The 72,089-nt window shown below is 42.0% G+C and overlaps 1 protein-coding gene across 1 annotated transcript; it reads left to right on the forward strand.

The window, feature by feature from the left end:
• Nucleotides 1-22,674: 22,674 nt before the first annotated feature.
• Nucleotides 22,675-47,519, forward strand: LOC311125202 (uncharacterized protein; the record flags this gene model as incomplete). Its single annotated transcript, XM_084199257.1, has 3 exons — nt 22,675-23,044; nt 45,925-46,105; nt 47,441-47,519. The coding sequence occupies exons 1-3, from the start codon at nt 22,903-22,905 to the stop codon at nt 47,517-47,519; spliced, it is 402 nt and encodes a 133-aa protein (XP_084055383.1). The 5' UTR covers nt 22,675-22,902.
• Between the last annotated feature and the right edge of the window lie 24,570 nt (nt 47,520-72,089).

Raw genomic sequence — 72,089 nt, forward strand, 5'->3', positions numbered from 1 at the left:
CTCCTGTAGGGTTTCCACTCCAACCCTGTTCCTGGAGAGAGACCCTCCTGTAGGGTTTCCACTCCAACCCTGTTCCTGGAGAGAAACCCTCCTGTAGGGTTTTCACTCCAACCCTGTTCCTGGAGAGAGACCCTCCTGGAGGTTCACACTCCAACCCTGTTCCTGGAGAGACCCTCCTGGAGGTTCACACTCCAACCCTGTTCCTGGAGAGATACCCTCCTGGAGGTTCACACTCCAACCCTGTTCCTGGAGAGACCCTCCTGGAGGTTCACACTCCAACCCTGTTCCTGGAGAGAGACCCTCCTGTAGGGTTTTCACTCCAACCCTGTTCCTGGAGAGACACCCTCCTGTAGGGTTTTCACTCCAACCCTGTTCCTGGAGAGAGACCCTCCTGTAGGGTTTTCACTCCAACCCTGTTCCTGGAGAGAGACCCTCCTGTAGGGTTTTCACTCCAACCCTGTTCCTGGAGAGAGACCCTCCTGTAGGGTTTTCACTCCAACCCTGTTCCTGGAGAGAGACCCTCCTGTAGGGTTTTCACTCCAACCCTGTTCCTGGAGAGAGACCCTCCTGTAGGGTTTTCACTCCAACCCTGTTCCTGGAGAGAGACCCTCCTGTAGGGGTTTCACTCCAACCCTGTTCCTGGTGAGATACCCTCCTGTAGGGTTTCCACTCCAACCCTGTTCCTGGAGAGAGACCCTCCTGTAGGGTTTCCACTCCAACCCTGTTCCTGGAGAGACCCTCCTGTAGGGTTTTCACTCCAACCCTGTTCCTGGAGAGACACCCTTCTGTAGGTTTTCACTCCAACCCTGTTCCTGGAGAGACACCCTTCTGTAGGTTTTCACTCCAACCCTGTTCCTGGAGAGAGACCCTCCTGGAGGTTCACACTCCAACCCTGTTCCTGGAGAGACTCCCTCCTGGAGGTTCACACTCCAACCCTGTTCCTGGAGAGACCCTCCTGGAGGTTCACACTCCAACCCTGTTCCTGGAGAGATACCCTCCTGGAGGGTTTTCACTCCAACCCTGTTCCTGTAGAGATACCCTCCTGTAGGTTTTCACTCCAACCCTGTTCCTGGAGAGAGACCCTCCTGGAGGGTTTTCACTCCAACCCTGTTCCTGGAGAGAGACCCTCCTGGAGGGTTTTCACTCCAACCCTGTTCCTGGAGAGAGACCCTCCTGGAGGGTTTTCACTCCAACCCTGTTCCTGGAGAGACCCTCCTGTAGGGTTTCCACTCCAACCCTGTTCCTGGAGAGAGACCCTCCTGTAGGGTTTTCACTCCAACCCTGTTCCTGGAGAGATACCCTCCTGTAGGTTTTCACTCCAACCCTGTTCCTGGAGAGAGACCCTCCTGGAGGTTCACACTCCAACCCTGTTCCTGGAGAGACCCTCCTGGAGGTTCACACTCCAACCCTGTTCCTGGAGAGACTCCCTCCTGGAGGTTCACACTCCAACCCTGTTCCTGGAGAGACCCTCCTGGAGGTTCACACTCCAACCCTGTTCCTGGAGAGACTCCCTCCTGGAGGTTCACACTCCAACCCTGTTCCTGGAGAGACCATCCTGGAGGTTCACACTCCAACCCTGTTCCTGGAGAGAGACCCTCCTGTAGGGTTTTCACTCCAACCCTGTTCCTGGAGACACCCTCCTGTAGGGTTTTCACTCCAACCCTGTTCCTGGAGAGACCCTCCTGTAGGGTTTTCACTCCAACCCTGTTCCTGGAGAGATACCCTCCTGGAGGGTTTTCACTCCAACCCTGTTCCTGGAGAGTTACCCTCCTGTAGGGTTTTCACTCCAACCCTGTTCCTGGAGAGAGACCCTCCTGTAGGGTTTTCACTCCAACCCTGTTCCTGGAGAGAGACCCTCCTGTAGGGTTTTCACTCCAACCCTGTTCCTGGAGAGAGACCCTCCTAGAGGGTTTTCACTCCAACCCTGTTCCTGGAGAGAGACCCTCCTGTAGGGTTTTCACTCCAACCCTGTTCCTGGAGAGCGACCCTCCTGTAGGGTTTTCACTCCAACCCTGTTCCTGGAGAGATACCCTCCTGTAGGGTTTTCACTCCAACCCTGTTCCTGGAGAGAGACCCTCCTGTAGGGTTTTCACTCCAACCCTGTTCCTGGAGAGAGACCCTCCTGTAGGGTTTTCACTCCAACCCTGTTCCTGGAGAGAGACCCTCCTGTAGGGTTTTCACTCCAACCCTGTTCCTTGAGAGAAACCCTCCTGTAGGGTTTCCACTCCAACCCTGTTCCTGGAGAGAGACCCTCCTGTAGGGTTTCCACTCCAACCCTGTTCCTGGAGAGAAACCCTCCTGTAGGGTTTTCACTCCAACCCTGTTCCTGGAGAGAGACCCTCCTGGAGGTTCACACTCCAACCCTGTTCCTGGAGAGACCCTCCTGGAGGTTCACACTCCAACCCTGTTCCTGGAGAGATACCCTCCTGGAGGTTCACACTCCAACCCTGTTCCTGGAGAGACCCTCCTGGAGGTTCACACTCCAACCCTGTTCCTGGAGAGAGACCCTCCTGTAGGGTTTTCACTCCAACCCTGTTCCTGGAGAGACACCCTCCTGTAGGGTTTTCACTCCAACCCTGTTCCTGGAGAGAGACCCTCCTGTAGGGTTTTCACTCCAACCCTGTTCCTGGAGAGAGACCCTCCTGTAGGGTTTTCACTCCAACCCTGTTCCTGGAGAGAGACCCTCCTGTAGGGTTTTCACTCCAACCCTGTTCCTGGAGAGAGACCCTCCTGTAGGGTTTTCACTCCAACCCTGTTCCTGGAGAGAGACCCTCCTGTAGGGTTTTCACTCCAACCCTGTTCCTGGAGAGAGACTCTCCTGTAGGGGTTTCACTCCAACCCTGTTCCTGGAGAGATACCCTCCTGTAGGGTTTCCACTCCAACCCTGTTCCTGGAGAGAGACCCTCCTGTAGGGTTTCCACTCCAACCCTGTTCCTGGAGAGACCCTCCTGTAGGGTTTTCACTCCAACCCTGTTCCTGGAGAGACACCCTTCTGTAGGTTTTCACTCCAACCCTGTTCCTGGAGAGACACCCTTCTGTAGGTTTTCACTCCAACCCTGTTCCTGGAGAGAGACCCTCCTGGAGGTTCACACTCCAACCCTGTTCCTGGAGAGACTCCCTCCTGGAGGTTCACACTCCAACCCTGTTCCTGGAGAGACCCTCCTGGAGGTTCACACTCCAACCCTGTTCCTGGAGAGATACCCTCCTGGAGGGTTTTCACTCCAACCCTGTTCCTGTAGAGATACCCTCCTGTAGGTTTTCACTCCAACCCTGTTCCTGGAGAGAGACCCTCCTGGAGGGTTTTCACTCCAACCCTGTTCCTGGAGAGAGACCCTCCTGGAGGGTTTTCACTCCAACCCTGTTCCTGGAGAGAGACCCTCCTGGAGGGTTTTCACTCCAACCCTGTTCCTGGAGAGACCCTCCTGTAGGGTTTCCACTCCAACCCTGTTCCTGGAGAGATTCCCTCCTGTAGGGTTTTCACTCCAACCCTGTTCCTGGAGAGAAACCCTCCTGGAGGGTTTTCACTCCAACCCTGTTCCTGGAGAGAGACCCTCCTGGAGGTTCACACTCCAACCCTGTTCCTGGAGAGAACCTCCTGGAGGTTCACACTCCAACCCTGTTCCTGGAGAGACCCCCTCCTGGAGGTTCACACTCCAACCCTGTTCCTGGAGAGACCCTCCTGGAGGTTCACACTCTAACCCTTTCCTGGAGAGATACCCTCCTGGAGGGTTTTCACTCCAACCCTGTTCCTGGAGAGACACCCTCCTGGAGGGTTTTCACTCCAACCCTGTTCCTGGAGAGATACCCTCCTGTAGGTTTTCACTCCAACCCTGTTCCTGGAGAGAGACCCTCCTGGAGGGTTTTCACTCCAACCCTTTTCCTGGAGAGAGACCCTCCTGGAGGGTTTTCACTCCAACCCTGTTCCTGGAGAGAGACCCTCCTGGAGGGTTTTCACTCCAACCCTGTTCCTGGAGAGTACCCTCCTGTAGGGTTTTCACTCCAACCCTGTTCCTGGAGAGAGACCCTCCTGGAGGGTTTTCACTCCAACCCTGTTCCTGGAGAGAGACCCTCCTGGAGGGTTTTCACTCCAACCCTGTTCCTGGAGAGAGACCCTCCTGGAGGGTTTTCACTCCAACCCTGTTCCTGGAGAGACCCTCCTGGAGGGTTTTCACTCCAACCCTGTTCCTGGAGAGATACCCTCCTGTAGGGTTTTCACTCCAACCCTGTTCCTGGAGATTACCCTCCTGTAGGGTTTTCACTCCAACCCTGTTCCTGGAGAGAAACCATCCTGTAGGGTTTTCACTCCAACCCTGTTCCTGGAGAGAGACCCTCCTGGAGGGATTTTACTCCAACCCTGTTCCTGGAGAGAGACCCTCCTGGAGGTTCACACTCCAACCCTGTTCCTGGAGAGACTCCCTCCTGGAGGTTCACACTCCAACCCTGTTCCTGGAGAGACCCTCCTGGAGGTTCACACTCCAACCCTGTTCCTGGAGAGATACCCTCCTGGAGGGTTTTCACTCCAACCCTGTTCCTGGAGATACCCTCCTGTAGGTTTTCACTCCAACCCTGTTCCTGGAGAGAGACCCTCCTGGAGGGTTTTCACTCCAACCCTGTTCCTGGAGAGAGACCCTCCTGGAGGGTTTTCACTCCAACCCTGTTCCTGGAGAGAACCCTCCTGTAGGGTTTTCACTCCAACCCTGTTCCTGGAGAGATACCCTCCTGTAGGGTTTCCACTCCAACCCTGTTCCTGGAGAGATACCCTCCTGTAGGGTTTTCACTCCAACCCTGTTCCTGGAGAGAGACCCTCCTGGAGGGTTTTCACTCCAACCCTGTTCCTGGAGAGAGACCCTCCTGGAGGTTCACACTCCAACCCTGTTCCTGGAGAGACCCTCCTGGAGGTTCACACTCCAACCCTGTTCCTGGAGAGACCCCCTCCTGGAGGTTCACACTCCAACCCTGTTCCTGGAGAGACCCTCCTGGAGGTTCACACTCTAACCCTGTTCCTGGAGAGAGACCCTCCTGGAGGGTTTTCACTCCAACCCTGTTCCTGGAGAGATACCCTCCTGGAGGGTTTTCACTCCAACCCTGTTCCTGGAGAGAGACCCTCCTGTAGGTTTTCACTCCAACCCTGTTCCTGGAGAGAGACCCTCCTGGAGGGTTTTCACTCCAACCCTTTTCCTGGAGAGAGACCCTCCTGGAGGGTTTTCACTCCAACCCTGTTCCTGGAGAGAGACCCTCCTGGAGGGTTTTCACTCCAACCCTGTTTCTGGAGAGCTACCCTCCTGTAGGGTTTTCACTCCAACCCTGTTCCTGGAGAGAGACCCTCCTGGAGGGTTTTCACTCCAACCCTGTTCCTGGAGAGAGACCTTCCTGGAGGGTTTTCACTCCAACCCTGTTCCTGGAGAGAGACCCTCCTGGAGGGTTTTCACTCCAACCCTGTTCCTGGAGAGACCCTCCTGGAGGGTTTTCACTCCAACCCTGTTCCTGGAGAGATACCCTCCTGTAGGGTTTTCACTCCAACCCTGTTCCTGGAGATTACCCTCCTGTAGGATTTTCACTCCAACCCTGTTCCAGGAGAGATACCCTCCTGTAGGGTTTTCACTCCAACCCTGTTCCTGGAGAGAGACCCTCCTGGAGTGATTTCACTCCAACCCTGTTCCTGGAGAGAGACCCTCCTGTAGGTTTTTTACTCCAACCCTGTTCCTGGAGAGAGACCCTCCTGGAGGGTTTTCACTCCTTCCTTGTTTTCACTCCAACCCTGTTCCTTCCTGGTTTTCACTCCAACCCTGTTCCTGTAGAGATACCCTCCTGTAGGGTTTTCACTCCAACCCTGTTCCTGGAGAGAGACCCTCCTGTAGGGTTTTCACTCCAACCCTGTTCCTGGAGCGAGACCCTCCTGTAGGGTTTTCACTCCAATAAGGTTCAGCTTTATCAACCATCTAATATATTATAATCAGGTGTGGCCCGATTAGGGATGCAGGGAAAACCAGGAAGGAACCGGGTTGGAGTGAAAACCAGGAAGGAACTAGGTTGGAGTGAAAACAAGGAAGGAACAGGGTTGGTGTGAAAACCTATAGGTTTTTATATGTTCGTTTCATATAATGTTATTATATTATTATTGAAATAAAATAAAAACAATTGTTTATTATTATTAAACCTTTATTTAACCAGGAAGGGCTCATTGAGATTTGAAATCAATTTTTCAAGAGCGTCGTGGCCAAGATAGGCAGCATCAAGTCATTACACAATTACAGACAGACACCATGAAAAACTACAAGTAATCTAGTAAAAACATTAGAAATCACAGGAGTATAACGAAATCATAAAACAACAAATTTAAAAACATTGACAGGTCAAGGAATCAGCCTCAAAATCCTTTATCAATGATTTAAAAAGTTATTCCAGTTTAAATCTATTTTGAATGGCGTTCCAACTGATGGCGCAGAGTACATAAAAGCCCTTTTACCAAATTCAGTTCGGACATTTGGAACAGTTAGCAGGATAAAATCCTGCAAACGAAGAGAATACCCACTAGATTTCTGAAGAATAAAAATGGCCCCAAAAAATGGTGGTAAACCCCTAAATGGCTTTGTAAATAAAAGTATACCAGTGACTGAGTTTACGAGTGGCTATAGAAGGCCAGCCAACCCTGGTGTATAAAGTGCAGTGGTGTGTAAGGGTTTAAAATAAATCTCAATGCTCCATAATAATAATATGCCATTTAGCAGACGCTTTTCTCCAAAGCGACTTACTGTCATGTGCGCATACATTTTTACGTATGGGTGGTCCCGGGGATCGAACCCACTACCCTGGCGTTACAAGCGCCGTGCTCTACCAATTGAGCTACAGAGGACCGCAGTGAAGGGTGTCACTTGATCTCAAACACTGAGCTGAAGCGTTCTTAAATAAAAATATCTCCCTAGTCTAGTCTAGGCTGAGACTACCCTCCTTCTGGATTCAAAAGAAAAACAGGCCTTATTCCTAAAATAACATCCCAACTTCAGCTTCGATTTTTTTCTAAGTTGTTGAATATGCAATGTAAAAGAGAGGCCGTCATCAATTAAAATGTCAAGATATTTTATATGAGGTAAGAGCCTCAATCTCATTGCCCTGACAGGTAGTAAAAGGTGAAAGGTTCAGAGGTCTGTTTCTTGCTTTAGAAAACACCATTAGTTTAGTTTTTGTCAGCATTGAGGATAAGCTTCAATTGACACAAGGTACGTTGAACAGTATAAAAAGCAGTTTGCAAGTTCTGGAAAGCTTTTGTGAGAGACGAGGCACAACAATAAATAACAGTATCAGCATTTTGCACATTTTTTGTCTAAATTATTTATATAAATAGTGAAGAGGGGACCAAGTACAGAGCCCTGGGGCACACCATTACAGACAGACCATTTAACAGACATGAGCCCATCAAATTTAGTGCACTGAGTTCTATCAGACAGATAGTTAACAAACCATGCTACTGCTCCGAAAGACCTACGCTGGACAATCTCTGCCTCAGTATAGCATGATCAACTGTAGCAAAAGCCTAAGAGAGATCAATAAAAAAGTGAGACACAGTGCTGTTAAAAGTGATTCACTTTTTGCATGAAAATAAAATAAAACGTTTCCCTCAACTGCGTTACCCACTCCAGTCAGCAGATGGCGATGTGGGGCTTTAAGGCTATGCTGCTAGTGTGACGTATAATCTAGTGGACGGGACGCTTCTTTCAACAGCAGCAACAGTTAGTCAGACACCTCGGTAGCTTGCTAGACAAAATAGCCGAACCAATAAAGCTCTTTAGACGCTTTCGTGTATATTAGCTACTGTGTTTTAAACCCACTTCTGTCGTCTAGTTAGTTATCCCATTTAATTTCATATTTACGGTGTTGTTGTTATTGGTCAGCTAGCTGGCTGGTTAAGTTAGCACTAGCCTAGCTAGCTAACATCCCCGACCATGAGTTCACTAAGCTACTCTCCTCCTGCTAAAGAAGAGGAGGTCTGCTGGACGGAGAAAGAGGGTCTGTGGCTGAACGTTGTCGTGAAAGAGGAGGAGGAAGAGGAGGATGTCACAGCAATAAAACACGTAGAGGGTGAAGCTGTTACCGTGAAAGAAGAAGAGAAAGACGTTACCGTGAAAGAGGAGGAAGACGCGTTCAGAGTGAAAGAAGAGGAGGATGTTACAGTGAAAGAAGAGCATGCCGTTTTTGGAGTGAAGGAGGAGGGAGAGATAACTGTCATATTGGAAGAGGAGAAGGAAGAAGACGAGACAGGAGATCTGATTAACACCAGTAAGGAATGTCTTAATAACTGGCCATCCATAAGGTCAAGGTGTCTGTAGTCTGTGGACCTGGGTTCCTAGGGGCTACCCCCTGAATTGGCTACACTATGAATACAAGGACTGGCCATCCATAAGGTCAAGGTGTCTGTAGTCTGTGGACCTGGGTTCCTAGGGGCTACCCCCTGAATTGGCTACACTATGAATACAAGGACTGGCCATCCATAAGGTCAAGGTGTCTGTAGTCTGTGGACCTGGGTTCCTAGGGGCTACCCCCTGAATTGGCTACACTATGAATACAAGGACTGGCCATCCATAAGGTCAAGGTGTCTGTAGTCTGTGGACCTGGGTTCCTAGGGGCTACCCCCTGAATTGGCTACACTATGAATACAAGGACTGGCCATCCATAAGGTCAAGGTGTCTGTAGTCTGTGGACCTGGGTTCCTAGGGGCTACCCCCTGAATTGGCTACACTATGAATACAAGGACTGGCCATCCATAAGGTTAAGGTGTCTGTAGTCTGTGGACCTGGGTTCCTAGGGGCTACCCCCTGAATTGGCTACACTATGAATACAAGGACTGGCCATCCATAAGGTCAAGGTGTCTGTAGTCTGTGGACCTGGGTTCCTAGGGGCTACCCCCTGAATTGGCTACACTATGAATACAAGGACTGGCCATCCATAAGGTCAAGGTGTCTGTAGTCTGTGGACCTGGGTTCCTAGGGGCTACCCCCTGAATTGGCTACACTATGAATACAAGGACTGGCCATCCATAAGGTTAAGGTGTCTGTAGTCTGTGGACCTGGGTTCCTAGGGGCTACCCCCTGAATTGGCTACACTATGAATACAAGGACTGGCCATCCATAAGGTTAAGGTGTCTGTAGTCTGTGGACCTGGGTTCCTAGGGGCTACCCCCTGAATTGGCTACACTATGAATACAAGGACTGGCCATCCATAAGGTTAAGGTGTCTGTAGTCTGTGGACCTGGGTTCCTAGGGGCTACCCCCTGAATTGGCTACACTATGAATACAAGGACTGGCCATCCATAAGGTTAAGGTGTCTGTAGTCTGTGGACCTGGGTTCCTAGGGGCTACCCCCTGAATTGGCTACACTATGAATACAAGGACTGGCCATCCATAAGGTCAAGGTGTCTGTAGTCTGTGGACCTGGGTTCCAGGGGCTACCCCCTGAATTGGCTACACTATGAATACAAGGACTGGCCATCCATAAGGTCAAGGTGTCTGTAGTCTGTGGACCTGGGTTCCTAGGGGCTACCCCCTGAATTGGCTACACTATGAATACAAGGACTGGCCATCCATAAGGTTAAGGTGTCTGTAGTCTGTGGACCTGGGTTCCTAGGGGCTACCCCCTGAATTGGCTACACTATGAATACAAGGACTGGCCATCCATAAGGTCAAGGTGTCTGTAGTCTGTGGACCTGGGTTCCTAGGGGCTACCCCCTGAATTGGCTACACTATGAATACAAGGACTGGCCATCCATAAGGTCAAGGTGTCTGTAGTCTGTGGACCTGGGTTCCTAGGGGCTACCCCCTGAATTGGCTACACTATGAATACAAGGACTGGCCATCCATAAGGTCAAGGTGTCTGTAGTCTGTGGACCTGGGTTCCTAGGGGCTACCCCCTGAATTGGCTACACTATGAATACAAGGACTGGCCATCCATAAGGTTAAGGTGTCTGTAGTCTGTGGACCTGGGTTCCTAGGGGCTACCCCCTGAATTGGCTACACTATGAATACAAGGACTGGCCATCCATAAGGTTAAGGTGTCTGTGGACCTGGGTTCCTAGGGGCTACCCCCTGAATTGGCTACACTATGAATACAAGGACTGGCCATCCATAAGGTTAAGGTGTCTGTAGTCTGTGGACCTGGGTTCCTAGGGGCTACCCCCTGAATTGGCTACACTATGAATACAAGGACTGGCCATCCATAAGGTCAAGGTGTCTGTAGTCTGTGGACCTGGGTTCCTAGGGGCTACCCCCTGAATTGGCTACACTATGAATACAAGGACTGGCCATCCATAAGGTTAAGGTGTCTGTAGTCTGTGGACCTGGGTTCCTAGGGGCTACCCCCTGAATTGGCTACACTATGAATACAAGGACTGGCCATCCATAAGGTCAAGGTGTCTGTAGTCTGTGGACCTGGGTTCCTAGGGGCTACCCCCTGAATTGGCTACACTATGAATACAAGGACTGGCCATCCATAAGGTCAAGGTGTCTGTAGTCTGTGGACCTGGGTTCCTAGGGGCTACCCCCTGAATTGGCTACACTATGAATACAAGGACTGGCCATCCATAAGGTCAAGGTGTCTGTAGTCTGTGGACCTGGGTTCCTAGGGGCTACCCCCTGAATTGGCTACACTATGAATACAAGGACTGGCCATCCATAAGGTCAAGGTGTCTGTAGTCTGTGGACCTGGGTTCCTAGGGGCTACCCCCTGAATTGGCTACACTATGAATACAAGGACTGGCCATCCATAAGGTTAAGGTGTCTGTGGACCTGGGTTCCTAGGGGCTACCCCCTGAATTGGCTACACTATGAATACAAGGACTGGCCATCCATAAGGTTAAGGTGTCTGTGGACCTGGGTTCCTAGGGGCTACCCCCTGAATTGGCTACACTATGAATACAAGGACTGGCCATCCATAAGGTCAAGGTGTCTGTAGTCTGTGGACCTGGGTTCCTAGGGGCTACCCCCTGAATTGGCTACACTATGAATACAAGGACTGGCCATCCATAAGGTTAAGGTGTCTGTAGTCTGTGGACCTGGGTTCCTAGGGGCTACCCCCTGAATTGGCTACACTATGAATACAAGGACTGGCCATCCATAAGGTTAAGGTGTCTGTAGTCTGTGGACCTGGGTTCCTAGGGGCTACCCCCTGAATTGGCTACACTATGAATACAAGGACTGGCCATCCATAAGGTCAAGGTGTCTGTAGTCTGTGGACCTGGGTTCCTAGGGGCTACCCCCTGAATTGGCTACACTATGAATACAAGGACTGGCCATCCATAAGGTCAAGGTGTCTGTAGTCTGTGGACCTGGGTTCCTAGGGGCTACCCCCTGAATTGGCTACACTATGAATACAAGGACTGGCCATCCATAAGGTTAAGGTGTCTGTAGTCTGTGGACCTGGGTTCCTAGGGGCTACCCCCTGAATTGGCTACACTATGAATACAAGGACTGGCCATCCATAAGGTCAAGGTGTCTGTAGTCTGTGGACCTGGGTTCCTAGGGGCTACCCCCTGAATTGGCTACACTATGAATACAAGGACTGGCCATCCATAAGGTCAAGGTGTCTGTAGTCTGTGGACCTGGGTTCCTAGGGGCTACCCCCTGAATTGGCTACACTATGAATACAAGGACTGGCCATCCATAAGGTTAAGGTGTCTGTAGTCTGTGGACCTGGGTTCCAGGGGCTACCCCCTGAATTGGCTACACTATGAATACAAGGACTGGCCATCCATAAGGTCAAAATCATAATTTAATCCGGTTTTGAAGCTTTACAGGGTTTGTTTAAGATGGGCTAAGACAGTTGAAGTACACAGAGTATACCAATCATTAGGAACACCTTCCTAATATAGAGTTGCACCCCCCTCCCCCCCCCTCTTCCATCAGAACAGTCTCAATTCGTCGGGGCGTGGGACTCTACAAGGTGTCCGAAAGCGTTCCACAGGGATGCTGGCCCCCATGTTGACTCCAATGCTTTCCCACGGTCGTGTCAAGTTGGCTGGATGTCCTTTGGGTGGTGGATCATTCTTGATACACACGGGAAACTGTTGAGCGTGAAAAACCAAAGCAGCGTTGCAGTTCTTGACACAAACCGGTGCGCCTGGCACCTACTACCATACCCCCCCGTTCAAAGGCACTTAAATATTTTATCTTGCTCATTCACCCTCTGAATGGCACACATACACAATCCATTTCTCAATTGTTTCAAGGCTTAAAAATCCTTCTTTAACCTGTCTCCTCCCCTTCATCTACACTGATTGAAGTGGATTTATCAAGTGATATCAATAAGAGATCATAGCTTTCACCTGGATTCACCTGGTCAGTCTATGTCATGGAAAGAGCATGTGTCCTTAATGTTTTGTATACTCAGTGTATGAGGCATTTATCAGTTATATTCTTCAAGAATCAATAGCTATATATGGATATTTCTATAACGTAGGGTGCCAGTGAGGATTTCCTGTGCTGGACAGGTTGTAACAGCTGTTGATAAGTCATTAATAATAATCTGCCATTTTTCTTCAATTAATTTTTTTTTTTTTCAAAATTCTCTAAAGACCAATGTATCACAATAAAATAACAAATACTTAATATTTAATCAATTACATTTTAGGAATTTAGTATTTTCAATTGTAAGTAAAGGGGCTTCCCTACAACAACATTCTCAGTAAAGGGCTTCCCTACAACAACATTCTCAGTAAAGGGCTTCCCTACAACAACATTCTAAGGGCTTCCCTACAACAACATTCTCAGTAAAGGGCTTCCCTACAACAACATTCTCAGTAAAGGGCTTCCCTACAACAACATTCTCAGTGAAGGGCTTCCCTACAACAACATTCTCAGTAAAGGGCTTCCCTACAACAACATTCTCAGTAAAGGGCTTCCCTACAACAACATTCTCAGTAAAGGGCTTCCCTACAACAACAACATTCTCAGTAAAGGGCTTCCCTACAACAACATTCTCAGTAAATGGCTTCCCTACAACAACATTCTCAGTAAAGGGCTTCCCTACAACAACATTCTCAGTAAAGGGCTTCCCTACAACAACATTCTCAGTAAAGGGCTTCCATACAACAACATTCTCAATAAAGGGCTTCCCTACAACAACATTCTAAGTAAAGGGCTTCCGTACAACAACATTCTAAGTAAAGGGCTTCCCTACAACAACATTCTCAGTAAAGGGCTTCCCTACAACAACATTCTAAGTAAAGGGCTTCCCTACAACAACATTCTCAGTAAAGGGCTTCCCTACAACAACATTCTCAGTAAAGGGCTTCCCTACAACAACATTCTCAGTAAAGGGCTTCCCTACAACAACATTCTCAGTAAAGGGCTTCCCTACAACAACATTCTCAGTAAAGGGCTTCCCTACACAACATTCTCAGTAAAGGGCTTCCCTACAACAACAACATAAGTAAAGGGCTTCCCTACAACAACATTCTCAGTAAAGGGCTTCCCTACAACAACATTCTAAGTAAAGGGCTTCCCTACAACAACATTCTCAGTAAAGGGCTTCCCTACACAACATTCTCAGTAAAGGGCTTCCCTACAACAACAACATAAGTAAAGGGCTTCCCGACAACAACAACATAAGTAAAGGGCTTCCCTACAACAACATTCTCAGTAAAGGGCTTCCCTACAACAACATTCTCAGTAAAGGGCTTCCCTACAACAACATTCTCAGTAAAGGGCTTCCCTACAACAACATTCTCAGTAAAGGGCTTCCCTACAACAACATTCTCAGTAAAGGGCTTCCCTACAACAACATTCTCAGTAAAGGGCTTCCCTACAACAACATTCTCAGTAAAGGGCTTCCCTACAACAACATTCTCAGTAAAGGGCTTCCCTACAACAACATTCTCAGTAAAGGGCTTCCCTACAACAACATTCTCAGTAAAGGGCTTCCCTACAACAACATTCTCAGTAAAGGGCTTCCCTACAACAACATTCTCAGTAAAGGGCTTCCCTACAACAACATTCTCAGTAAAGGGCTTCCCTACAACAACATTCTCAGTAAAGGGCTTCCCTACATTTACATTCTCAGTAACAGTAACAAAACAACTTGCTATGACTGAGTTTTTTAAAATCTACCATAGTTGAATGGATAAGAGTGTCTGCTAAATGAGAAAATATTGTTACAAAACACCCACTGGGCGCATACTTGTTGAATCAACGTCATATCAATGAAATAGATGTTGAATTGACGTCTGTGCCCAGCGGGAACATTCTATTGTAGTTCAGGCCAATCAAATACAAATGGCCAAATACTCAAAAGTAATTTAAAAAAGGTATTTCAAATACATGTAACAGAAATACTGCCCGTCTCTGATTGCCTTTGTGTTATTGTTAGGTGAAATGATGGGTCCTACAGTAGGTCTATGTTGTTGTTAGGTGAAGTTATGGGTCCTACAGTAGGTCTAGGTTGTTGTTAGGTGAAGTTATGGGTCCTACAGTAGGTCTATGTTGTTGTTAGGTGAAGTTATGGGTCCTACAGTAGGTCTGTGTTTCTGTTAGGTGAAGTTATGGGTCCTACAGTAGGTCTATGTTGTTAGGTGAAGTTATGGGTCCTACAGTAGGTCTATGTTATTGTTAGGTGAAGATATGGGTCCTACAGTAGGTCTGTGTTATTGTTAGGTGAAGTTATGGGTCCTACAGTGGGTCTATTTTATTGTTAGGTGTTAAGTTATGGACCAATTTGGCATTTTATTGTGTTTTATTCTTGTAAGTACACATGTGGAACTGCATAAAATTAGTTTTTTACTATTTTGTTTCAAATCATTTTTAAATGTTGATCCTAATGTCACAGATTGTCCCCTTTATTAATGGAATGACACATATATATAATTAATTAAGTCCAAAAATGGATGTACCCTTCCTGGATCGCCCCTTTAAATGGGCATTCTACAGATTTGAATTATCAAAGTTGGAGAGTTTATAACACATAGGTCTGGCTGCACAACCGTTTGGCAAACTTATTGCAAATTCAGAAATCATGTGACTAAACTGAATAAAAAGAAGAAGAAACTCCACCATGAAACAAAGATAAATGACATAAAGAATGATAGTAAAAAGCTTTGGAGCCCCTTCAAATGAAATTTTGGGAAAAAAGGCAAACTCAGCTCAATCATTCATTGAATCAGATGGCTCATTCATCACAAAACCAATTGATATTGCCAACTACTTTAATGATTTTATCATTGGCAAGGTTAGCAAATTTAGGCATGACAGCAACAATTGCTGACACTACACATCCAAGTATATCTGACCAAATTATGAAAGACAAGCGTTGTAATTTTGAATTCCGTAAAGTGAGTGTGGAAGAGGTGAAAAAAGTATTGCTGTCTATCAACAATGACAAGCCACCGGGGTCTGACAACTTGGATGGAAAATTACTGAGGATAATAGCGGACGGTATTGCCACTCCTATTTGCCATATGTTCAATTTAAGCCTACTAGAATGTGTGTGCCCTCAGGCCTGGAGGGAAGCAAAAGTCATTCCGCTACCTAAAAATAGTAAAGCCCCCTTTACTGGCTCAAATAGCCGACCAATTAACCTGTTACCAACCCTTAATAAACGTTTGGAAAAAATAGTGTTTGACCAGATACAATGCTATTTTACAGTAAACAAATTGACAACAAACTTTCAGCACGCTTATAGGGAAGGACATTCAACAAGCACAGCACTTACAAAAATGACTGATGATTGGCTGAGAGAAATTGATGAAAAAAAGATTGTGGGGGCTGTTTTGTTTTGCTTTTGACATTATCGCTCATAGTCTGTTGCTGGAAAAACTTGTGTTATGGCTTCACACCCCCTGCTATATTGTGGATAAAGAGTTACCTGTCTAACAGAACACAGAGGGTGTTCTTTAATGGAAGCCTTTCCAACATAATCCAGATACAATCAGGAATTCCCCAGGGCAGCTGTCTAGGCCCCTTACTTTCTAAACAATTGGAAAATAGCGACACAGAGCTTAATGTGAGTTTCCTTGAGTAGCACTCCCGATCTTCCTCTGATAATGTGTGGTAATATTCAGAATACATTGTGAAGAACTAAAATCTAAGCTCACCATTTTTGCTCCACACAGATATACTACATCCATAACTGGAGGTTATTAGCATGGAGGAGTTCAGATATACTACATCCATAACTAGAGGTTATTAGCATGGAGGAGTTCAGATATACTACATCCATAACTAGAGGTTATTAGCATGGAGGAGTTCAGATATACTACATCCATAACTAGAGTTTATTAGCATGGAGGAGTTCAGATATACTACATCCATAACTAGAGGTTATTAGCATGGAGGAGTTCAGATATACTACATCCATAACTAGAGGTTATTAGCAGGGAGGAGTTCAGATATACTACATCCATAACTAGAGGTTGTTAGCATGGAGGAGTACAGATATACTACATCCATAACTAGAGGTTATTAGCATGGAGGAGTTCAGATATACTACATCCATAACTAGAGGTTATTAGCATGGAGGAGTTCAGATATACTACATCCATAACTAGAGGTTATTAGCATGGAGGAGTTCAGATATACTACATCCATAACTAGAGGCTATTAGCATGGAGGAGTTCAGATATACTACATCCATAACTAGAGGTTATTAGCATGGAGGAGTTCAGATATACTACATCCATAACTAGAGGTTATTAGCATGGAGGAGTTCAGATATACTACATCCATAACTAGAGGTTATTAGCATGGAGGAGTTCAGATATACTACATCCATAACTAGAGGTTATTAGCATGGAGGAGTTCAGATATACTACATCCATAACTAGAGGTTATTAGCATGGAGGAGTTCAGATATACTACATCCATAACTAGAGGTTATTAGCATGGAGGAGTTCAGATATACTACATCCATAACTAGAGGTTATTAGCATGGAGGAGTTCAGATATACTACATCCATAACTAGAGGTTATTAGCATGGAGGAGTTCAGATATACTACATCCATAACTAGAGGTTATTAGCATGGAGGAGTTCAGATGTACTACATCCATAACTAGAGGTTATTAGCATGGAGGAGTTCAGATATACTACATCCATAACTAGAGGTTATTAGCATGGAGGAGTTCAGATATACTACATCCATAACTAGAGGTTATTAGCATGGAGGAGTTCAGATATACTACATCCATAACTAGAGGTTATTAGCATGGAGGAGTTCAGATATACTACATCCATAACTAGAGGTTATTAGCATGGAGGAGTTCAGATATACTACATCCATAACTAGAGGTTATTAGCATGGAGGAGTTCAGATATACTACATCCATAACTAGAGGTTATTAGCATGGAGGAGTTCAGATATACTACATCCATAACTAGAGGTTATTAGCATGGAGGAGTTCAGATATACTACATCCATAACTAGAGGTTATTAGCATGGAGGAGTTCAGATATACTACATCCATAACTAGAGGTTATTAGCATGGAGGAGTTCAGATATACTACATCCATAACTAGAGGTTATTAGCATGGAGGAGTTCAGATGTACTACATCCATAACTAGAGGTTATTAGCATGGAGGAGTTCAGATATACTACATCCATAACTAGAGGTTATTAGCATGGAGGAGTTCAGATATACTACATCCATAACTAGAGGTTATTAGCATGGAGGAGTTCAGATATACTACATCCATAACTAGAGGTTATTAGCATGGAGGAGTTCAGATATACTACATCCATAACTAGAGGTTATTAGCATGGAGGAGTTCAGATATACTACATCCATAACTAGCGGTTTCCGCATTAGCATGGAGGAGTTTCTGCAACCAAATTGTGTGCGCATCACCCTACAGACGTCAATTGTTGTACAACATCATGGGTAAGCTCAAGGCATCAACTTTACCTCAAATAAACAGTGGATTTCTGCTGTTGAGGGCCTTTAACCATCTGTCTGACTTTGTCATCCACACAGGAGAGAGACGTGACTATCGTGGATCCTCTGGGGAACCTCAACAACAACATGATGCTGACGAGGCAGAGAAAAGTCTATCCAGATCAGAGTACCTCAAGAAACACCAGCGGAAACCCACAGGGAAGAAACTTCATTGCTCTGACTGTGGGAAGAGTTACTCAAGATCAGATTCACTAAAAGTACACCAGAGAATTCACACTGGAGAGAAACCTCACCATTGCTCTGACTGTGGGAAGAGATTCACCTCTTCAGCAGACCTTAAAAGACACGAGAGAATCCATACAGGAGAGAAACCTTATAGCTGTGATCAATGTGGGAAGAGTTTTACAACATCTAGCCAGCTGACTATACACCAGAGAACACACACAGGAGAGAAACCTTACCACTGCTCTGACTGTGGAAAGAATTTTGTTAAGTCAGGACATTTAAAATCACACCAGAGAACACACACAGTAGAGAAACCCTATAGCTGTAATCAATGTGGGAAGAGTTTTACTCACTCAAGCTGCCTTATAGTGCACCAGAGAACACACACAGGAGAGAAACCTTATAGCTGTGATCAATGTGGGAAGAGTTTTGTTACATCTAGCCGTCTGACTATACACCAGAGAACACACACAGGAGAGAAACCTTATAGCTGTGATCGATGTGGAAAGAGTTTTACTACATCTAGCCAGCTGACTATGCACCAGCGCACACACAGGAGAGAAACCTTATAGCTGTGCTCAATGTGGGAAGAGAGAGAAAATACATACATGGGGGGAGGGAGGGGTGTTCTACTAAGCTATATAGAATTGTTTTAAGAAGGTCATACCAAGGATCATTTAACTATTTGATTTAGAATTTTAAGATCCCTTGAAGTATCCAAAAATATGTACAAAAATGATTTCATGAAACATTATTTGGGGACTTAACTGCTATTGGCCCATACAAACGCATTGAATGACGGATTCACTACATGGAACACAACTAATATCTAAAAGAAGTGTCTGTCCTATATCTGAGAGATAAAATAAAGATCAGGAAACATATTTTTGTCATTAAACAGTCTCCATATATACTTCCCATTCATTATATTTCCCTGACATCACACTTATACATTGTAATTTTCGATTTACCGAATATAGTCGGATGTCTGCAGATGCGTTGTCTTCTAGCCAAGATATGAAATGCAATCATAACATTGACTGTAGCGCATATAATGCCCACACAACAGCTACCGGTGGTTCCATGACGACTGAAAACTCAACCGTGGGAAGAACGAGGGACACATTTCCGTGCAAGAGCGGTCCATTTAAAAATTCATTCATTCTTCCCTCGCCCTGCAAGTGTCATCTCGTCAGACGTCATGATACGTCATCAGAAGTGTCCACTTAATTTGATGGCTGAGGTGAGAGGGTGTCTTTGGAAGAAGTAGAAGTAGAAGAAGAAGAAGAAGTAGTAGTAGTAGCAGTGGTAGTAGTAGAAGTAGTAGTAGCAGTAGCAGTAGTAGTAGTAGTAGTAGTATTAGTAGTAGAAGTAGTAGCAGTAGCAGTAGTAGTAGTATTTTGGTTTGTTGTGGGAGAACTGTTTGGGAGAGACGGTTAGCTAGGTAGCTAAACTCTAGAACGGCAGCTGGAAGAGGAGAATGAATTCGGATGGAGAGAGACGGAAGACAGAGTGGACTACCTGTGGTTGGATCAGAAGAAACGTGTGTTGCGTCTCACCCGATTTGATAAGTTTGAAGTGTCGTGTGTGTCTCTTAGGAACAGGGCACCCCTCAAGGGGGTCATATCTGGCGTTTTCTGGGAAGTAGATGTTGAAGAGATTAAAAATATTCCTGGAGTGATTGATACACGTCGGTGTGGTGAATGAAGAAAAAGTGAAGTCTATCAGTTATTTTGGTTTTTGATTTGGAATCTCTCCCTACTGAAGTGCAGTTGAGGTATATTAACTACAGAGTCAGAGCATTTATCCCAAGACCAATGTGATCATTGTAAAGCTTTTGGGCATGTTTCAAGTGTTTGCAGAAGGGAGAATCCGAGATGTTCAAGTTGTGGAAAAGACAATATTATGTGTTATAAAAGTGATGAAAATGTGACACGTTGCAATTGTGGTGGGAACCATGAAGCCACGTCTTCTGAACGTCCCACAATGGTGAAAGAGAATGAGGTGGCCAAAGTCAGGGCTGTCCAGAGCATTTCATATGCAGCAGCTGTTTAAAAGGGTTGAGGGTTTGAATTGTGCTCCTGAAGAGTCCATGGTGGTGGATAGGCCTTCACCGCAGGCTGCAGGGATTGCCTTTCACCAGCAGGATCCTGACATTTTAAAGGTTAAGAAGGTGGACTTTGTGGCCTTTTATAGCTATGGTGATAAATGGCACTGCCAAGGTGGAGAGAAGGTCCAGGAAGATAGAAATCATTGGGGATGCGGCGGAGCGGTTCCTGGGGCTGAAAGATTTCTCCGTGAAGGAGTTACATGTAATATTGTCCCAAGCCGTACCACCGTCTCAGGTCAGAGGGAGATATGGAGATTTGAAAGAAGGAAGAGGTGGGAGTTTTTGTTTTGTCAATGTACTATTTTTTTGGGGGTGGATTAAGTTAGTTTCCCTATTAAATATGGATTTTATTTTTTTCCTTGTTTTGGTTTCAACCCGTCCAGTTTGTGGCGGCAATACACATTTTTGGGGTTGTAGTCTCCATAAAACCCACAGTTTGGAATGCAGCTAGAAGTGCGAGTCATCTCCCCGGCCTTGAACAGACCGTGCTGGGCTTTGTCCCGTGTTATTGGACATAGTTATTAATTAGCTACGCTTTATTAGTGTTTGTTAACAGAGCTCGCTGACAGTGTAGTGCGTTCCCCTTTTCTACGTAATGAATCAAGCTAAAACCTACGGTGATCAACCTGAATCCGAGTATAGCTTAGTTGTTGTTTCTGTCCAGTTAGTCGCCGGTGCACCGTGGATAGTATCCACTGCCGGTCTGCAAAACAACACATAACACAAGGTTTTTAAAGGAAATGACAGCCAAACCCCCAGCTACCTACCCAGTCTGAGTACCAGTCTCTTCAGCTAACATTCCACTCCTTTCGGCAATCTCAACATGTGCTGGATTTACGGCGGAGTTGCTCTTTGGTTGTTGGAAATAACGTTCATATTTTCCACGACAACGTGTGGAGCCTCTAAAATGTAAATTCTAATTTATAACATAACAAGTCAAACAACAAATAATTTAGCTGTTAGCTTGTCATGTTGTATCGTGAGGCTTATTTTTAAAATCAAGACTAGGAAGTTTTTGTGGTTGGAATTGCAGTGTTCAGTTTGAGAATTTAGACATGAGCTAGCAACTTTTGACAGACTGGTTTAAGTCTGGACGAACGAAACACGGTTGCTAAGCAACCGGATACCAACCGGAAACCAAACGCGTTTCTGTGGAGATAAAAAAAAAGTCAAGTCATGGTTCCAATATTTGCATAATCATTGTGATTGGCGGATAGCTGTGAGGGTGATCGAATCAGGATCAAATCCTCTGATGGCAGGAAGCCCAGTACAGGAAGTGAATTAGCTAAAGAGATTGGTACCCAGGACCCATTTCAAGGCAGGAGCTTCATCAAAACAACCAACAGCTCTGTGAATTATAGCCCCTCTTTACAATAATAATAATAATAATAATAATATGCCATTTAGCAGACGCTTTTATCCAAAGCGACATATAGTCATGTTACCTTCTTCAAACATTCTAGAAAACTGTTACATTTGCTCAAAGCAAAGTCAAGCAGTGCATGACTTGGACTGAAATAGGTTCCGGTACTCATTTTGGGTGCTGGTACTATTTTATATATTAGCGCAGGAGCTCCACAATACTTTTGAGCTGATATTTTATAAGAGGAACAGGAGCTCAAGCAGTAGAACATTTGAGGTGCTGGTACTCAGCTCCGGTGAGCTCCTGCCCATGTCAAGCACTGGGGTAAAGGGGGAGTTATCTGGAGTTGAACTAATTCCTTTATGACAGAAAATAGCATTTTTGGGGTTCCCCTCACCATTTGCAATGAGATTGGTATCGTATAACGTGTGTGCGGTGTTCAGTGCCTCTTTGTATGCAGTCTGGTGATATGCCAGGACCTGGGGCATGAGCAGTTAGCTTAGTTTTTCCTCTATATTCTCACTCATTACAAATCTGCACCAATCAGTGAACATATGCTTTCCTTTGTACGTCTCAATACAATAATATGATTTAATTAAATACATTTAAATGAAACTTTTTCTATGGAAATAAAACGCTTTTCTCTCAACTGCGTTTCCCACTCCAGTCGGCAGATGGCGATATGCGTCTTTCAGGCGATGCTACCAGTGTGACGTATAATCTAGTGGACGGGACGCTTCTTCGACAACAACAGTTAGTCAGACACCTCGGTAGCTTGCTAGCCAACATAGCCGAAATATTGGAGCTCGTTAGACGCTTTCGGCGTATATATTAGCCACTGTGTTTTAAACCCACTTCTCGTCGTCTAGCTGTTAACCCATGTCCTTTCATATTTACGTTGTTAGTCATCAAGCTAGCTGGTTAAGTTAGCAGTAACACTAAGCTAGTTGCTAATGCTAGTTAGGTAGCTAGCTAACACCCCTGACAGGAGCTCACTAAGCTACTCCCCCCCTGCTAAAGAAAGAGGTCTACTGGATGGAGGAAAAGAAGAGAAGGATGTCACAGTAAAAAAAACAAAACAAGTAGAGGGTGAGACTGTTAGTGAAAGAAGAAGAGAAAGACGTTACAGTGAAAGAAGAGGAAGACGCGTTCAGAGTGAAAGAGGAGGAGGATGTTACAGTGAAAGAAGAGGAAGACGCGTTCAGAGTGAAAGAGGAGGAGGATGTTACAGTGAAAGAAGAGGAAGACGCGTTCAGAGTGAAAGAGGAGGAGGATGTTACAGTGAAAGAAGAGGAAGACGCGTTCAGAGTAAAAGAGGAGGATGCAGTTTTTGGAATGAAGGAGGAGGAGATGACCGTCACAGTGAAAGAAGAGGAAGACGTTTTTGAAGTTAAGGAGGAAGGGGAGATTACTGTCACATTGGAGGAGGAAGAAGAAGAACAGAAGACTGGAGATCTGATTAACACCAGTAAATACAGTGAGTACTATCTTAAAAACAGGGGAACAAACTCTGCAGTTGTTGAACTAATGTGCGGTTTTAAAATGGCATTCTACACCTGAATATGTTTCTGTACTGTAGGAATTGATTAAGCGTGCAGGCGTCAACAAAATATTAATGGATCAAATGCTTCATTTTATTTTTCACAACGTTTTTAAACATCTGAATATCTCTTTCTGTAGTGCTTTGCGCAGTCTCTATACTCGACATCCCATGAAGCAAAATCATTATTTTTTTAAAAACAGGATTTAAGATGATTAAATATCAATGATGTTAGGTCCATAGTTTTTCAGTTATAAGTTTGGCAGACTGATCTGATTTGAAATCTCTATGATACCATATCATATATTACAGCCAACTCATGTCTGATTTCAAATGATAAAGAGGACAGAACCAAGACAAGGAAGGATTATTTTGATTTGGATTAAATGTTCTAAAAATCCAATTGATATTGATGGTAAAACAGGTTCCTATTGATGGTAAAACAGGTTCCAATTGATATTGATGGTAAAACAGGTTCCTATTGATGGTAAAACAGGTTCCAATTGATATTGATGGTAAAACAGGTTCCTATTGATGGTAAAACAGGTTCTAATTGATATTGATGGTAGAACAGGTTCCAATTGATATTGATGGTAAAACAGGTTCCAATTGATATTGATGGTGAAACAGGTTCCAATTGATATTGATGGTAAAATAGGTTCCAATTGATATTGATGGTAAAACAGGTTCCTATTGATGGTAAAACAGGTTCCAATTGATATTGATGGTAAAACAGGTTCCTATTGATGTTAAAACAGGTTCCAATTGATATTGATAGTAAAACAGGTTCCAATTGATATTGATGGTAAAACAGGTTCTAATTGATATTGATGGTAAAACAGGTTCCAATTGATATTGATGGTAAAACAGGTTCTAATTGATATTGATGGTGAAACAGGTTCCTATTGATGGTAAAACAGGTTCTAATTGATATTGATGGTAGAACAGGTTCCAATTGATATTGATGGTAAAACAGGTTCCAGTTGATATTGATGGTGAAACAGGTTCCAGTTGATATTGATGGTAAAACAGGTTCCAATTGATATTGATGGTAAAACAGGTTCCTATTGATGGTAAAACAGGTTCTAATTGATATTGATGGTAGAACAGGTTCCAATTGATATTGATGGTAAAACAGGTTCCAATTGATATTGATGATAAAACAGGTTCCAATTGATATTGATGGTGAAACAGGTTCTAATTGATATTGATGGTAAAACAGGTTCCAATTGATATTGATGGTAAAACATGTTCCAATTGATATTGATGGTAAAGCAGGTTCCAATTGATATTGATGGTAAAACAGGTTCCAATTGATATTGATGGTAAAACAGGTTCCAATTGATATTGATGGTAAAACATGTTCCAATTGATATTGATGGTAAAACAGGTTCCAATTGATATTGATGGTAAAACAGGTTCTAATTGATATTGATGGTAAAACAGGTTCCTATTGATGGTAAAACAGGTTCTAATTGATATTGATGGTAGAACAGGTTCCAATTGATATTGATGGTAAAACAGGTTCCAGTTGATATTGATGGTGAAACAGGTTCCAGTTGATATTGATGGTAAAACAGGTTCCAATTGATATTGATGGTAAAACAGGTTCCTATTGATGGTAAAACAGGTTCTAATTGATATTGATGGTAGAACAGGTTCCAATTGATATTGATGGTAAAACAGGTTCCAGTTGATATTGATGGTGAAACAGGTTCCAATTGATATTGATGGTAAAACAGGTTCCTATTGATGGTAAAACAGGTTCTAATTGATATTGATGGTAGAACAGGTTCCAATTGATATTGATGGTAGAACAGGTTCCAATTGATATTGATGGTAAAACAGGTTCCAATTGATATTGATGATAAAACAGGTTCTAATTGATATTGATGGTAAAACAGGTTCCAATTGATATTGATGGTAAAACAGGTTCCAATTGATATTGATGATAAAACAGGTTCTAATTGATATTGATGGTAAAACAGGTTCCAATTGATATTGATGGTAAAACAGGTTCCTATTGATGTTAAAACAGGTTCTAATTGATATTGATGGTAGAACAGGTTCCAGTTGATATTGATGGTAAAACAGGTTCCTATTGATATTGATGGTAAAACAGGTTCCAGTTGATATTGATGGTAAAACAGGTTCCTATTGATATTGATGGTAAAACAGGTTCCAGTTGATATTGATGGTAAAACAGGTTCCTATTGATGGTAAAACAGGTTCCAATTGATATTGATGGTGAAACAAGTTCCAATTGATATTGATGGTAAAACAGGTTCCAATTGATATTGATGGTAAAACAGGTTCCAATTGATATTGATGGTAAAACAGGTTCCAGTTGATATTGATGGTAAAACAGGTTCCAATTGATATTGATGGTAAAACAGGTTCCAGTTGATATTGATGGTGAAACAGGTTCCAATTGATATTGATGGTAAAACAGGTTCCAGTTGATATTGATGGTAAAACAGGTTCCAATTGATATTGATGGTAAAACAGGTTCCAATTGATATTGATGGTGAAACAGGTTCCAGTTGATATTGATGGTAAAACAGGTTCCTATTGATGGTAAAACAGGTTCTAATTGATATTGATGGTAAAACAGGTTCCAATTGATATTGATGGTGAAACAGGTTCCAATTGATATTGATGGTAAAACAGGTTCCAATTGATGGTAAAACAGGTTCCAATTTATATTGATGGTGAAACAGGTTCCAATTTATATTGATGGTGAAACAGGTTCCAATTGATATTGATGGTAAAACAGGTTCCAATTGATATTGATGGTGAAACAGGTTCTAATTGATATTGATGGTGAAACAGGTTCCAATATATATTGATGGTGAAACAGGTTCCAATTGATATTGATGGTGAAACAGGTTCCAATATATATTGATGGTGAAACAGGTTCCAATTGATATTGATGGTAAAACAGGTTCCTATTGATATTGATGGTGAAACAGGTTCCAGTTGATATTGATGGTTAAACATGTTCCAATTGATATTGATGGTAAAACATGTTCCAATTGATATTGATGGTAAAATAGGTTCCGTTTGATATTGATGGTAAAACAGGTTCCGTTTGATATTGATGGTAAAACAGGTTCCAATTGATATGGATGGTAAAACAGGTTCTAATTGATATTGATGATAAAACAGGTTCCAATTGATATTGATGGTAAAACAGGTTCCAATTGATATTGATGGTAAAACAGGTTCCAATTGATATTGATGGTAAAACAGGTTCCAATTGATGGTAAAACAGGTTCCAATTTATATTGATGGTGAAACAGGTTCCAATTTATATTGATGGTGAAACAGGTTCCAATTGATATTGATGGTAAAACAGGTTCCAATTGATATTGATGGTGAAACAGGTTCTAATTGATATTGATGGTGAAACAGGTTCCAATATATATTGATGGTGAAACAGGTTCCAATTGATATTGATGGTGAAACAGGTTCCAATATATATTGATGGTGAAACAGGTTCCAATTGATATTGATGGTAAAACAGGTTCCTATTGATATTGATGGTGAAACAGGTTCCAGTTGATATTGATGGTTAAACATGTTCCAATTGATATTGATGTTAAAACATGTTCCTATTGATGGTAAAATAGGTTCCAATTGATATTGATGGTAAAATAGGTTCCGTTTGATATTGATGGTAAAACAGGTTCCAATTGATATTGATGGTGAAACAGGTTCCAATTGATATTGATGGTAAAACAGGTTCCAATTGATATTGATGGTAAAACAGGTTCCAATTGATATTGATGGTAAAACAGGTTCCAATTGATGGTAAAACAGGTTCCAATTTATATAATAAATTATATAATTTATAAGATATATACGGACTCCTCTTTGAATCTGCGTATTCCTCCAGGGCTTAGCTGTCCTGGATCTGCACAGCTCTGCGAGGGCCTGGGATCGGGAGAGACACTTAAGTGTTTTAGTACTATATCTCTTGACACAATGATGAAAATAATCATGGCCTCTAAACCTTCAAGCTGCATACTGGATCCTATTCCTACTAAACTGCTGAAGGAGCTGCTTCCTGTGCTTGGCCCTCCTATGTTGAACATAATAAACAGCTCTCTATCCACCGGATGTGTACCAAACTCACTAAAAGTGGCAGTGATAAAGCCTCTCTTGAAAAAGCCAAACCTTGACCCGGAAAATATAAAAAACTATCGGCCTATATCGAATCTTCCATTCCTCTCAAAAATTTTAGAAAAAGCTGTTGCGCAGCAACTCACTGCCTTTCTGAAGACAAACAATGTATACGAAATGCTTCAGTCTGGTTTTAGACCCCATCATAGCACTGAGACTGCACTTGTGAAGGTGGTAAATGACCTTTTAATGGCGTCAGACCGAGGCTCTGCATCTGTCCTCGTGCTACTAGACCTTAGTGCTGCCTTTGACACCATCGATCACCACATTCTTTTGGAGAGACTGGAAACCCAAATTGGTCTACACGGACAAGTTCTGGCCTGGTTTAGATCCTACCTGTCGGAAAGATATCAGTTTGTCTCTGTGAATGGTCTGTCCTCCGACAAATCAACTGTACATTTCGGTGTTCCTCAAGGTTCCGTTTTAGGACCACTATTGTTTTCACTATATATTTTACCTCTTGGGGATGTTATTCGAAAACATAATGTTAACTTTCACTGCTATGCGGATGACACACAGCTGTACATTTCAATGAAGCATGGTGAAGCCCCAAAATTGCCCTCGCTAGAAGCCTGTGTTTCAGACATAAGGAAGTGGATGGCTGAAAACTTTTTACTTTTAAACTCGGACAAAACAGAGATGCTTGTTCTAGGTCCCAAGAAACAAAGAGATCTTCTGTTAAATCTGACAATTCATCTTGATGGTTGTAAAGTCGTCTCAAATAAAACTGTGAAGGACCTAGGCGTTACTCTTGACCCTGATCTCTCTTTTGACGAACATATCAAGACTGTTTCAAGGACAGCTTTTTTCCATCTACGTAACATTGCAAAAATCAGAAATTTTCTGTCCAAAAATGATGCAGAAAAATTAATCCATGCATTTGTTACTTCTAGGTTAGACTACTGCAATGCTCTATTTTCCGGCTACCCGGATAAAGCACTAAATAAACTTCAGTTAGTGCTAAATACGGCTGCTAGAATCCTGACTAGAACCAAGAAATTTGATCATATTACTCCAGTGCTAGCTTCCCTACACTGGCTTCCTGTTAAGGCAAGGGCTGATTTCAAGGTTTTACTGTTAACCTATAAAGCGTTACATGGGCTTGCTCCTACCTATCTTTCCGAGTTGGTCCTGCCGTACATACCAATACGTACGCTACGGTCACAAGACGCAGGCCTCCTAATTGTCCCTAGAATTTCTAAGCAAACAGCGGGAGGCAGGGCTTTCTCCTATAGATCTCCATTTTTATGGAACAGTCTGCCTACCCATGTGAGAGACGCAGACTCGGTCTCAACCTTTAAGTCTTTACTGAAGACTTATCTCTTCAGTAGGTCATATGATTGAGTGTAGTCTGGCCCAGGAGTGTGAAGGTGAACGGAAAGGCTGGAGCAACGAACAGCCCTTGCTGTCTCTGCCAGGCCGGTTCCCCTCTCCACTGGGGTTCTCTGCCTCTAACCCTGTTGCAGGGGCTGAGTCACTGGCTTGCTGGTGCTCTTTCATGCCGTCCCTGGGAGGGGTGCGTCACTTGAGTGGGTTGAGTTACTGACGTGATCTTCCTGTCTGGGTTGGCGCCCCCCCCTTGGTTTGTGCTGTGGTGGAGACCTCTGTGGGCTATACTCGGCCTTGTCTCAGGATTGTAAGTTGGTGGTTGGGGATATCCCTCTAGTGGTGCGGGGGCTGTGCTTTGGCGGAGTGGGTGGGGTTATATCCTTCCTGTTTGGCCCTGTCCGGGGGTTTCTTCGGATGGGGCCACAGTGTCTCCGGACCGCTCCTGTCTCAGCCTCCAGTATTTATGCTGCAGTAGTTTATGTGTCGGGGGGCTGGGGTTAGTTGGTTATACCTGGAGTACTTCTCCTGTCTTATCCAGTGTCCTGTGTGAATTTAAGTATGCTCTCTCTAATTCTCTCGTTCTCTCTTTCTCTCTGAGAACCTGAGCCCTAGGACCATACGTCAGGACTACCGGGCATGATGACACCTTGCTGTCCCCAGTCCGCCTGGCCTTGCTGCTATTCCAGTTTCAACTGTTCTGCCTGCGGCTACGAAACCCCTACCTGTCCCAGACCTGCTGTTTTCAACTCTTAATGATCGGCTATGAAAAGCCAACTGAGAGACCTGAGCCCTAAGACCATACGTCGGGACTACCGGCCGTGGTGACTCCTTGCTGTCCCCAGTCCGCCTGGCCTTGCTGCTATTCCAGTTTAAACTGTTCTGCCTGCGGTTATGGAACCCCTACCTGTCCCAGACCTGCTGTTTTAAACTCTTAATGATCGGCTATGAAAAGCCAACTGAGATTTATTCCTGATTATTATTTGACCATTGTTAGAGCCGATTTGGGCATATTTTGTATAAAAGACTGAACATACTGAGCTCCATGTACATTTGTGTAAATATATTAAATATTAATGTATATGATGAAATATTAGGTACGTACCTTTATGATTTATTTACCGGATTGAGATATATTCATTTGTTATTAGTGTAACTCAGTTTTTGGCCCCCCCTCTTGCCCATTCATTGTACTGTGTTAGTATAAAGGCAGGAAGTTGGGCCTTCGGGGGGAGGAGTCCTTGCTAGATGCGGGAGCGGTATAGTTTTTTGACCATATAGACATACAGAAATACAGACAGACAGGTCATATTATATTATGTATTTGCATTTCAAGTAATCTCTGCTTTAAGTTGATTGGAGAATACCTTTTTGTTAGATAAGAAGAATAAACATTTTCTGTTGCACTATATCCCTGGATCTCATTGAATGTTTGGCCGTTTGGAAACGAAGAGTGTGGACTGTATGCGTCCGAAACAACCCCGCTTCAGGCTAGGGCAGTGGCTATGGTAAAGAGGAAAGGAAGCCACTACAATCAAGTCAAAAAACTCCGTGAAGGATTACTACCGGAAGGAAATCTCCGGTTCGGACACACGCTGGATTTTGTTCTATTTGTAATTGCATTCGGACCATAAGGACAGCTCGCTTGGAAGGATTTGAACTCCTAGATTTCGCCAGCCGTGAGTAACCACTGCGAATGAATGAGCTGCCCTGTTCAAGGCGATCGTTTGATCATGCATATTATGGAAGCGCAAATGTGCTTATAATTGGAATGTTTGATAAACTTGGGAATGGAATTCAAAATACAGCGCTGTGAAAACAATTAAGAAGTTTAAGTTTGGGAAACACAGATCCTATGCACAATGTAGCCTAATCATATATCTAATATTTGGCCTAACGTGGAAATGCAATCCATCAACGCAACGAATGCAACTTAAGGATCTAAAGATACTGCGTGTTAAAACTTCATTAAAGGGACAAAACCTCAACGGGATGAAATGTTTAAAACGCATCTAAAATGCCAAACTTGCACATGTGCAATTCAAAATGGGTCAATATGCTGAAATGGATGACTGTGTTTTTAAAGATTAAAGGAGGTCTAAAGGGGCATTACGTTTAACAATCAAACCAACAACCGTGTCATTGTAAATTGAGTGAACTAAAAGTGAATGATGGAGGAGGAAATCCCAAATAAGACTCCACTGGAGAGGGCAGAGGAGCATCTAAATTCACTCTATGCAGCCCGGAGAGGCAAACTTGGAGTGTGTACACGCAAAATGAATGAAATAAAAGTCCTTCTTGTTGATGGAGGAAACATTGCAACTGTGAATGAGAGTCTTGAAGCATTTGATGCTGTGCTCAATGACTTTAAGAAGGCTCATGAATCTGTGCTAGAGCTGGTCACAGATGAGGAACAGGAACAGGAGAGCATTAACTACTATCAACCAAGAATGAGAACTTATGAACATTTCCTGAAAGAGGTGGAAATATGGAAAAAGGCTGAAGTTGAGCCACAAACGCTCATTGAACCACATGACAGCATTTCCAATGTGTCAAAAATATCAAGTAAAACTAAGTATTCTAAGACTGCTTCCTCAGTGTCCTCTGAACGCCTTAAAGCCGAGGCAGAACGAGCAGCTCTACTAGCTCGCCAAGCATCATTACAAGACAAGCATGCATTGGAACTGGAGAAAGCTCAACTGAATGTTAGGATGGAAAAAATGGCACTGGAAACGGACATAGCAGCATATAATGCCAAACTGAAGGTCCTGGAGAGTACCGAGTCAACTTCTCAATCCCATTCTGTGGCAGCCCATTTACTAAGCCAAGAAGATGGAATGAACTCTTATTTTGAGAAACAGGAACCAGAGGTCTATGTGGAACCTGAACCATCACCTGTTGAGTTTGCTGCATTAGGTGCAGTTCCAAAGACCCCACTACAAAGAGTTTTACAACAACCGACCACAAAGCCATCAAACCCTATTCCGAAAACAGTCGTAAACCACACTCTTCAGCAGCCAACAGCAAGGTCTAGCAATCGACACAGAATCAACACTGCGGGTATCAGCCATAATACCAGCCATGATAACCTCTCTACTGTCATGCAAAGGCAGAATGAAATTGCTGACCTCCTTGTACTACAGCACAAACAAGCCACACTCCCTGTTAGGGAGATACCTATGTTTGACGGTGATCCTCTAAACTTTAGGCCATTCATGCGTGCATTTGAGCATGGTATAGAAGATAAGACAAGCAGTCACCAGGATAGGCTCTATTACCTGGAACAATACACCTCTGGTCAGCCCAAGGATCTGGTCCGTAGTTGTCTGCATATGGAAGCCAGAAGAGGCTATGCAGTAGCTAAGAGGTTGTTAAAGGAACACTTTGGCAATGAAATCAAAGTCACCACTGCTTACATGGAAAAGGCTTGGAACTGGACAAACATCAAACCCGATGATGGAAAGGGACTGGGTGGTTATGCACTCTATCTAAGAGGTTGCTGTAACGCTATGCAAGACCTACAGAACATGGAAGAGCTTAATCTTCCCTCCAACATAAAGCTGATCATGTCAAAACTTCCCTACAAACTAAGGGAAAAATGGAGGTCTATGGCATGTGATATTTTAGAGAGAAGTCACCTGAGGGCCCAGTTCAGTGACCTGGTAACGTTCATGGAAAAACAGGCCAAAATACTGCAGGATCCGTTGTATGGAGATATTCAAGATCCCCTGTACAACAAAAGGTTTTTAAAACCCAAAACAGAAGCTGACTTTAAACAGCAGTTCAAGTCCAAGAGTAGGGGAAGCAGCTTTGCCACTACAGTAGCTGTAGTGGCAGATTGTGACTCTGAAAAACCTTTAAAAGAACAAACATTCAAAGTAAAGAGACCAGGCACCTACCCTTCTGATGCTCCCAGTATCTCATGTATATTTTGTGCTGGTGCGCATTTATTGGTCGACTGCCAACAGGTGAAGGCACAGCCACATGAATTCAAGGTTGAGTTTCTGAGATCAAAAGGCCTTTGTTTTGGCTGTTTGATGAGAGGACACTTAAGCAGAGAATGTAAAAGAAGGATGACCTGTCAGAGCTGTCAAAGAAAGCACCCCACTATCCTGCACATTGAAGGAAGAGAGAGATTTAGATCTCAAAAGGCAGATATGAGTGGTGTAGCAGTAAAGCGGGAGGAGACTGTCAGCAGTGCTCTTGTTTCACTGGAAGCTGGTGAAGATACCGGGGCCGGTACAGATTGTGCACTTGCAATTGTGCCAGTTCAAGTAAAGGTGGCAAATGGAAGCAAGTCTGTGTTAACCTATGCGTTTCTCGATTCTGGTAGCTCAGCAACATTTTGTACGGAGAGACTCATGAGGCAGTTGCAAGCTAAAGGCAGTGCGACTGAAATTCTGCTACGCACAATGGGGCAGGAGAGTCCTACCAAGAGCTTTGAGATATCTGGATTAGAGATTGGCAATGTGGAAGGCGACACATTTCTTGCATTACCAAAGGTCTACACCCAACATAAGATCCCAGTGACAAGAGAGAACATTCCCACTCAGAAAGAGCTCAAAAGGTGGCCATACCTGAAAGAGGTTCAGTTGAAGGAGATTGATGCTGACGTCGAACTTCTGATTGGCGTAAATGCTCCAAAGGCAATGGAACCCTGGCAAATCATAAATAGCCAAGGCAACGGACCGTATGCAGTGAAAACCCTCTTTGGATGGGTGATGAATGGTCCTCTCAACAGTTGTACCATGGCAGAAGAATCCGGGCGTCCTACGGTGATGGCCAATCGTATCTCAATGGCCGACCTGGGGGTTCTTCTTGTAAATCAGTACAACCATGACTTCCCTGAGAGAGAGTATGAAGAGAAAAGTGAGATGTCAGCCGAGGATCGTAGGTTTATGGAGATAGTATCAAGCTCCATAACCCTCAAAGACCATCACTACTACTTACCGTTGCCCTTTCGCAACAAAGATGTAGTCCTGCCAAACAACCGCGACATGGCAAAGCAGCGGGCTCTAAATATTATCAGGAAGTTCAAGAAGGACAAAGGTTACGCTGCAGAGTACAAAGGCTTCATGGAAGAGATGATAACAAAAGGTTACGCCGAGAAGGTACCACAAGAACAGCTCCTCAGAGAGAAAGGCAAGGTATGGTACATACCACACCATGGCGTTCACCATAAGCGCAAAGGAACGATACGAGTGGTGTTTGACTGTTCATCATCCTATAAAGGTACATCTCTTAACAGTGAACTCCTTCAAGGCCCTGACCTGGCAAACACGCTTATAGGAGTCTTGCTAAGATTTCGGCAAGAGCACATTGCCATGATGGCAGACATCGAAGGAATGTTCCATCAAGTACGTGTCCATGAAGATGACTTAGACTTCCTGCGATTCCTATGGTGGCCGGATGGTGATACTAACAAAAGATTGGAGGAGTACAGAATGACAGTACATCTTTTCGGTGCTATATCCTCTCCAAGTTGTGCAAACTTTGCACTGCGAAAGACTGCAGAAGACAACTGTGAGGGGTACGATGAAGAGGTGATTCAAACAGTCAAGTCCAACTTCTATGTTGATGACTGCCTCAAGTCAGTAGCCACAGAAGAACAAGCCATAGCTCTCACAAGAAACCTCAGGGATGTGTGCTCTCAAGGTGGGTTCAAATTGACCAAGTGGGTCAGCAACAGCCGCACTGTACTAGCTTCTATCCCTGATGAACACAAAGCCAAGCAGATAAAAGAACTGGACCTGGACAGAGAAAAGCTGCCTGTTGAAAGAGCACTTGGAATCCGATGGAACATTGAAAGGGATGTGTTTACCTTCCAGGTCACTGTCAAGAACAGACCCCTTACAAGAAGAGGTATTCTCTCAACTGTCAGCTCTATTTATGATCCATTAGGTTTCCTCGCCCCATTCGTATTAAAGGCAAAGCAAATTCTTCAAGTGCTCTGCAAGCTAAAGTGTGGATGGGACGAAGTCATCCCTGAAGAACACTCTATTTCATGGAAGAGATGGCTCTCCGAGCTGGACCAGCTCTCCAGATTCCAGATCAACAGGTGTATGATGCCGGAGAACTTTGGTCAAATCAAGACCGCACAGCTGCATCACTTCGGTGATGCAAGTGAACAAGGTTATGGCACGGCAAGCTACCTTAGGTTCACAAACGTTATGGAAAAGGTCCACATCGCATTCATACTGGGGAAATCAAGGGTGACTCCACTCAAGCAGATGACGATCCCCAGACTGGAACTTGCTGCAGCAACATTGGCAGTGCGAGTGGACAGGATGTTAAGGTTGGAGCTCCAGATTGAACTTGAGGAGTCAACTTTCTGGACAGACAGCCAGTCGGTGCTAAAATACATCCGCAACGATACCAAGAGATTCCATACTTTTGTGGCTAATAGGGTTGCTATGATCCGTGACCTATCGAAAGCAAAACAGTGGAGGTATTTGAACTCCAAACACAACCCAGCCGATGATGCCTCAAGAGGATTACATGTTGAAACTTTCCTGAACTCAAAGAGATGGCGCAAAGGACCAGAATTCCTGGAGAAAACAGAAACACAATGGCCGAAAGTCCCCGAGGAGCTTGGCTCCATCCCTCCAGATGATCCAGAGGTGAGAAAAGACGTCATCGTAAACAGTACATGTGTGGAAGAAAAGAGTCCGACCAGCAAACTGATTGAGTACTATTCAACATGGAACAGCTTGAAGAAAGCAGTTGCCTGGATGCTGAAACTGAAGAGACTTCTACTACAGTTAAGCCAGAAAAGGAAAGTTCTCACCCAAACTGATCCAGGATCAGATCAGAGTCTGACAAACTCACTGAAGGAACAAATTGACAAGTTCCAACTGACGTTTGGAAAAGAAAGTCTGTCTGTAGATGACCTAGATGAAGCAGAAAAGGTCATCATTCGATTTGAGCAACGACAGCACTTTAAACAAGAAATTGCACTAGTTGTAAAAGGAAAACAATGTGCCAAGAGAAGTGACCTATACTCACGAAGGAGATGGAAGCAAGTACAATATATCACTGACCTCTTCTGGAAGAGATGGATCAGGGAGTATCTTCCACTTATGCAGGAGCGGAACAAGTGGAACAAAACTAAGAGAAACTTCAGTCCTGGTGACCTTGTGGTCATCGTCGATGACACCGCCCCAAGGAACTCTTGGCTAATGGGGCGTGTGGTGAAGGCTTTGCCAGGGGCCAAAGGTCTTGTCCGGAGCGTCATGGTTAAGACTAAGACCAATATCCTACAGAGACCTATCAATAAACTCTGTCTGCTCCTTGAGGCGACGATGTGAGACACACACACACACACACACAGTGCTCCATCTTTGAATCACGTGCACCTCTGATTCGTTGATGTCGTACTCTTACATTCTTTGATGTCATACATTTTGTGGACGTCAAACTTGACATTTTTTGGAAGTTGAACACCTTTACACTTCAACTCAGACTGAGATCTATGGACTATTTTCCTATATGGCACCTTGTATATTTGTATATAGCTATGAACTGTAATGGTGCTCTGGTATAGAATGTTTTTGTATTGGCTCTACGTTTGAATATTAAGTAATTGTTGTGCATTCAGTGCAGTCAACAATTAGGGGCCGGTATGTTAGAGCCGATTTGGGCATATTTTGTATAAAAGACTGAACATACTGAGCTCCATGTACATTTGTGTAAATATATTAAATATTAATGTATATGATGAAATATTAGGTACGTACCTTTATGATTTATTTACCGGATTGAGATATATTCATTTGTTATTAGTGTAACTCAGTTTTTGGCCCCCCCTCTTGCCCATTCATTGTACTGTGTTAGTATAAAGGCAGGAAGTTGGGCCTTCGGGGGGAGGAGTCCTTGCTAGATGCGGGAGCGGTATAGTTTTTTGACCATATAGACATACAGAAATACAGACAGACAGGTCATATTATATTATGTATTTGCATTTCAAGTAATCTCTGCTTTAAGTTGATTGGAGAATACCTTTTTGTTAGATAAGAAGAATAAACATTTTCTGTTGCACTATATCCCTGGATCTCATTGAATGTTTGGCCGTTTGGAAACGAAGAGTGTGGACTGTATGCGTCCGAAACAACCCCGCTTCAGGCTAGGGCAGTGGCTATGGTAAAGAGGAAAGGAAGCCACTACAACCATGCTTGTCACTTATGAACATTTTTGAACATCTTGGCATGGTTCTGTTATAATCTCCACCCGGCACAGCCAGAAGAGGACTGGCCACCCCTCATAGCCTGGTTCCTCTCTAGGTTTCTTCCTAGGTTTTGCCTTTCTAGGGAGTTTTTCCTAGCCACCGTGCTTCTACACCTGCATTACTAGCTGTTTGGGGTTTTAGGCTGGGTTTCTGTACAGCACTTCGAGATATTAGCTGATGTAAGAAGGGCTATATAAAATAAAATTGATTGATATTGATGGTAAAACAGGTTCCAATTGATATTGATGGTGAAACAGGTTCCAATTGATATTGATGGTAAAACAGGTTCCAATTGATATTGATGGTAAAACAGGTTCCAATTGATATTGATGGTGAAACAGGTTCCAATTGATATTGATGGTGAAACAGGTTCCAATTGATATTGATGGTAAAACAACTCCAAAAAGGCACTAAAATGATGAGGGTAAAAAAGGTGAAATAAACAGTAATAATATGTTTTTTAATGAACGTCTATCCAATATTAAATCACCTAAATAAGTTCTACACAAATTTTATTTTTCATACAAAATGTTTCTAACACTTGCAGAGGCAGATAGGTTTATATAAATCCCCTCTGTTACAAACCAACTGACTAGACTAGAAACATGGGTTCAATTGATATTGATGGTAAAACAGGTTCCAATTGATATTTGTATAGTACAGAAATTTTAGACTAGAAACAGAACTTAGAACTAGACTAGAAACATGGGGTAATAATGTCTAGATTATTATTTTCCAGTGGAGATTCGTTTATGAGTTGCCCGGCTTGGCTGTGGGACAGTGGATGTGGAGTAATTCAAATAATACTGTTAACGTCCATTACCCGGGATTACATTTTTAGTCATTTAGCAGATGCTCTTATCCAGAGAGATTTTACAGTCAGTGCGTTCATCTGAAGATGGCTAGGTGAGACAACTACATATCACAGTTATAGAAAGTGCATCTGAAGATAGCTAGGTGGGACAACTACATATCACAGCCATAGAAAGTGCATCTGAAGATAGCTAGGTGGGACAACTACATATCACAGCCATAGAAAGTGCATCTCAAGATAGCTAGGTGGGACCAACTACATATCACAGCCATAGAAAGTGCATCTGAAGATAGCTAGGTGGGACCAACTACATATCACAGCCATAGAAAGTGCATCTGAAGATAGCTAGGTGGGACCAACTACATATCACAGCCATAGAAAGTGCATCTGAAGATAGCTAGGTGGGACCAACTACATATCACAGCCATAGAAAGGGCATCTGAAGATAGCTAGGTGGGACAACTACATATCACAGCCATAGAAAGGGCATCTGAAGATAGCTAGGTGGGACCAACTACATATCACAGCCATAGAAAGTGCATCTGAAGATAGCTAGGTGGGACCAACTACATATCACAGCCATAGAAAGGGCATCTGAAGATAGCTAGGTGGGACAACTACATATCACAGCCATAGAAAGTGCATCTGAAGATAGCTAGGTGGGACCAACTACATATCACAGCCATAGAAAGTGCATCTGAAGATAGCTAGGTGGGACCAACTACATATCACAGCCATAGAAAGTGCATCTGAAGATAGCTAGGTGGGACCAACTACATATCACAGCCATAGAAAGTGCATCTGAAGATAGCTAGGTGGGACCAACTACATATCACAGCCATAGAAAGTGCATCTGAAGATAGCTAGGTGGGACAACTACATATCACAGCCATAGAAAGTGCATCTGAAGATGGCTAGGTGGGACCAACTACATATCACAGCCATAGAAAGGGCATCTGAAGATAGCTAGGTGGGACCAACTACATATCACAGCCATAGAAAGTGCATCTGAAGATAGCTAGGTGGGACCAACTACATATCACAGCCATAGAAAGTGCATCTGAAGATAGCTAGGTGGGACAACTACATATCACAGCCATAGAAAGTGCATCTGAAGATAGCTAGGTGGGACAACTACATATCACAGTTATAGAAAGTGCATCTGAAGATAGCTAGGTGGGACCAACTACATATCACAGCCATAGAAAGTGCATCTGAAGATAGCTAGGTGGGACCAACTACATATCACAGCCATAGAAAGGGCATCTGAAGATAGCCAGGTGGGACCAACTACATATCACAGCCATAGAAAGTGCATCTGAAGATAGCTAGGTGGGACCAACTACATATCACAGCCATAGAAAGTGCATCTGAAGATAGCTAGGTGGGACCAACTACATATCACAGCCATAGAAAGGGCATCTGAAGATAGCTAGGTGGGACCAACTACATATCACAGCCATAGAAAGTGCATCTGAAGATAGCTAGGTGGGACAACTTCATATCACAGCCATAGAAAGTGCATCTGAAGATAGCTAGGTGGGACCAACTACATATCACAGCCATAGAAAGTGCATCTGAAGATAGCTAGGTGGGACCAACTACATATCACAGCCATAGAAAGTGCATCTGAAGATAGCTAGGTGGGACAACTACATATCACAGCCATAGAAAGTGCATCTGAAGATAGCTAGGTGGGACCAACTACATATCACAGCCATAGAAAGTGCATCTGAAGATAGCCAGGTGGGACCAACTACATATCACAGCCATAGAAAGTGCATCTGAAGATAGCTAGGTGGGACCAACTACATATCACAGCCATAGAAAGTGCATCTGAAGATAGCTAGGTGGGACAACTACATATCACAGCCATAGAAAGTGCATCTGAAGATAGCTAGGTGGGACCAACTACATATCACAGCCATAGAAAGTGCATCTGAAGATAGCTAGGTGGGACCAACTACATATCACAGCCATAGAAAGTGCATCTGAAGATAGCTAGGTGGGACAACTACATATCACAGCCATAGAAAGTGCATCTGAAGATAGCTAGGTGGGACCAACTACATATCACAGTTATAGAAAGTGCATCTGAAGATAGCTAGGTGGGACCAACTACATATCACAGCCATAGAAAGTGCATCTGAAGATAGCTAGGTGGGACAGCTACATATCACAGCCATAGAAAGTGCATCTGAAGATAGCTAGGTGGGACAACTACATATCACAGTTATAGAAAGTGCATCTGAAGATAGCTAGGTGGGACAGCTACATATCACAGCCATAGAAAGTGCATCTGAAGATAGCTAGGTGGGACAACTACATATCACAGTTATAGAAAGTGCATCTGAAGATAGCTAGGTGGGACAACTACATATCACAGCCATAGAAAGTGCTTGTTTCCTCTATAAAGTAGAGTCAGTACTAGAAGCGTAAGTGCTTTGTTTTTGTTTTTGGTCGAGGTGAGGAGGAGAATTATTTAAGATACTGTTTTAAAGAGGTAGCGTTTCAGATGTTTTCAGAAGATGGGGCTGGGGGACCCTGCTGTCCTGGCTTCAGGGGGAAGCTGGTCCCACAATTGGGGTGCCAGGACAGAGAAAGAGCTTGGACTGGGCTGAGCAGGGGAGCTGCCCTCACTTAGGGGGTGGGAGGGCCAAGAGACCTGAGGTGGCAGAACGGAGTGCTCAGGTTGGGGTGTAGGGTTGGAGCATAGCCTGAAGGTAGGGAGGGGCAGTTCCTCTTGCTGCTCCGTAGGTAAGCACCAGGGTCTTGTAGTGGATGTGAGCTTCGACTGGAAGTCAGTGGAGTGTGTGGAGGAACGTGGTGACATGAGAGAACTTGGGAAGGTTGAAAACCAGGCAGGCTGCAGTGTTCTGGATAAGTTGCAGGGGTTTCATGGCACAAGCAGGGAGTCCAGCCAAGCAAGTTGCAGTAGTCCAGATGGGAGAGGACAAGTGCCTGGATTACGACCTGCGCCGCTTCCTGTGTGAGGCAGGGTCGTACTCTACGGATGTTGTAGAGCATGAACCACCTGCAGGAGCAAGTCACTGCTTTGATGTTTGTAGAGAATGACAGGGTGTTGTCCAGGGTCATACCAACGTGCTTTACACCCTGGGAGGGCGACACTGTGGAGTTGTCAACCGTGATGGAGAGGTCTTTGAGCGGGCAGGCCTTCCCCGGGAGGAAGAGCAGCTCCGTTTTGTTGAGCTTGAGGTGGTGGGCCGACATCCAAGTTCAGAAATCTGCCAGGCACGCAGAGATATGTGTCGCCATCTGGTTATCAGAAGGGGGGAAGGAGAAAAGTAGTTGAGTGTCATCCGCATAGCAATAATGGGAGAGACCATGTGAGGATATGACGGAGCTGAGTGACTTGGTGTATAGAGAGAAGAGGAGAGGGCCTAGAATCAAGCCCTGGGGGACACCAGGGCTACGCGGTGCAGACACAGATCCTCTCCACGTCACCAGGTAGGAGCGGCCTGCCAGGTTTTATGCAATTCAAGAGTGTGCAGAGCCTGAGACGCTCAGCCCTGAGAGGGTGGAGAGGAGGATCTGATGGTTCACGGTGTCGAAGGCAGCGGATAAATCTAGGAGGATGAGAACAAATGAGAGAGAGTCAGCTTTGGCAGTGCAGAGAGCCTCCGTCACACAGGGAAGAGCAGTCTGAAGCCTGACAGGTTAGGGTCAAGAAGATAGTTCTGAGAAAGATAACGAGAAAGTTGATCAGAGACAGCACGCTCAAGTGTTTTGGAAAGAAAAATAAAGAAGGGATACAGGTCTGTAGTTTTTGACGTCAGATGAATCGAGTGTTGGTTTCTTGAGTAGGGGAGCAACTTGGGGATTTTTTAAGTCAGAGGGGACGCGGTCAGGGATGAGTTGATGAGGGAGGTGAGGAATGAGAGAAGGTCTCCAGAGATGGTCTGTAGAAGGGAGGAGGGCATGGGGGCGAGCGGGCAGGTTGTCGGGGCGGCCAGACCTCTCTAGTCTCAGGATTTAATCTGGAGGGAGAGCGGAGAAAGAGGTCAAAGTGTAGGGTAGTTCAGTGAAAGCCAGACCTCTCTAGTCTCAGGATGTAATCTGGAGGGAGAGCGGAGAAAGAGGTCAAAGTGTAGGGTAGTTCAGTGAAAGCCAGACCTCTCTAGTCTCAGGATTTAATCTGGAGGGAGAGCGGAGGAAGAGGTCAAAGTGTAGGGTAGTTCAGTGAAAGCCAGACCTCTCTAGTCTCAGGATGTAATCTGGAGGGAGAGCGGAGAAAGAGGTCAAAGTGTAAGGTAGTTCAGTGAAAGCCAGACCTCTCTAGTCTCAGGATGTAATCTGGAGGGAGAGCGGAGAAAGAGGTCAAAGTGTAAGGTAGTTCAGTGAAAGCCAGACCTCTCTAGTCTCAGGATGTAATCTGGAGGGAGAGCGGAGAAAGAGGTCAAAGTGTAGGGTAGTTCAGTGAAAGGGGCGAGCGGGCAGGTGGAGGGAGAGCGGAGGAAGAGGTCAAAGTGGAGGGTAGTTCAGTGAAAGGGGCGAGCGGGCAGGTGGAGGGAGAGCGGAGGAAGAGGTCAAAGTGCAGGGTAGTTCAGAGGGGAGGAAGAGGTCAAAGTGTAGGGTAGTTCAGAGGGGAGAAAGAGGTCAAAGTGTAGGGTAGTTCAGTGAAAGGGGCGAGCGGGCAGGTGGAGGGAGAGCGGAGGAAGAGGTCAAAGTGTAGGGTAGTTCAGTGAAAGGGGCGAGCGGGCAGGTGGAGGGAGAGCGGAGAAAGAGGTCAAAGTGCAGGGTAGTTCAGAGGGGAGGAAGAGGTCAAAGTGTAGGGTAGTTCAGAGCGGAGGAAGAGGTCAAAGTGCAGGGTAGTTCAGAGGGGAGGAAGAGGTCAAAGTGCAGGGTAGTTCAGTGGGGAGGAAGAGGTCAAAGTGTAGGGTAGTTCAGTGAAAGGGGCGAGCGGGCAGGTGGAGGGAGAGCGGAGGAAGAGGTCAAAGTGTAGGGTAGTTCAGTGGGGAGGAAGAGGTCAAAGTGTAGGGTAGTTCAGAGGGGAGGAAGAGGTCAAAGTGTAGGGTAGTTCAGTGAAAGGGGCGAGCGGGCAGGTGGAGGGAGAGCGGAGGAAGAGGTCAAAGTGCAGGGTAGTTCAGAGGGGAGGAAGAGGTCAAAGTGCAGGGTAGTTCAGTGGGGAGGAAGAGGTCAAAGTGTAGGGTAGTTCAGAGGGGAGGAAGAGGTCAAAGTGGAGGGTAGTTCAGTGAAAGGGGCGAGCGGGCAGGTGGAGGGAGAGCGGAGGAAGAGGTCAAAGTGTAGGGTAGTTCAGTGAAAGGGGCGAGCGGGCAGGTGGAGGGAGAGCGGAGGAAGAGGTCAAAGTGGAGGGTAGTTCAGTGGGGAGGAAGAGGTCAAAGTGTAGGGTAGTTCAGTGAAAGGGGCGAGCGGGCAGGTGGAGGGAGAGCGGAGGAAGAGGTCAAAGTGGAGGGTAGTTCAGTGAAAGGGGCGAGCGGGCAGGTGGAGGGAGAGCGGAGGAAGAGGTCAAAGTGTAGGGTAGTTCAGTGAAAGGGGCGAGCGGGCAGGTGGAGGGAGAGCGGAGAAAGAGGTCAAAGTGTAGGGTAGTTCAGTGAAAGGGGCGAGCGGGCAGGTGGAGGGAGAGCGGAGGAAGAGGTCAAAGTGTAGGGTAGTTCAGGGAAAGGATGATAGGACCTCTGGAAATGTAGTTTTCCTCCATTTTTGTTCAGCTTCCTGTTCTGTAAGGAGGGGAGGGGCGAGCCGGCTTCCTGTTCTGTAAGGAGGGGAGGGCCGAGCCGGCTTCCTGTTCTGTAAGGAGGGGAGGGGCGAGCCGGCTTCCTGTACTGTAAGGAGGGGAGGGCCGAGCCGGCTTCCTGTTCTGTAAGGAGGGGAGGGGCGAGCCGGCTTCCTGTTCTGTAAGGAGGGGAGGGCCGAGCCGGCTTCCTGTTCTGTAAGGAGGGGAGGGCCGAGCCGGCTTCCTGTTCTGTAAGGAGGGGAGGGCCGAGCCGGCTTCCTGTTCTGTAAGGAGGGGAGGGCCGAGCCGGCTTCCTGTTCTGTAAGGAGGGGAGGGCCGAGCCGGCTTCCTGTTCTGTAAGGAGGGGAGGGCCGAGCCGGCTTCCTGTTCTGTAAGGAGGGGAGGGCCGAGCCGGCTTCCTGTTCTGTAAGGAGGGGAGGGCCGAGCCGGCTTCCTGTTCTGTAAGGAGGGGAGGGCCGAGCCGGCTTCCTGTTCTGTAAGGAGGGGAGGGCCGAGCCGGCTTCCTGTTCTGTAAGGAGGGGAGGGACGAGCCGGCTTCCTGTTCTGTAAGGAGGGGAGGGCCGAGCCGGCTTCCTGTTCTGTAAGGAGGGGAGGGGCGAGCCGGCTTCCTGTTCTGTAAGGAGGGGAGGGCCGAGCCGGCTTCCTGTTCTGTAAGGAGGGGAGGGCCGAGCCGGCTTCCTGTTCTGTAAGGAGGGGAGGGCCGAGCCGGCTTCCTGTTCTGTAAGGAGGGGAGGGCCGAGCCGGCTTCCTGTTCTGTAAGGAGGGGAGGGCCGAGCCGGCTTCCTGTTCTGTAAGGAGGGGAGGGCCGAGCCGGCTTCCTGTTCTGTAAGGAGGGGAGGGCCGAGCCGGCTTCCTGTTCTGTAAGGAGGGGAGGGGCGAGCCGGCTTCCTGTTCTGTAAGGAGGGGAGGGGCGAGCCGGCTTCCTGTTCTGTAAGGAGGGGAGGGCCGAGCCGGCTTCCTGTTCTGTAAGGAGGGGAGGGGCGAGCCGGCTTCCTGTTCTGTAAGGAGGGGAGGGGCGAGCCGGCTTCCTGTTCTGTAAGGAGGGGAGGGCCGAGCCGGCTTCCTGTTCTGTAAGGAGGGGAGGGCCGAGCCGGCTTCCTGTTCTGTAAGGAGGGGAGGGCCGAGCCGGCTTCCTGTTCTGTAAGGAGGGGAGGGCCGAGCCAGCTTCCTGTTCTGTAAGGAGGGGAGGGCCGAGCCGGCTTCCTGTTCTGTAAGGAGGGGAGGGCCGAGCCGGCTTCCTGTTCTGTAAGCTCGCAATGAGTCACTCAGCCATGGAGCAGGAGGGGAGGGCCGAGCCGGCTGGGAGGAAAGGGGACAGTGTGAGTCATAGGAGGCGGAAATGGAGGAGACATAATCAGGAGACAGGAGGGAGAAGGATTTAGCAGAAGGGAGAGATGATAGGATAGAAGAGGAGAGAGTAGTGGGAGAGAGAGAGAGAAGATTGCGATGGTGCATTACCATCTGGGTAGGGGCTGAGTGGTTAGGGTTGGAGGAAAGGGAGACAGAAAAGGAAACAAAGAAGTGATCAGAGACCTGGAGGGGGGGTTGCTGTGAGATTAGTAGGAGAACAGCCTCTAGTAAAGATGAGGTTAAGCGTATTGCCTGCCTTGTGACTGGGAGGGGATTGGAAAAGGGTGAGGTCAAAAGAGGGAAGGAGGGAAAAGAGAGAGTTGGAAAGAAATTAGTTGAAGGCAGACGTTGGGAGGTTGAAGTCGCCAAGTACGAAGAGGTGTGAGCCATCGTAAGGGAAACTCCACTTAGGAGAAATGAGTAGACCCGTGCAACCACCGCGACGACCAGATGCTCTTGGACTCTGAGAGAAAACGTAGTCAGATTAAGAAAGAGCAGCTGGAGTAGCAGTGTTCTCTGGGGTGATCCATGTCTCCATCAGGGCCAAAAAGTCAAGGGACTGAAGGGCAGCATAGGCTGAGATGAACTCTGCGTTCTTGACCAAAGATCCGCAGTTCCAAACGCTGCCAGAGATCCGGAATTCCAGGCAGGGTCCACTAAATTAGAAGGGTTGCAGCCAAGGGGTGGGGAGCGTCTGTAAAGCCTACAGGGAGAGGAGCAAACAGGTATAGAAAACACACACATAGTTGCCAAAGCTACAAAAATAGCAAAATGAGATCATCTGTAGATAACTAGGTAAGATACTCCAGTGAGAGAGTGGTGTGGAGCCTTCCTCTCTTTCCTTCCTTAGGACAACTTGGCAGAATCGTCTTTGTTTTCGCCGACGGTCTTAGTTATAATAGTAGTAGTAGTAGTAGTAGTAGTAGTAGTAGTAGTAGTAGTAGTTATAATAATAGTAGTAGTAGTAGTAGTAGTAGTAGTAGTAGTTATAATAATAGTAGTAGTAGTTATAATAGTCGTAGTAGTAGTAGTACTTAGTTTTGCGACAAAACCGCCACTTACTAACGGCTATTAACAAATCAGAATCCAAGAATCCAGTTTTATAATCTAGTCCGGATTAAACCTGGTAGGAAGACAGTTTTATCATGTGGAGGTTTCATTCAAGTCTCTGTTTAACTATATACTCTGTTTGTCTTTGGCAGGAGAGAGACCAGACTCTCACTCTGACAGCGGGAAGAGTCCTTCAGAGGAACCAGACCCAGAGACGCCCAAACCAGCGAGACGCCACCACTGTTCTCAGTGTAATAAGAGTTTTAAGTGGTTATGGAAACTGAAAATCCATGATATAAAACACACAGGAGAGAAGCCTTACCACTGCTCTCTGTGTGGAAAGGATTTTACCAAGCTAGGGAACCTAAAAAAACATACAAAATTACACACAGGAGAGAAGCCTTTCCAATGCTCCCAGTGTGGAAAGGGTTTTACACGGTTAGGGAATCTGAAGGACCATAACAGAATACACACAGGAGAGAAGCCTTTCCAATGCTCCCAGTGTGGAAACGGTTTTACCCAGTTAGGGAACTTGAAAAGACATGAGAGAATGCACACAGGAGAGAAGTCTTTCCAATGTTCCCAGTGTGGAAAGAGTTTTACACGGTTACGGAGCCTGAAAGAACACAAAATAGTACACACAGGAGAGAAGCCTTTCCAATGCTCCCTGTGTGGAAAGGGTTTTATTCTGTTAGGGAACTTGAAAAAGCATGAGAGAACACACACAGGAGAGAAGCCTTTCCAATGCTCCCAGTGTGGAAACAGTTTTACACGGTTAGGGAGCCTGAAGGTGCATGAAAGGACACACACAGGGGAGACATCTTACCATTGCTCTCTGTGTGGAAAGGATTTTACCAAGCTAGGGAACCTAAAAAAACATGAAAAATTACACACAGGAGAGAAGCCTTTCCAATGCTCCCAGTGTGGAAAGAATTTTACACGGTTAGGGAACCTGAAGGATCATAAGAGAATACACACAGGAGAGAAGCCTTTCCAATGTTCCCAGTGTGGAAAGAATTTTACACGGTTAGGGAACCTGAAGGATCATAAGAGAATGCACACAGGAGAGAAGCCTTTTCAATGTTCCCAGTGTGGGAAGGGTTTTTCCCAGTTAGGGAACCTGAAAAGGCATGAGAGAATACACACAGGAGAGAAGTCTTTCCAATGTTCCCAGTGTGGAAAGAGTTTTTCCCAGTTAGGGAGCCTGAAAGAACATACAATAGTACACACAGGAGAGAAACTTTTCCAGTGCTCCCAGTGTGGAAAGGGTTTTACCCTGTTAGGGAACCTGAAAAAGCATGAGAGAACACACACAGGAGAGAAGCCTTTCCAATGCTCCCAGTGTGGAAAGAGTTTTACACGGTTCGGGAGCCTGAAGGAGCATGAAAGAACACACACAGGGGAGACATCTTACCATTGCTCTCTGTGTGGAAAGGATTTTACCAAGTTAGGGAACCTAAAAAAACATAAGAAATTACACACAGGAGAGAAGCCTTTCCAATGCTCCCAATGTGGAAAGGGTTTTACACGGTTAGGGAATCTGAAGGACCATAAAAGAATACACACAGGAGAGAAGCCTTTCCAATGTTCCCAGTGTGGAAAGGGTTTTACCCAGTTAGGGAACCTGAACAGGCATGAGAGAACACAATGTCTTAACAATGACCCCAGGAGTTGGAACCAGTTCAGTGAACAGAACAGAAAACTGCAGAAGAAAGAAATTATTGAGGAACAGAAACAGAACCGGTAAAGAAAGTGATCTCTAACTCAAAATTAGGAAAGTGTTCTTAATGTTTTGTCCACTCTGCATGCATCTACACTATGTATTGTAACACCATGTAGGAGCAGTATAGACCTAGTCTGTTCATTATATATTTTTTAATACTACAGTTGAAGTCGGAAGTTTATCTACACTTAGGTTGGAGTCATTAAAACTCGTTTTTCAACCACTCCACACATTTCTTGTTAACAAACTATAGTTTTGGCAAGTTGGTTAGGACATCTACTTTGTGCATGACACAAGTAATTTTTCCAACAATTGATTACAGACAGATTATTTAACTTATAATTCACTGTATCACAATTCCAGTGGGTCAGAAGTTTACATACATTAAGTTGACTGTGCCTTTTAAACAGCTTGGAAAATTCCAGAAAATGATGTCATGGCTTTAGAAGCTTCTGATAGGCTAATTGACATCATTTGAGTCAATTGGAGGTGTACCTGTGGATGTATTTCAAGGCCTACCTTCAAACTCAGTGTCTCTTTGCTTGACATCATGGGAAAATCAAAAGAAATCATCCAAGACCTCAGAAAACAAATTGTAGACCTCCACAAGTCTGGTTCATCCTTGAGAGCAATTTCCAAATGCCTGAAGGTACCACGTTCATCTGTACAAACAATAGTACGCAAGTATAAACACCATGGGACCATGCAGCCTTACCGCTCAGGAAGGAGACGCGTTCTGTCTCCCAGAGATGAACAAACTTTGGTACGAAAAGTGCAAATAAATCCTAGAACAACAGCAAACGACCTTGTGAAGATGCTGGAGGAAACTGGGACAAAAGTATCTATATCCACACTAAAACAAGTCCTATATCGACATAACCTGAAAGGCCGCTCAGCAAGGAAGAAGCCACTGCTCCAAAACCGCCATAAAAAAGCCAGACTACGGTTTGCAACTGCACATGGGGACAAAGATCGTACTTTTTGGAGAAATGTCCTCTGGTCTGATGAAACAAAAATAGAACTGTTTGGCCATAATGACCATTGTTATGTTTGGAGGAAAAAGGGTGAACTTGCAACCCGAAGAACACCATCCCAAACGTGAAGCACGGGGGTGGCAGCATCTTGTGTGGGGGTGCTTTGCTGCAGGAGGGACCGGTGCACTTCACAAAATAGATGGCATCATGAGGAAGGAAAATTATGTGGATATATTGAAGCAACATCTCAAGACATCAGTCAGGAAGTTAAAGCTTGGTCGCAAATGGGTCTTCCAAATGGACAATGACCCCAAGCATACTTCCAAAGTTGTGGCAAAATGGCTTAAGGACAACAAAGTCAAGGTATTGGAGTGGCCATCACAAAGCCCTGACCTCAATCCTATAGAACATTTGTGGGCAGAACTGAAAAAGCGTGTGCGAGCAAGGAGGCCTACAAACCTGACTCAGTTACACCAGCTCTGTCAGGAGGAATGGGCCAAAATTCACCCAACTTATTGTGGGAAGCTTGTGGAAGGCTACCCGAAACGTTTGACCCAAGTTAAACAATTTAAAGGCAATGCTACCAAATACTAATTGAGTGTATGTAAACTTCTGACCCACTGGGAATGTGATGAAAGAAATAAAAGCTGAAATAAATAATTCTCTCTACTATTATTTTGACATTTCACATTCTTAAAATAAAGTGGTGATCCTAACTGACCTAAGACAGGGATTTTTTTACTAGGATTAAATGTCAGGAATTGTGAAAAACAGAGTTTAAATGTATTTGGCTAAGGTGTATGTAAATCTGTTTGTTTGACTGATGGAATCAATAAGAAATTGCCTTAAATGCAGATGTGTAGTAGATACGTTTGTTTTAAATTCTCACTCATTAAAAATATGCACTAATCAATCAACACTTGCTTCTCTTTGTATGCCTCAATATAATATTGCTAGCTAATTAATTAAATAAATGAAAAATAAACTTTGTCCGGAAACATACACTTTTCTGTCAACTTCCGGGTCAGTAGCATCATTCAAACCTCCCTCACATACACCAACTGACACAAGCTGATTGACTCTATTAGCTATATAATATATATATATAACTAGGACTCTATTAGCTATATAATATATATATATATATATATATATATATATATATATATATATATATATATAACTAGGACTCTATTAGCTACATAATATATATATAACTAGGACTCTATTAGCTATATAATATATATATAACTAGGACTCTATATAATATATATATAACTAGGACTCTATTAGCTATATAATATATATATAACTAGGACTCTATTAGCTATAATATATATATATAACTAGGACTCTCTATATATAATATATATATAACTAGGACTCTATTAGCTATATAATATATATATATAACTAGGACTCTCTATATATAATATATATATATAACTAGGACTCTATTAGCTATATAATATATATATAACTAGGACTCTATTAGCTATATAATATATATATAACTAGGACTCTATTAGCTATATAATATATATATATAACTAGGACTCTCTATATATAATATATATATAACTAGGACTCTATTAGCTATATAATATATATATAACTAGGACTCTCTATATATAATATATATATAACTAGGACTCTATTAGCTATATAATATATATATATATAACTAGGACTCTCTATATATAATATATATATATAACTAGGACTCTATTAGCTATATAATATATATATAACTAGGACTCTATATAATATATATATTACTAGGACTCTATTAGCTATATAATATATATATAACTAGGACTCTATTAGCTATATAATATATATATAACTAGGACTCTATATAATATATATATTACTAGGACTCTATTAGCTATATAATATATATATAACTAGGACTCTATTAGCTATATAATATATATATATAACTAGGACTCTCTATATATAATATATATATAACTAGGACTCTATTAGCTATATAATATTTATATAACTAGGACTCTATATAATATATATATTACTAGGACTCTATTAGCTATATAATATATATATAACTAGGACTCGCTATATATAATATATATATTACTAGGACTCTATTAGCTATATAATATATATATAACTAGGACTCTCTATATATAATATATATATAACTAGGACTCTATTAGCTATATAATATATATATATAACTAGGACTCTATTAGCTATATAATATATATATATAACTAGGACTCTCTATATATAATATATATATATAACTAGGACTCTATATAATATATATATTACTAGGACTCTATTAGCTATATAATATATATATAACTAGGACTCTATTAGCTATATAATATATATATAACTAGGACTCTATTAGCTATATAATATATATATAACTAGGACTCTATTAGCTATATAATATATATATAACTAGGACTCTATTAGCTATATAATATATATATAACTAGGACTCTATATATAATATATATTACTAGGACTCTATTAGCTATATAATATATATATAACTAGGACTCTATATATAATATATATATATAACTAGGACTCTATTAGCTATATGAAATATATATAACTAGGACTCTATTAGCTATATAATATATATATAACTAGGACTCTATTAGCTATATAATATATATATATAACTAGGACTCTATTAGCTATATAATATATATATAACTAGGACTCTATATATAATATATATTACTAGGACTCTATTAGCTATATAATATATATATAACTAGGACTCTATTAGCTATATAATATATATATATATAACTAGGACTCTATTAGCTATATAATATATATATAACTAGGACTCTATTAGCTATATAATATATATATATAACTAGGACTCTATTAGCTATATAATATATATATATATAACTAGGACTCTATTAGCTATATAATATATATATAACTAGGACTCTCTATATATAATATATATATATAACTAGGACTCTATTAGCTATATAATATATATATAACTAGGACTCTATTAGCTATATAATATATATATATATAACTAGGACTCTATATATAATATATATATATATATAACTAGGACTCTATATAATATATATATTACTAGGACTCTATTAGCTATATAATATATATAACTAGGACTCTATTAGCTACAGTGGGGGGAAAAAGTATTTAGTCAGCCACCAATTGTGCAAGTTCTCCCACTTAAAAAGATGAGAGAGGCCTGTAATTTTCATCATAGGTACACGTCAACTATGACAGAAAAAATGAGGGGAAAAAATCCAGAAAATCACATTGTAGGATTTTTAATGAATTTATTTGCAAATTATGGTGGAAAATAAGTATTTGGTCAATAACAAAAGTTTCTCAATACTTTGTTATATACACTTTGTTGGCAATGACACAGGTCAAACGTTTTCTGTAAGTCTTCACAAGGTTTTCACACACTGTTGCTGGTATTTTGGCCCATTCCTCCATGCAGATCTCCTCTAGAGCAGTGATGTTTTGGGGCTGTCGATGGGCAACACGGACTTTCAACTCCCTCCAAAGATTTTCTATGGGGTTGAGATCTGGAGACTGGCTAGGCCACTCCAGGACCTTGAAATGCTTCTTACGAAGCCACTCCTTCGTTGCCCGGCGGTGTGTTTGGGATCATTGTCATGATGAAAGACCCAGCCACGTTTCATCTTCAATGCCCTTGCTGATGGAAGGAGGTTTTCACTCAAAATCTCACGATACATGGCCCCATTCATTCTTTCCTTTAGACGGATCAGTCGTCCTGGTCCCTTTGCAGAAAAACAGCCCCAAATCATGATGTTTCCACCCCCATGCTTCACAGTAGGTATGGTGTTCTTTGGATGCAACTCAGCATTCTTTGTCCTCCAAACACGACGAGTTGAGTTTTTACCAAAAAGTTCTATTTTGGTTTCATCTGACCATATGACATTCTCCCAATCCTCTTCTGGATCATCCAAATGCACTCTAGCAAACTTCAGACGGGCCTGGACATGTACTGGCTTAAGCAGGGGGACACGTCTCGCACTGCAGGATTTGAGTCCCTGGCGGCGTAGTGTGTTACTGATGGTAGGCTTTGTTACTTTGGTCCCAGCTCTCTGCAGGTCATTCACTAGGTCCCCCCGTGTGGTTCTGGGATTTTTGCTCACCGTTCTTGTGATCATTTTGACCCCACGGGGTGAGATCTTGCGTGGAGCCCCAGATCGAGGGAGATTATCAGTGGTCTTGTATGTCTTCCATTTCCTAATAATTGCTCCCACAGTTGATTTCTTCAAACCAAGCTGCTTACCTATTGCAGATTCAGTCTTCCCAGCCTGGTGCAGGTCTACAATTTTGTTTCTGGTGTCCTTTGACAGCTCTTTGGTCTTGGCCATAGTGGAGTTTGGAGTGTGACTGTTTGAGGTTGTGGACAGGTGTCTTTTATACTGATAACAAGTTCAAACAGGTGCCATTAATACAGGTAACGAGTGGAGGACAGATGAGCCTCTTAAAGAAGAAGTTACAGGTCTGTGAGAGCCAGAAATCTTGCTTGTTTGTAGGTGACCAAATACTTATTTTCCACCATAGTTTGCAAATAAATTCATAAAAAATCCTACAATGGGATTTTCTGGATTTTTTTTTCTCATTTTGTCTGTCATAGTTGACGTGTACCTATGATGAAAATTACAGGCCTCTCTCATCTTTTTAAGTGGGAGAATTTGCACAATTGGTGGCTGACTAAATACCTTTTTTCCCCACTGTATATAATATATATATAACTAGGACTCTATTAGCTATATAATATATATATAACTAGGACTCTATTAGCTATATAATATATATATAACTAGGACTCTATTAGCTATATAATATATATATAACTAGGACTCTATATATAATATATATTAATAGGACTCTATTAGCTATATAATATATATATAACTAGGACTCTATTAGCTATATAATATATATATATATATATATATATATATATATATATATATATATATATATATATATATATATATATATATATATATATATATATAACTAGGACTCTATATATAATATATATATAACTAGGACTCTATTAGCTATATAATATATATATATAACTAGGACTCTATATATATAATATATATATAACTAGGACTCTATTAGCTATATAATATATATATAACTAGGACTCTATTAGCTATATAATATATATATAACTAGGACTCTATTAGCTATATAATATATATATATAACTAGGACTCTATATATAATATATATTACTAGGACTCTATTAGCTATATAATATATATATAACTAGGACTCTATTAGCTATATAATATATATATATTTTATATATAACTAGGACTCTATATATAAAATATATATAACTAGGACTCTATTAGCTATATAAAATATATATATAACTAGGACTCTATTAGCTATATAATATATATATATAACTAGGACTCTATTAGCTATATAATATATATATAACTAGGACTCTATATATAATATATATTACTAGGACTCTATTAGCTATATAATATATATATAACTAGGACTCTATTAGCTATATAATATATATATATATATAACTAGGACTCTATTAGCTATATAATATATATATATAACTAGGACTCTATTAGCTATATAATATATATATATATATATATATAACTAGGACTCTATTAGCTATATAATATATATATAACTAGGACTCTCTATATATAATATATATATATAACTAGGACTCTGTTAGCTATATAATATATATATAACTAGGACTCTATTAGCTATATAATATATATATATATAACTAGGACTCTCTATATATAATATATATATATAACTAGGACTCTATTAGCTATATAATATATATATAACTAGGACTCTATATAATATATATATTACTAGGACTCTATTAGCTATATAATATATATATATATAACTAGGACTCTCTATATATAATATATATATAACTAGGACTCTATTAGCTATATAATATATATATAACTAGGACTCTATTAGCTATATAATATATATATATAACTAGGACTCTCTATATATAATATATATATATATAACTAGGACTCTATATAATATATATATATTACTAGGACTCTATTAGCTATATAATATATATAACTAGGACTCTATTAGCTATATAATATATATATAACTAGGACTCTATTAGCTATATAATATATATATAACTAGGACTCTATTAGCTATATAATATATATATAACTAGGACTCTATTAGCTATATAATATATATATATATATATATATAACTAGGACTCTATATATAATATATATATAACTAGGACTCTATTAGCTATATAATATATATATATAACTAGGACTCTATATATATAATATATATATAACTAGGACTCTATTAGCTATATAATATATATATAACTAGGACTCTATTAGCTATATAATATATATATAACTAGGACTCTATTAGCTATATAATATATATATAACTAGGACTCTATTAGCTATATAATATATATATAACTAGGACTCTATATATAATATATATTACTAGGACTCTATTAGCTATATAATATATATATAACTAGGACTCTATTAGCTATATAATATATATATATTTTATATATAACTAGGACTCTATATATAATATATATATAACTAGGACTCTATTAGCTATATAAAATATATATAACTAGGACTCTATTAGCTATATAATATATATATATAACTAGGACTCTATTAGCTATATAATATATATATAACTAGGACTCTATATATAATATATATTACTAGGACTCTATTAGCTATATAATATATATATATAACTAGGACTCTATTAGCTATATAATATATATATATATAACTAGGACTCTATTAGCTATATAATATATATATATAACTAGGACTCTCTATATATAATATATATATATAACTAGGACTCTATTAGCTATATAATATATATATAACTAGGACTCTATTAGCTATATAATATATATATATATAACTAGGACTCTATATATAATATATATATATATATAACTAGGACTCTATATAATATATATATTACTAGGACTCTATTAGCTATATAATATATATAACTAGGACTCTATTAGCTACAGTGGGGGGAAAAAGTATTTAGTCAGCCACCAATTGTGCAAGTTCTCCCACTTAAAAAGATGAGAGAGGCCTGTAATTTTCATCATAGGTACACGTCAACTATGACAGAAAAAATGAGGGGAAGAAATCCAGAAAATCACATTGTAGGATTTTTAATGAATTTATTTGCAAATTATGGTGGAAAATAAGTATTTGGTCAATAACAAAAGTTTCTCAATACTTTGTTATATACACTTTGTTGGCAATGACACAGGTCAAACGTTTTCTGTAAGTCTTCACAAGGTTTTCACACACTGTTGCTGGTATTTTGGCCCATTCCTCCATGCAGATCTCCTCTAGAGCAGTGATGTTTTGGGGCTGTCGATGGGCAACACGGACTTTCAACTCCCTCCAAAGATTTTCTATGGGGTTGAGATCTGGAGACTGGCTAGGCCACTCCAGGACCTTGAAATGCTTCTTACGAAGCCACTCCTTCGTTGCCCGGCGGTGTGTTTGGGATCATTGTCATGATGAAAGACCCAGCCACGTTTCATCTTCAATGCCCTTGCTGATGGAAGGAGGTTTTCACTCAAAATCTCACGATACATGGCCCCATTCATTCTTTCCTTTAGACGGATCAGTCGTCCTGGTCCCTTTGCAGAAAAACAGCCCCAAATCATGATGTTTCCACCCCCATGCTTCACAGTAGGTATGGTGTTCTTTGGATGCAACTCAGCATTCTTTGTCCTCCAAACACGACGAGTTGAGTTTTTACCAAAAAGTTCTATTTTGGTTTCATCTGACCATATGACATTCTCCCAATCCTCTTCTGGATCATCCAAATGCACTCTAGCAAACTTCAGACGGGCCTGGACATGTACTGGCTTAAGCAGGGGGACACGTCTCGCACTGCAGGATTTGAGTCCCTGGCGGCGTAGTGTGTTACTGATGGTAGGCTTTGTTACTTTGGTCCCAGCTCTCTGCAGGTCATTCACTAGGTCCCCCCGTGTGGTTCTGGGATTTTTGCTCACCGTTCTTGTGATCATTTTGACCCCACGGGGTGAGATCTTGCGTGGAGCCCCAGATCGAGGGAGATTATCAGTGGTCTTGTATGTCTTCCATTTCCTAATAATTGCTCCCACAGTTGATTTCTTCAAACCAAGCTGCTTACCTATTGCAGATTCAGTCTTCCCAGCCTGGTGCAGGTCTACAATTTTGTTTCTGGTGTCCTTTGACAGCTCTTTGGTCTTGGCCATAGTGGAGTTTGGAGTGTGACTGTTTGAGGTTGTGGACAGGTGTCTTTTATACTGATAACAAGTTCAAACAGGTGCCATTAATACAGGTAACGAGTGGAGGACAGATGAGCCTCTTAAAGAAGAAGTTACAGGTCTGTGAGAGCCAGAAATCTTGCTTGTTTGTAGGTGACCAAATACTTATTTTCCACCATAGTTTGCAAATAAATTCATAAAAAATCCTACAATGGGATTTTCTGGATTTTTTTTTCTCATTTTGTCTGTCATAGTTGACGTGTACCTATGATGAAAATTACAGGCCTCTCTCATCTTTTTAAGTGGGAGAATTTGCACAATTGGTGGCTGACTAAATACCTTTTTTCCCCACTGTATATAATATATATATAACTAGGACTCTATTAGCTATATAATATATATATAACTAGGACTCTATTAGCTATATAATATATATATATAACTAGGACTCTATTAGCTATATAATATATATATATATATAACTAGGACTCTATTAGCTATATAATATATATATAACTAGGACTCTCTATATATAATATATATATATAACTAGGACTCTATTAGCTATATAATATATATATAACTAGGACTCTATTAGCTATATAATATATATATATATAACTAGGACTCTATATATAATATATATATATATATAACTAGGACTCTATATAATATATATATTACTAGGACTCTATTAGCTATATAATATATATAACTAGGACTCTATTAGCTACAGTGGGGGGGAAAAGTATTTAGTCAGCCACCAATTGTGCAAGTTCTCCCACTTAAAAAGATGAGAGAGGCCTGTAATTTTCATCATAGGTACACGTCAACTATGACAGAAAAAATGAGGGGAAAAAATCCAGAAAATCACATTGTAGGATTTTTAATGAATTTATTTGCAAATTATGGTGGAAAATAAGTATTTGGTCAATAACAAAAGTTTCTCAATACTTTGTTATATACACTTTGTTGGCAATGACACAGGTCAAACGTTTTCTGTAAGTCTTCACAAGGTTTTCACACACTGTTGCTGGTATTTTGGCCCATTCCTCCATGCAGATCTCCTCTAGAGCAGTGATGTTTTGGGGCTGTCGATGGGCAACACGGACTTTCAACTCCCTCCAAAGATTTTCTATGGGGTTGAGATCTGGAGACTGGCTAGGCCACTCCAGGACCTTGAAATGCTTCTTACGAAGCCACTCCTTCGTTGCCCGGCGGTGTGTTTGGGATCATTGTCATGATGAAAGACCCAGCCACGTTTCATCTTCAATGCCCTTGCTGATGGAAGGAGGTTTTCACTCAAAATCTCACGATACATGGCCCCATTCATTCTTTCCTTTAGACGGATCAGTCGTCCTGGTCCCTTTGCAGAAAAACAGCCCCAAATCATGATGTTTCCACCCCCATGCTTCACAGTAGGTATGGTGTTCTTTGGATGCAACTCAGCATTCTTTGTCCTCCAAACACGACGAGTTGAGTTTTTACCAAAAAGTTCTATTTTGGTTTCATCTGACCATATGACATTCTCCCAATCCTCTTCTGGATCATCCAAATGCACTCTAGCAAACTTCAGACGGGCCTGGACATGTACTGGCTTAAGCAGGGGGACACGTCTGGCACTGCAGGATTTGAGTCCCTGGCGGCGTAGTGTGTTACTGATGGTAGGCTTTGTTACTTTGGTCCCAGCTCTCTGCAGGTCATTCACTAGGTCCCCCCGTGTGGTTCTGGGATTTTTGCTCACCGTTCTTGTGATCATTTTGACCCCACGGGGTGAGATCTTGCGTGGAGCCCCAGATCGAGGGAGATTATCAGTGGTCTTGTATGTCTTCCATTTCCTAATAATTGCTCCCACAGTTGATTTCTTCAAACCAAGCTGCTTACCTATTGCAGATTCAGTCTTCCCAGCCTGGTGCAGGTCTACAATTTTGTTTCTGGTGTCCTTTGACAGCTCTTTGGTCTTGGCCATAGTGGAGTTTGGAGTGTGACTGTTTGAGGTTGTGGACAGGTGTCTTTTATACTGATAACAAGTTCAAACAGGTGCCATTAATACAGGTAACGAGTGGAGGACAGATGAGCCTCTTAAAGAAGAAGTTACAGGTCTGTGAGAGCCAGAAATCTTGCTTGTTTGTAGGTGACCAAATACTTATTTTCCACCATAGTTTGCAAATAAATTCATAAAAAATCCTACAATGGGATTTTCTGGATTTTTTTTTCTCATTTTGTCTGTCATAGTTGACGTGTACCTATGATGAAAATTACAGGCCTCTCTCATCTTTTTAAGTGGGAGAATTTGCACAATTGGTGGCTGACTAAATACCTTTTTTCCCCACTGTATATAATATATATATAACTAGGACTCTATTAGCTATATAATATATATATAACTAGGACTCTATTAGCTATATAATATATATATAACTAGGACTCTATTAGCTATATAATATATATATAACTAGGACTCTATATATAATATATATTAATAGGACTCTATTAGCTATATAATATATATATAACTAGGACTCTATTAGCTATATAATATATATATATATATATATATATATATATATATATATATATAACTAGGACTCTATATATAATATATATATAACTAGGACTCTATTAGCTATATAATATATATATATAACTAGGACTCTATATATATAATATATATATAACTAGGACTCTATTAGCTATATAATATATATATAACTAGGACTCTATTAGCTATATAATATATATATAACTAGGACTCTATTAGCTATATAATATATATATAACTAGGACTCTATATATAATATATATTACTAGGACTCTATTAGCTATATAATATATATATAACTAGGACTCTATTAGCTATATAATATATATATATTTTATATATAACTAGGACTCTATATATAAAATATATATAACTAGGACTCTATTAGCTATATAAAATATATATAACTAGGACTCTATTAGCTATATAATATATATATATAACTAGGACTCTATTAGCTATATAATATATATATAACTAGGACTCTATATATAATATATATTACTAGGACTCTATTAGCTATATAATATATATATAACTAGGACTCTATTAGCTATATAATATATATATATATATAACTAGGACTCTATTAGCTATATAATATATATATATAACTAGGACTCTATTAGCTATATAATATATATATATATATATAACTAGGACTCTATTAGCTATATAATATATATATAACTAGGACTCTCTATATATAATATATATATATAACTAGGACTCTGTTAGCTATATAATATATATATAACTAGGACTCTATTAGCTATATAATATATATATATATAACTAGGACTCTCTATATATAATATATATATATAACTAGGACTCTATTAGCTATATAATATATATATAACTAGGACTCTATATAATATATATATTACTAGGACTCTATTAGCTATATAATATATATATATATAACTAGGACTCTCTATATATAATATATATATAACTAGGACTCTATTAGCTATATAATATATATATAACTAGGACTCTATTAGCTATATAATATATATATATAACTAGGACTCTCTATATATAATATATATATATATAACTAGGACTCTATATAATATATATATATTACTAGGACTCTATTAGCTATATAATATATATAACTAGGACTCTATTAGCTATATAATATATATATAACTAGGACTCTATTAGCTATATAATATATATATAACTAGGACTCTATTAGCTATATAATATATATATAACTAGGACTCTATTAGCTATATAATATATATATATATATATATATATAACTAGGACTCTATATATAATATATATATAACTAGGACTCTATTAGCTATATAATATATATATATAACTAGGACTCTATATATATAATATATATATATAACTAGGACTCTATTAGCTATATAATATATATATAACTAGGACTCTATTAGCTATATAATATATATATAACTAGGACTCTATTAGCTATATAATATATATATAACTAGGACTCTATTAGCTATATAATATATATATAACTAGGACTCTATATATAATATATATTACTAGGACTCTATTAGCTATAAAATATATATATAACTAGGACTCTATTAGCTATATAATATATATATATTTTATATATAACTAGGACTCTATATATAATATATATATAACTAGGACTCTATTAGCTATATAAAATATATATAACTAGGACTCTATTAGCTATATAATATATATATATAACTAGGACTCTATTAGCTATATAATATATATATAACTAGGACTCTATATATAATATATATTACTAGGACTCTATTAGCTATATAATATATATATATAACTAGGACTCTATTAGCTATATAATATATATATATATATAACTAGGACTCTATTAGCTATATAATATATATATATAACTAGGACTCTATTAGCTATATAATATATATATATATAACTAGGACTCTATTAGCTATATAATATATATATAACTAGGACTCTCTATATATAATATATATATATATAACTAGGACTCTGTTAGCTATATAATATATATATAACTAGGACTCTATTAGCTATATAATATATATATATAACTAGGACTCTCTATATATAATATATATATATAACTAGGACTCTATTAGCTATATAATATATATATAACTAGGACTCTATATAATATATATATTACTAGGACTCTATTAGCTATATAATATATATATATATAACTAGGACTCTCTATATATAATATATATATAACTAGGACTCTATTAGCTATATAATATATATATATAACTAGGACTCTATTAGCTATATAATATATATATATAACTAGGACTCTCTATATATAATATATATATATATAACTAGGACTCTATATAATATATATATTACTAGGACTCTATTAGCTATATAATATATATAACTAGGACTCTATTAGCTATATAATATATATATAACTAGGACTCTATTAGCTATATAATATATATATAACTAGGACTCTATTAGCTATATAATATATATATAACTAGGACTCTATTAGCTATATAATATATATATAACTAGGACTCTATATATAATATATATTAATAGGACTCTATTAGCTATATAATATATATATAACTAGGACTCTATTAGCTATATAATATATATATATATATATAACTAGGACTCTAAATATAATATATATATATAACTAGGACTCTATTAGCTATATAATATATATATTTAACTAGGACTCTATATATATAATATATATATAACTAGGACTCTATTAGCTATATAATATATATATAACTAGGACTCTATTAGCTATATAATATATATAACTAGGACTCTCTATATATAATATATATATAACTAGGACTCTATTAGCTATATAATATATATATAACTAGGACTCTATTAGCTATATAATATATATATATAACTAGGACTCTCTATATATAATATATATATATATAACTAGGACTCTATATATAATATATATATATTACTAGGACTCTATTAGCTATATAATATATATATAACTAGGACTCTATTAGCTATATAATATATATATAACTAGGACTATATTAGCTATATAATATATATATATAACTAGGACTCTATTAGCTATATAATATATGTATAACTAGGACTCTATTAGCTATATAATATATATATAACTAGGACTCTATTAGCTATATAAAATATATATAACTAGGACTCTATATATAATATATATATAACTAGGACTCTATATATATATATATAACTAGGACTCTCTATATATATTATATATATAACTAGGACTCTATTAGCTATATAATATATATATAACTAGGACTCTATTAGCTATATAATATATATATAACTAGGACTCTATTAGCTATATAAAATATATATAACTAGGACTCTATATATAATATATATATAACTAGGACTCTATATATATATATATATATAACTAGGACTCTCTATATATATTATATATATAACTAGGACTCTATTAGCTATATAATATATATATATAACTAGGACTCTATTAGCTATATAATATATATATATATAACTAGGACTCTATTAGCTATATAATATATATATAACTAGGACTCTCTATATATAATATATATATATATAACTAGGACTCTATTAGCTATATAATGTATATATAACTAGGACTCTATATATATATAATATACAGTGGGGCAAAAAAATATTTAGTCAGCCACTAATTGTGCAAGTTCTCCCACTTAAAAAGATGAGAGAGGCCTGTAATTTCCATCATAGGTACACGTCAACTATGACAAAGAAATTGAGAAAAAAAATTCCAGAAAATCACATTGTAGGATTTTTAATGAATTTATTTGCAAATTATGGTGGAAAATAAGTATTTGGTCACCTACAAACAAGCAAGATTTCTGGCTCTCACAGACCTGTAACTTCTTCTTTAAGAGGCTCCTCTGTCCTCCACTCGTTACCTGTATTAATGGCACCTGTTTGAACTTGTTATCAGTATAAAAGACACCTGTCCACAACCTCAAACAGTCACACTCCAAACTCCATTATGGCCAAGACCAAAGAGCTGTCAAAGGACACCAGAAACAAAATTGTAGACCTGCACCAGGCTGGGAAGACTGAATCTGCAATAGGTAAGCAGCTTGGTTTGAAGAAATCAACTGTGGGAGCAATTATTAGGAAATGGAAGACATACAAGACCACTGATAATCTCCCTCGGTCTGGGGCTCCACGCAAGATCTCACCCTGTGGGGTCAAAATGATCACAAGAACGGTGAGCAAAAAATAAAAAATCTGCAAGTTTCTCAATACTTTGTTATATACCATTTGTTGGCAATGACACAGGTCAAACGTTTTCTGTAAGTCTTCACAAGGTTTTCACACACTGTTGCTGGTATTTTGGCCCATTCCTCCATGCAGATCTCCTCTAGAGCAGTGATGTTTTGGGGCTGTCGCTGGGCAACACGGACTTTCAACTCCCTCCAAAGATTTTCTATGGGGTTGAGATCTGGAGACTCGCTAGGCCACTCCAGGACCTTGAAATGCTTCTTACGAAGCCACTCCTTCGTTGCCCGGGCGGTGTGTTTGGGATCATTGTCATGCTGAAAGACCCAGCCACGTTTCATCTTCAATGCCCTTGCTGATGGAAGGAGGTTTTCACTCAAAATCTCATGATACATGGCCCCATTCATTCTTTCCTTTACGCGGATCAGTCGTCCTGGTCCCTTTGCAGAAAAACAGCCCCAAAGCATGATGTTTCCACCCCCATGCTTCACAGTAGGTATGGTGTTCTTTGGATGCAACTCAGCATTCTTTGTCCTCCAAACACGACGAGTTGAGTTTTTACCAAAAAGTTCTATTTTGGTTTCATCTGACCATATGACATTCTCCCAATCCTCTTCTGGATCATCCAAATGCACTCTAGCAAACTTCAGACGGGCCTGGACATGTACTGGCTTAAGCAGGGGAGACACTTTGTGACTTAAACTTAACAAAAAAAAAGAAGAATACATTATATTGCCAAACCAAGATAAATGACATAAAACACAATGGGAAAATACTTTAGACAGAAACCCCAATTCATCTCCATCATTTACTGAAGTTTATGGGTAATTTATAACAAAACCTTTTGATATTGCCAATCACTTCAATTACTATTTCACTAGTAAAATGGAAAAAAATCCTAAGTAAAATGACAACATTGAACCGTCATACATTTGTATAAAAGATCTAATAATGAAACAGAAGGATTGCTGTTTTGAATATGGTCAAGTTAATGTGAGAGAGGTGGAAAAACGTACAGTTATGAATGTATAACATATAACTGTTTCCTGAAGGAGGGAAAGAAATAACCTACTGCGGGGAGTCATATTCACGGATTCATATTCACTTTCAGAAAACTGAAATCACGCCAAAACGGGCAAGTGGATGCCGAGCCCGCCCTCGGAAGCCCCGCCTTCCTGGCTATAAAACCGGGCCTCGCATCCATTTCCTCAATTCAGTGCTGCTCTTCAGCGAGCTTAAATCCCCTGACGGCGCAGGGCCAGAATATGTTACACCTCCTTCCATCCTTCAGGGAACAGTAGTTATATTCATACCTGTACGTTCCCTTTCAGTCGGTAACCGGGTATAACATATTATAGGGGTACCAAACTAGGAGGCCCGTTGGTAACAAACTAGGAGGCCCGTCGGTAACAAACTAGGAGGCCCGTCGGTAACCGGGTTTAACATATTATAGGGGTACCAAACTAGGAGGCCCGTCGGTAACCGGGTATAACATATTATAGGGGTACCAAACTAGGAGGCCCGTCGGTAACCGGGTATAACATATTATAGGGGTACCAAACTAGGAGGCCCGTCGGTAACCGGGTTTAACATATTATAGGGGTAACAAACTAGGAGGCCCGTCGGTAACAAACTAGGAGGCCCGTCGGTAACCGGGTATAACATATTATAGGGGTACCAAACTAGGAGGCCCGTCGGTAACCAGGTATAACATATTATAGGGGTACCAAACTAGGAGGCCCGTTGATAACAAACTAGGAGGCCCGTCGGTAACAAACTAGGAGGCCCGTCGGTAACCGGGTTTAACATATTATAGGGGTACCAAACTAGGAGGCCCGTCGGTAACCGGGTATAACATATTATAGGGGTACCAAACTAGGAGGCCCGTCGGTAACCGGGAATAACATATTATAGGGGTACCAAACTAGGAGGCCCGTCGGTAACCGGGTTTAACATATTATAGGGGTACCAAACTAGGAGGCCCGTCGGTAACCAGGAATAACATATTATAGGGGTACCAAACTAGGAGGCCCGTCGGTAACCGGGAATAACATATTATAGGGGTACCAAACTAGGAGGCCCGTCGGTAACCGGGAATAACATATTATAGGGGTACCAAACTAGGAGGCCCGTCGGTAACCGGGAATAACATATTATAGGGGTACCAAACTAGGAGGCCCGTCGGTAACCGGGAATAACATATTATAGGGGTACCAAACTAGGAGGCCCGTCGATAACCGGGTTTAACATATTATAGGGGTACCAAACTAGGAGGCCCGTCGGTAACCGGGAATAACATATTATAGGGGTACCAAACTAGGAGGCCCGTCGGTAACCGGGTATAACATATTATAGGGGTACCAAACTAGGAGGCCCGTCAGTAACCGGGAATAACATATTATAGGGGTACCAAACTAGGAGGCCCGTCGGTAACCGGGAATAACATATTATAGGGGTACCAAACTAGGAGGCCCGTCGGTAACCGGGTATAACATATTATAGGGGTAACAAACTAGGAGGCCCGTCGGTAACCGGGTTTAACATATTATAGGGGTACCAAACTAGGAGGCCCGTCGGTAACCGGGTATAACATATTATAGGGGTAACAAACTAGGAGGCCCGTCGGTAACCGGGTTTAACATATTATAGGGGTACCAAACTAGGTCCGTCGGTAACCGGATATAACATATTATAGGGGTACCAAACTAGGAGGCCCGTTGGTAACAAACTAGGAGGCCCGTCGGTAACAAACTAGGAGGCCCGTCGGTAACCGGGTTTAACATATTATAGGGGTACCAAACTAGGAGGCCCGTCGGTAACCGGGTTTAACATATTATAGGGGTACCAAACTAGGAGGCCCGTCGGTAACCGGGTATAACATATTATAGGGGTACCAAACTAGGAGGCCCATCGGTAACCGGGTATAACATATTATAGGGGTACCAAACTAGGAGGCCCGTCGGTAACCGGGTTTAACATATTATAGGGGTAACAAACTAGGAGGCCCGTCGGTACCAAACTAGGAGGCCCGTCGGTAACCGGGTATAACATATTATAGGGGTAACAAACTAGGAGGCCCGTCGGTAACCGGGTTTAACATATTATAGGGGTACCAAACTAGGAGGCCCGTCGGTAACCAGGTATAACATATTATAGGGGTACCAAACTAGGAGGCCCGTTGATAACAAACTAGGAGGCCCGTCGGTAACAAACTAGGAGGCCCGTCGGTAACCGGGTTTAACATATTATAGGGGTACCAAACTAGGAGGCCCGTCGGTAACCGGGTATAACATATTATAGGGGTACCAAACTAGGAGGCCCGTCGGTAACCGGGAATAACATATTATAGGGGTACCAAACTAGGAGGCCCGTCGGTAACCGGGTTTAACATATTATAGGGGTACCAAACTAGGAGGCCCGTCGGTAACCAGGAATAACATATTATAGGGGTACCAAACTAGGAGGCCCGTCGGTAACCGGGAATAACATATTATAGGGGTACCAAACTAGGAGGCCCGTCGGTAACCGGGAATAACATATTATAGGGGTACCAAACTAGGAGGCCCGTCGGTAACCGGGAATAACATATTATAGGGGTACCAAACTAGGAGGCCCGTCGGTAACCGGGAATAACATATTATAGGGGTACCAAACTAGGAGGCCCGTCGATAACCGGGTTTAACATATTATAGGGGTACCAAACTAGGAGGCCCGTCGGTAACCGGGAATAACATATTATAGGGGTACCAAACTAGGAGGCCCGTCGGTAACCGGGTATAACATATTATAGGGGTACCAAACTAGGAGGCCCGTCAGTAACCGGGAATAACATATTATAGGGGTACCAAACTAGGAGGCCCGTCGGTAACCGGGAATAACATATTATAGGGGTACCAAACTAGGAGGCCCGTCGGTAACCGGGTATAACATATTATAGGGGTAACAAACTAGGAGGCCCGTCGGTAACCGGGTTTAACATATTATAGGGGTACCAAACTAGGAGGCCCGTCGGTAACCGGGTATAACATATTATAGGGGTAACAAACTAGGAGGCCCGTCGGTAACCGGGTTTAACATATTATAGGGGTACCAAACTAGGAGGTCCGTCGGTAACCGGATATAACATATTATAGGGGTACCAAACTAGGAGGCCCGTTGGTAACAAACTAGGAGGCACGTCGGTAACAAACTAGGAGGCCCGTCGGTAACCGGGTTTAACATATTATAGGGGTACCAAACTAGGAGGCCCGTCGGTAACCGGGTTTAACATATTATAGGGGTACCAAACTAGGAGGCCCGTCGGTAACCGGGTATAACATATTATAGGGGTACCAAACTAGGAGGCCCGTCGGTAACCGGGTTTAACATATTATAGGGGTAACAAACTAGGAGGCCCGTCGGTACCAAACTAGGAGGCCCGTCGGTAACCGGGTATAACATATTATAGGGGTAACAAACTAGGAGGCCCGTCGGTAACCGGGTTTAACATATTATAGGGGTACCAAACTAGGAGGCCCGTCGGTAACCAGGTATAACATATTATAGGGGTACCAAACTAGGAGGCCCGTTGATAACAAACTAGGAGGCCCGTCGGTAACAAACTAGGAGGCCCGTCGGTAACCGGGTTTAACATATTATAGGGGTACCAAACTAGGAGGCCCGTCGGTAACCGGGTTTAACATATTATAGGGGTACCAAACTAGGAGGCCCGTCGGTAACCAGGAATAACATATTATAGGGGTACCAAACTAGGAGGCCCGTCGGTAACCGGGAATAACATATTATAGGGGTACCAAACTAGGAGGCCCGTCGGTAACCGGGAATAACATATTATAGGGGTACCAAACTAGGAGGCCCGTCGGTAACCGGGAATAACATATTATAGGGGTACCAAACTAGGAGGCCCGTCGATAACCGGGTTTAACATATTATAGGGGTACCAAACTAGGAGGCCCGTCGGTAACCGGGAATAACATATTATAGGGGTACCAAACTAGGAGGCCCGTCAGTAACCGGGAATAACATATTATAGGGGTACCAAACTAGGAGGCCCGTCGGTAACCGGGAATAACATATTATAGGGGTACCAAACTAGGAGGCCCGTCGGTAACCGGGTATAACATATTATAGGGGTAACAAACTAGGAGGCCCGTCGGTAACCGGGTTTAACATATTATAGGGGTACCAAACTAGGAGGCCCGTCGGTAACCGGGTATAACATATTATAGGGGTACCAAACTAGGAGGCCCGTTGGTAACAAACTAGGAGGCCCGTCGGTAACAAACTAGGAGGCCCGTCGGTAACCGGGTTTAACATATTATAGGGGTACCAAACTAGGAGGCCCGTCGGTAACCGGGTATAACATATTATAGGGGTACCAAACTAGGAGGCCCGTCGGTAACCGGGTTTAACATATTATAGGGGTACCAAACTAGGAGGCCCGTCGGTAACCAGGTATAACATATTATAGGGGTACCAAACTAAGAAGCCCGTTGATAACAAACTAGGAGGCCCGTCGGTAACAAACTAGGAGGCCCGTCGGTAACCGGGTTTAACATATTATAGGGGTACCAAACTAGGAGGCCCGTCGGTAACCGGGTATAACATATTATAGGGGTACCAAACTAGGAGGCCCGTCGGTAACCGGGAATAACATATTATAGGGGTACCAAACTAGGAGGCCCGTCGGTAACCGGGTTTAACATATTATAGGGGTACCAAACTAGGAGGCCCGTCGGTAACCAGGAATAACATATTATAGGGGTACCAAACTAGGAGGCCCGTCGGTAACCGGGAATAACATATTATAGGGGTACCAAACTAGGAGGCCCGTCGGTAACCGGGAATAACATATTATAGGGGTACCAAACTAGGAGGCCCGTCGATAACCGGGTTTAACATATTATAGGGGTACCAAACTAGGAGGCCCGTCGGTAACCGGGAATAACATATTATAGGGGTACCAAACTAGGAGGCCCGTCGGTAACCGGGAATAACATATTATAGGGGTACCAAACTAGGAGGCCCATCGGTAACCGGGAATAACATATTATAGGGGTACCAAACTAGGAGGCCCGTTGGTAACAAACTAGGAGGCCCGTCGGTAACAAACTAGGAGGCCCGTCGGTAACCGGGTTTAACATATTATAGGGGTACCAAACTAGGAGCCCGTCGGTAACCGGGTATAACATATTATAGGGGTACCAAACTAGGAGGCCCGTCGGTAACCGGGTATAACATATTATAGGGGTACCAAACTAGGAGGCCCGTCGGTAACCGGGTTTAACATATTATAGGGGTACCAAACTAGGAGGCCCGTCGGTAACAAACTAGGAGGCCCGTCGGTAACCGGGAATAACATATTATAGGGGTACCAAACTAGGAGGCCCGTCGGTAACCGGGTTTAACATATTATAGGGGTACCAAACTAGGAGGCCCGTCGGTAACCAGGTTTAACATATTATAGGGGTAACAAACTAGGAGGCCCGTCGGTAACCGGCAATAACATATTATAGGGGTACCAAACTAGGAGGCCCGTCGGTACCAAACTAGGAGGCTCGTCGGTAACCGGGTTTAACATATTATAGGGGTACCAAACTAGGAGGCCCGTCGGTAACCAGGTATAACATATTATAGGGGTACCAAACTAGGAGGCCCGTTGATAACAAACTAGGAGGCCCGTCGGTAACAAACTAGGAGGCCCGTCGGTAACCGGGTTTAACATATTATAGGGGTACCAAACTAGGAGGCCCGTCGGTAACCGGGTATAACATATTATAGGGGTACCAAACTAGGAGGCCCGTCGGTAACCGGGAATAACATATTATAGGGGTACCAAACTAGGAGGCCCGTCGGTAACCGGGTTTAACATATTATAGGGGTACCAAACTAGGAGGCCCGTCGGTAACCAGGAATAACATATTATAGGGGTACCAAACTAGGAGGCCCGTCGGTAACCGGGAATAACATATTATAGGGGTACCAAACTAGGAGGCCCGTCGGTAACCGGGAATAACATATTATAGGGGTACCAAACTAGGAGGCCCGTCGATAACCGGGTTTAACATATTATAGGGGTACCAAACTAGGAGGCCCGTCGGTAACCGGGAATAAGATATTATAGGGGTACCAAACTAGGAGGCCCGTCGGTAACCGGGAATAACATATTATAGGGGTACCAAAGTAGGAGGCCCGTCGGTAACCGGGAATAACATATTATAGGGGTACCAAACTAGGAGGCCCGTCGGTAACCGGGTTTAACATATTATAGGGGTACCAAACTAGGAGGCCCGTCGGTAACCGGGTATAACATATTATAGGGGTAACAAACTAGGAGGCCCGTCGGTAACCGGGTTTAACATATTATAATATAATATAATAATAATAATATGCCATTTAGCAGACGCTTTTATCCAAAGCGACTTACAGTCATGCGTGCATACATTTTTGTGTATGGGTGGTCCCGGGGATCGAACCCACTACCCTGGCGTTACAAGCGCCGTGCTCTACCAGCTGAGCTACAGAGGACCACTGGACCACTAATAGGACCACTATTATAGGGGTACCAAACTAGGAGGCCCGTCGGTAACCGGGTATAACATATTATAGGGGTACCAAACTAGGAGGCCCGTCGGTAACAGGGTTTAACATATTATAGGGGTAACAAACTAGGAGGCCCGTCGGTACCAAACTAGGAGGCCCGTCGGTAACCGGGTATAACATATTATAGGGGTAACAAACTAGGAGGCCCATCGGTAACCGGGTATAACATAATATAGGGGTACCAAACTAGGAGGCCCGTCGGTAACCGGGTATAACTTATTAAAGGGGTACCAAACTAGGAGGCCCGCTGGTAACCGGGTTTAACATATTATAGGGGTACCAAACTAGGAGGCCCGCTGGTAACCGGGTTTAACATATTATAGGGGTACCAAACTAGGAGGCCCGTCGGTAACCGGGAATAACATATTATAGGGGTACCAAACTAGGAGGCCCGTTGGTAACAAACTAGGAGGCCCGTCGGTAACAAACTAGGAGGCCCGTCGGTAACCGGGTTTAACATATTATAGGGGTACCAAACTAGGAGGCCCGTCGGTAACCGGGTATAACATATTATAGGGGTACCAAACTAGGAGGCCCGTCGGTAACCGGGTTTAACATATTATAGGGGTACCAAACTAGGAGGCCCGTCGGTAACCAGGTATAACATATTATAGGGGTACCAAACTAAGAAGCCCGTTGATAACAAACTAGGAGGCCCGTCGGTAACAAACTAGGAGGCCCGTCGGTAACCGGGTTTAACATATTATAGGGGTACCAAACTAGGAGGCCCGTCGGTAACCGGGTATAACATATTATAGGGGTACCAAACTAGGAGGCCCGTCGGTAACCGGGAATAACATATTATAGGGGTACCAAACTAGGAGGCCCGTCGGTAACCGGGTTTAACATATTATAGGGGTACCAAA

The sequence above is a fragment of the Coregonus lavaretus genome (assembly GCF_964263955.1).
Source record: "Coregonus lavaretus genome assembly, contig: HAP1_SCAFFOLD_230, whole genome shotgun sequence".
Lineage (NCBI taxonomy): Eukaryota > Metazoa > Chordata > Actinopteri > Salmoniformes > Salmonidae > Coregonus > Coregonus lavaretus.